The sequence below is a fragment of the Helianthus annuus genome, chromosome 3 (assembly GCF_002127325.2).
Source record: "Helianthus annuus cultivar XRQ/B chromosome 3, HanXRQr2.0-SUNRISE, whole genome shotgun sequence".
In the NCBI taxonomy this organism is placed as follows: domain Eukaryota; kingdom Viridiplantae; phylum Streptophyta; class Magnoliopsida; order Asterales; family Asteraceae; genus Helianthus; species Helianthus annuus.
The window spans coordinates 133061920-133134008 of record NC_035435.2 but is presented as its reverse complement, the minus strand read 5'-3'; the positions used below and the strand labels follow the sequence as shown (position 1 = coordinate 133134008).

At 37.8% G+C, this 72089-nt stretch overlaps 3 protein-coding genes, 1 long non-coding RNA gene and 1 other non-coding gene across 7 annotated transcripts in view; 4 read left to right on the top strand and 1 right to left on the bottom strand.

Annotated features, from left to right (window-relative positions):
- The first annotated feature begins 21457 nt into the window (after positions 1-21457).
- Positions 21458-22794, top strand: LOC110927987. Its single transcript, XM_022171265.2, has 2 exons — positions 21458-21900; positions 21989-22794. The coding sequence occupies exons 1-2, from the start codon at positions 21468-21470 to the stop codon at positions 22792-22794; spliced, it is 1239 nt and encodes a 412-aa protein (XP_022026957.1). The 5' UTR covers positions 21458-21467.
- Positions 22795-26373: 3579 nt separating this feature from the next.
- LOC118490682 lies at positions 26374-26885 on the bottom strand. The gene is made up of 3 exons (XR_004889867.1): positions 26858-26885; positions 26563-26718; positions 26374-26465 (listed from the first exon to the last, which is right to left on the bottom strand). It is a non-coding gene; the product is annotated as an uncharacterized LOC118490682 (long non-coding RNA).
- An 11717-nt stretch (positions 26886-38602) lies between these two features.
- On the top strand, positions 38603-39183 carry LOC110932046 (sporozoite surface protein 2-like). The gene is made up of 2 exons (XM_022175407.1): positions 38603-39083; positions 39173-39183. Exons 1-2 carry the CDS (start codon positions 38603-38605, stop codon positions 39181-39183), a joined length of 492 nt encoding a protein of 163 aa, XP_022031099.1.
- A 19496-nt stretch (positions 39184-58679) lies between these two features.
- LOC118490951 lies at positions 58680-58785 on the top strand. Its single transcript, XR_004890176.1, has one exon. It is a non-coding gene; the product is annotated as a small nucleolar RNA R71 (small nucleolar RNA).
- Positions 58786-70157: 11372 nt separating this feature from the next.
- The window catches only part of LOC110929672, a 7022-nt gene continuing 5090 nt past the window's right edge, over positions 70158-72089 (top strand). Inside the window, exons 1-3 of one of the 3 annotated variants that reach the window (XM_035988473.1) lie at positions 70158-70425; positions 70935-70990; positions 71783-72089. The exon at positions 71783-72089 is cut by the window's right edge and continues 1515 nt beyond it. In XM_035988473.1, coding sequence (XP_035844366.1) covers positions 71783-72089 — 307 coding nt within the window. In that variant the 5' untranslated portion in view covers positions 70158-70425; positions 70935-70990. The other 2 variants (XM_035988475.1, XM_035988474.1) reach the window with 2 other exon arrangements.

Genomic DNA, 72089 nt, shown 5'->3' with positions numbered 1-72089 from the left:
TCCCGCTGACAAAACCTTTTTCAAACATGTTTCAGGTAATTATCATAAGGCTGGATACGGCACTGAAAGGCATCAAGAAATGGCTTATTAAAGAAATATTGTTTTATAAAATAAAACTTATCTTTTTAAAATGGGGATTTATCCCATCTATTTAAATCAAATCCGGTGTTTTCTAAACTCTGATATTTTTCCTAACTCACGGTCCTGATGAAAATTCCGCTGCAATGTTTTTCAAAAATAATCACCGGTACCACGGGACTGCTCACGACACCCGATTCCGTCCAGGGTGGGTCGGGGGTCGTGACATAAGAGAGGTTTGTGAAGCAAGTCTACCAAAGGTGGTAGAGATGAAGAAGAGAAAAGAAGAAGAATTGAAGAAGATGATTGAAGAAGTAAAAGCTGTTACGAAGATTGCTGCTGAAGAGGAACAGAAAAATGAAGAGAAACAAAAAGCTGAAAAAGAACAGAAGATCGAGGAAGCACTTAAAGAAGGAAAAGAGGAGAACAAAGAGCAAGTTCAGAAAGCTAAGACAGAAGAATCGGTGCTGGAAGAGACTAAGGTAAGAAAATCTTCTGACTTATCGAATGTTGATTTAGTTGCTGAAAAAGAAAACAAGTGCAGGAATTGCATAGAAATGTGCAAAGCCTGTACTGAAAAAAATGATATCATAAAAACAAAAGACAATGACATAATTAAACTTGAAAATGTTTTCACAACAAAATGTAAAGAAATGATTGAAACAGAAGAAATTTTAAAATTAAAAGTTGAAAAGTTAACACAGAAATGTCAAGGTCTTGAAAAGGATAATGAGGTTTATCGACAACTGTGTACAGCAAAATGTGTCGATTGTGTTGAAAAAGAATCTAAATTTCAAGATTTACAAAAACAGTATGATTCTTTAAAATGGTCGAGTCAGAGAGTACAAGAGGCTTATGATACTTTGAAAAGCCAAGTCAAAAGTTTTGATCAAAGATTGTCTGAAACTTTAGTTACTAAAGAAATGTATGAAAGAAAGTTTAAAGAAAAGCAAATTGAATTAAACAAGTGTGTTGATGAAATTGCTAATCTTAAACAAGTCTTGGCTGAAAAAGAAAAGATTGTTATCAAACTTCAAAGTTATCATAATTCTTCGTACATTCTCAAACGCATTTTCAACATCACACCAGATGACAAAGATACTAATAATTGCAAAAAAGGTATTGGTTCAGAGTTTCATCAGGTACCACCACCATTGAGAAACAATTATACTTTTTATGATGAGGAAAAGGTGGCAAAGGGTTTGAACATAGCTGACCAATTACCTGAAAGTATCGATGTGACTTACACCAAATCTGATGATGCTGATGATTCAGAGGTGGTAAGTAAGGTGGTTGATAGTGTTTTGAAAGATGAGTCTGCAAAAGGTAAGTCTGAATCACAGGATGAAGATGAAGGAAATCTTTATGATGGTTATCTGAAAAACACAAAATCTGAGAAAAATTTGAATGATGATTCAAAGGGATTGGTTTATACCATGATTGGATCGGACAAATTATTCTTAGATGCTGTATTCCCGATTCAGAATGTGATTTCAGAAAAGGCTGATAAAGTTTTCAAAATGGTTGAGATTGAAAAGTCTGAGATTCCGAAGTTTGCTAGTAAAGGTTATAAATCTTTTTATAATAAACCTGGTTTTAAGAAGAAAAACATGAAGGCTGGTTTGGGTTATAAAAGGAAACAGAACTGGAAACAAAATGAAAAATCATATTTGCAACAAAAGATGAATTTTGTTCAATTGAAAAGCTTGAAAGAAGAGGAAAAACTCAAAATTGGACAACAGTCTAATGAGGAGTTTGATGCTTTGAAAAAGAAACAACAACAGGCCAAGGATGTTTCAAAGAAAGTGTGTTTTAAGTGTGATCAAATTGGACATGTTGCACGAAAGTGTCCAAAATCAAAGCCTGATGATGTTGAAAAACAGAAATCTGAGAGTGTGAAACCAAGGTCAACCAGATTTGATTCGAGACAAACTTGGAGGTATAATACAAACAAGTTTGCTTCAAATCAAAACTGGAAATCAAATCTGAAAAGGTTCGATTCAAGACAGACCTAGAATTCTCACACACCCAGATTCAGAACAACACAGAGTTGGAGAACATCTGTTGATATGACAAAACCTCAAGAGTTTTGGAAACCTAAAAATGTTGTTCAAAATCAAAAGGTTCAAAAAGAGACGAACTTTTACAAAAGAGGTACTCCGAAAGGTCAAGTATGGAGTGCTAAGAAACAAGTGTTGTTGGTAAAAGATGTGAAAGTTGAAATCAAAGTTGAAAAAGTTTTAAATGACAAAGAATTTCCAAAATTGAATGAAAATTATTGTGTTGAAATGCCTAAGGTCCAAGTTCCAACAGACCTGGGCTAAATTGTTCAAATAATCAAATTGTTTAAATGTGCAGGTGCTCATCGGAACCAAAGACTGTGAGAATCAAAACAGGAGCAGCCTGGTACTTGGAGAGGAGGAAGAGGTTGCAGGACCCTGGTTTGGTTGAACAGGGAGTTTAGTTTGAGTGTTGTTTGTACATAAATAAACAATATTTTCAAAACCCTAAAAAACTTGAAAAATTAAAAACCAAAAATATGTTATTTTTTAGTTTTTGTTAGAATAATTGTTAATTGAATACGCCGAAACCCTCACGGCTGAACAAACATGATTACATTCATATTGAAAAACGGTTTTCAAACTGTAAAAATCAATGTGTTGTAAATCATGGGGGTAATTACTGTTTTTAGTGTAATTCAGTGCATGATTAGCAGAACATGGATGGCGAGACAAAGCTATCAGTATCGTGTTGTCAAATTTCTGTTAATGATTTTGCATTTTAGGGGGAGAAAATTGTCAGAAGAAAATACGAAAACATTAGAAATTTTGAAAAAGCCAAAAACATGATAAAATTCAAAAATTTGAGTTGTTGCGTAAAAAAAGGAAATGATAATACATCAGTAGACAGTTACAGTATGCTAAAGAATTGTAAAGAATTAAAAAGTGTTAAACAGTCTCACTGATGATATGTTGATAGGTTTTTATACACTTAGTAAGCTTTTTCGGGATATAAACCTAAATTCAAACACTTGCTTATTTCGTGGGAAACGCTACTTGGATATATAGGTAACCCCTGAAATCTCATTTGAAAGGTCTCGTATTCTGATATACTAGGTTTTTATACTCAATGATGTCTGGGTATTATTCCGGGACTTCTGCTGAACGGAAGTTCTGACCTAGTCCTTGGATAATACTTTCACCAAATGCTTGAAACATAGCATAAACCCTCAGCATACAGATGAAACAATAAAATTGATAGTCGCTGCTGTTGTAACTAAAAGATCCTCTAAAGGGGACATATTGAAAAGTCGAAGCTGATATCTCTCTGCGCATACGGAAGTATCGACCTGAGATCCCTCGGCCCTCGCATACCTAATTTATGTACAGATATCATTGTAGTATAATCACCTGTAAGACTGAATATTGAGATTCTGGATAGGGGAGTATATTCAAGAGGTGGGACACATGAATGAGTTTAAGTTCTTAAAACACCTAAATCGTATCCTGAATTAGTTGAAATTTGTATGAAAATTTAAGTGGATTAGTATATCGACAATCTAAGTGAATTGTTTAGTTCTTAATGTGTAATTAAGCTCAACGGTACTTGTAATTTGTCAAAAACTGATATGATCCTCTGACGCATACTCAAACAAAAATATTATTTGTAAATATGTTTGTACATATTTCTTATTGCTTTATATTTTCAGAAAATGCAAAAAGATTTTGATTTATGCGTTAGTTTCGACAACCGATGTCTGACATGCTGAGTTTTAAAATCTGAGTAAGCTAATTGTGTTTCTGAAAATAAAACAAGTTCATTAATTTGAAACTTGATATTAAAAAAAAACAAAAATTTCAAAAACAGTTTGTGATATCTCCAAGGTCATTAATTTGGACTTCGATGATTAACTGTGAGTGAGTTGGATTCTTTAACACTGCCAAATCTATAAAGATTGTTGATAGGGGGAGTGATTTAGAGAGTTGAATAGTGCCAGATTACGATTTCTGAAAATTGAGTGTTCAAAACGTTGTTACTTATAAATGTTTGAGAATTGCAGATGTTATACCAGACTACGATCCCGAAAGCCGAGTCTAAGGGGGAGTCTGAAGACGAGCTCAACGCAAACGGAAGCGTGCAAAGAGCCAGGTATCGTTCCTGGAAGAGCTTGTAACCGGAAAGCCAGGTGTCGATCCCAAAAGCACGGAAGCTTGACGAAAGGGGGAGCCTGAAGAGTTTACCGAAAGGGGGAGCTGAAGCTGAATACAGATCCATGGGGATTCTGTTCAAACAAAAGAGAGTCTACGTTGATGAAAACGTGTTAAAGCTTCAAAAAGACTCAAAGAAAGAGAGAGAAAGACGAGACGCTACGAGATTGACTGCGGCAATATCCAAGGGGGAGTCTGTTAGTGCATTATCTGTCTATCGCCTCCGTCAATCTAGTCCGTAGCAGACACCGAAGAAAACGAGATTTATATTGTTATATTGTAATATCTAGACAAATAGGCAAGGTGGCAATATTGTAATTAATGAGAAATCTCATTAAAAGCCAAGGCCTATAAATAGGGAGGTTATGTTTAGATTAGGAACTTTTGCTACATTTGTCATTTTGGAGCTTTCTAGAGCTAGAGAGAGAAACTAGAGAGAGAAAGTGACATCGTGATTCAGGTTCTTGTACGTTTTCAGATTTGATTAATAGAATCACAGATTATATTACATCATGTGTGTTTAGGTCGCGTTCGTGTACGGATTCCGCACGTTATACGTACGTTTCGCAATCGTTTCGGAGTCAAAACCGGTCCTACAATCTCTAATAAACTTTAAACTTTCACCATAATATATATAATGCTAGACATAAAATCGAAAAAAAAAATTGATGGCATCAATAACTTAAGACATGATATAATTATATGTATAATATGCACTTTTTAATATAGTAATACCAAACAAAATTACAAATATAAAATCATTGATTTTACTAATAATAAAAAGTATTACTTTTTTTAAATTAGATTTATTGCAGGTTTTTTTTAATATAATTTATATTTTATCACTCAAATGGCTGCTTATTTGCTTATTGGATAACATGTTTAACCACTGTATATTTTTTAAATAATTATCTCCTCAATCACCATATCTATCGTGTACCGAGTATATCCTAATAGCGTAACATAGTCTAAGGATACTCCAAATCAATTAGTAATATTGTATTGTTTTTGTATATTTACTTTCCTAGTATAGGTTCCTGTGTATTCCTATATATTGTATCCTTATTGTGAATAATAAGATCAAGAGATTGAGTCCTTACATGGTTTCAGCCAAACAGGCGATCCCCTCTTCCCTTCTTCTTCGATAACCCTAACCCGCCCCCATGTCCACCGCGGCTTCCTCAAGCTCCGATTCCGTCACCTCCATACCTCTCCATTCTCTTCTTCACTTTATACCCCTCAAACTCAATTCCACCAACTATCTAGCCTGGAGTCAGCAAGTTTCTCTTGTTCTCTCCCTTCAAAATCTCCTTGGTCATATTGATGGCACCACACCCATACCCACCGAAACCATCAAAACTGATGACAAAACCGTTCCTAATCCTGATCGTGCAACTTGGCTCCTTCATGATCAGTCTGTGCAACTTCTTCTTCAGTCCTCCTTATCGGATGAGGCCATGTCCGAAATCATCGGCCTCACCGATGCTCGTCAAATCTGGACCGCCTTGGAAACGGCTTACAGCCATAGCTCGGTCGACCGTATGCATACTCTCCGGGATAATCTTCGCTCCCTTCAAAAAGGCTCTTCCACCGTTACAGACTATGGTCGCAAGTTCAAGATGTTATGCGATCAACTTTCGGCCATAGGACATCCGGTCGATGAACGTGACAAATGTCACTGGTTTCTTTGTGGGTTGGGTACCTCTTTCGAACATTTTTCTACTACTCATCGGGCTCTCGGCACCGAGTCGTTTCGAGACCTCCTCGCCAAAGCCGAGAACCAGGAAACCTTTATGACTTCTCTTCATGGCCAGCCCTCACCTCAAGCCGCCTTTGTGGCACAATCGTCTCGTTCTGGTAACCAAAATCGCTCCTCTTCTGGTTCCTCTTACACTAATAAGGGTCGTGGTGCAGGTCGTGGTCGTGGTACCGGTCGTGGTCGTGGTAGGCGACCACCACACTGTCAGCTTTGCAGGAAAGACGGTCACTATGCCAACACCTGTCCCAATCTTGCGTCTTTTGCTCAACAGGCTGCACCATTAGATGCAAACTTAGCGCAGGCTTTTCAAGCCCAGTGCCATATTGCAGAAGAATATCCCGACTGGACAGGTGACACAGGTGCGTCTGCCCATATGACCCCGTCTGAAAGTGACCTTGTCACTACATACGGTACATCTGGCAAGGACTTTGTTCGGTTCGGAAACGGTCAAGTCTTACCAGTAACAAATGTTGGAACAACCTCCCTTACTACTAATCTTCCTTTAAAAAACGTCTTGGTTGTTCCACATCTTACCAAACGCCTTCTGTCAATTAGTCGCCTTACTCGTGACTCCCCTGTTGATGTTCTTTTTTCTAATAATTTTTTTCACATACAGGATCGAAAGATCAAGGAAATCATGGCAAAGGGAACTTGTGAGAATGGCCTTTACATCCTTCGTGAAGGAAACCATGCCTTTGTCGCCTCCTATTCCACTCCTCATCTCAAGGCTTCTTTTGAACGGTGGCATAGTCGCCTTGGACATGTCTCCTTTGATATTGTTTCTAAATTACATAAACTTGGTTCTTTATTTGTTACGTCTTTATTACCAAAACCTGGTCTTTGTTCTTCTTGTCAGTTGTCTAAATCTCATCGTTTGCCTTTTAATTTAAATGATAAACGATCTATGCATGCTTTGGATTTAGTTCATTGTGATTTATGGGGCCCTTCGCCTATTACATCATCTAGTGGTTGTCGTTTTTATGCTATCTTTATAGATGATTATTCGCGCTTCACGTGGTTTTACCCGCTTAGACATAAATCTGATTTCTATGAAGCGTTATTGATTTTTGTTCCATTTGTTCAAAATCAATTTTCACGTAAAATAAAAATTTTCCAAAGTGATGGGGGAACTGAGTTTACCAACCATCGTGTTCAAACTTTCTTTCATGAACGTGGTATCCATCATCGTCTCTCTTGTCCTCACACGCCCCAACAAAATGGTCGTGCTGAGCGCAAACATCGTCATATCACAGAAACGGGTCTCGCCATGCTCTTTCACTCACATGCTCCCGCTCACTTGTGGGTTGATGCTTTTTCTTCCGCCACCTTTATTATTAATCGTCTCCCCACTGCCTTGCTCGATTACAAATCCCCGTTTGAACTTCTACATGGCCATGCACCCACCTACTCCAATTTTCGTGTATTTGGGTGTCGCGTATTTCCTTATCTTCGGGACTATGCGAAACACAAGTTGTCTCCTCGTAGTGCGGAGTGTGTGTTCATTGGTTATGATGCCAAATATAAAGGCTTTCGTTGCCTTGAACCCAAAACCCAGCGTGTATTCATTACGCGTCATGCGCAATTTGATGAAGAAAACTATCCTTTCACTGGTCTCGCAAAACCTGTCAACGAAGCCGACTTAATTTTCTCCAACTTTGATGAATCATTACCACCAGCTTCCCTACCCGATCCGCCACCTGTCCTAGCTACTCCTACTGTTCCCGCTCCAAATCTCTCGACTTCCCCTGCTCGCACACCTACCCCTTGTTCTCTCTGCCCTCACCACACTCCCCCATCGCCCAACCTTCCCTCCAGCCCACTGTCCTCGGCCCAACATCCCTCATCTCCCTCTTCGTCTGCCTCGGCCCAGATCCCACCCGCCTTTTCCTCGGCCCAATCTCCTCCACCTTTATCCCAACACTCTCCTTCTTCTCCTACCACTCATTCTGGCCCGGTCCAACCTGACCCTACCAGCCCTATCCAATCTGGCCCGGTCCTAACCGACCATACCAGCTCTATCCAACCTGACCCTATCCAACCCGATTCTTCTGCCTCATCTCAGCCTTCCCCGGGACCTCCTGTGGAACCGATGCCATCTCATCCAATGAGGACTCGATCACATATCCTTTAGTTTTTTTCAAATATAATTTTCTTATTATTTGGTATATAAAATCATATTTACTCAAGCCGTGTAATACACGGGGGTTTTTTAAGATATAACTTTTTTATTATTAGGTAAACAATATTACATTTATTCAACCCGTATAATACATATGGTTTTAATGATATAACTTTTTTTATTATTTGGTATATAAAATTACATTTATTAAACAGGTACAATATGGTTCCTATAGATATATTTTTTTATTATTTAATATATAAAATTACATTTATTCAACCCGTACAATAAAAAGAGTTTTTAAAGATATATTGTTTTATTAATTAGTATATAAAATTTATTTATTCAATCCGTGTAATACACGGGGTTATAACCTAGTGTGTATTATATTTTGCTTTGATTTATTAAGGTTAAAATGTGATGTGGGCACAAGTGTGGAGGAACGGGCTATTTTGTACTTGGAGGCCCAAGACCGCGTAACAAAAGGGCCTTCACTAAAATGGATCTAACTTGGGCTACGGGGGTCCGTTTGGGACGTGCGACCAGGCGATTCGAACGCGAGAACGAGCCCCATCTTGCTGCAAACGGCCTACGGCGGTTTGGGTCATCGTCCGGGCCAAAAAAAAACGTTTATTTCCATTACTTATTTGCATTTTTATGTTTTTTGGACTATTTTGGGCATTTTGTTTTAGGCCGTGTGTTTGGCCCGTTATCTTTTTTAGGCCCATTTCGAATTTCTGTTCTTATTTATATGTCTCATTAGTAATTGGAAGAATCAGAATTGAATTTTGAGAAAACAGTTTTTTTTTTCACTTCAAATTCCGTGGCCTTTGGGGTTACAATTTGGGGGTTGGGGAAGAACTACACGGGTATTCGTAGAATCAACGTGTAATCTTCATTTTTTCCGTTTCACGCGCTACATCAGTTGGTATCAGAGCCGAAATTCCTGGCTCAAAATGCCTCCGAGGAGAAACAACAACAGGCCTCTTGATGAAGTGTATGAACGAGAGTTGGAGCAGCGACTTATGGCGAGGGTGGATGAACGGTTGGATCAAGTGGTCAATCAGTTGACTGATCGGATGGCCGATTTGATCAATCGTAGGAGGCAGGGACCCAATGACGGGTATGGTTCTGATTTTAGTAACCCATTTGGTGACGGTTCGTCTTCCGAAGACGAACAGGAAGGGCGACCAAGGGGTGAACGTGGAGGGGGTAACAGGCGTTGGGATTCTGGAATAAGAGTTGATATTCCGGAATTTGATGGGTCTAGTTTGAATCCGGAGGGGTTCATCGATTGGTTGGCTACCATAGAGGAGGTGTTCAAGTACAAGGAGGTGTCTGAAAACAAGCGGGTGGCCTTGATCGCTACCAGGTTACGTGGTAGGGCCTCTGCGTGGTGGCAACAATTGAAATTAACACGGAATAGACTCGGGAAGTCAAGGATCGTGACGTGGGCCAAGATGAAAAAGTGCTTACGGTCCAATTTTTTGCCTCATAATTTTCAAAGGTTGATGTACTAGCGTCTGCAGAATTTGAAACAGGGGGCAAAATCGGTTGATGATTATACCACAGAGTTTTACCAGTTGATTGCGAGGAATGATATTCAAGAACCGGAGGAGCAACTTGTTTCTCGGTATATTGGGGGTCTAAGGGTTCAAATCATGGAGGCCGTGAATCTCTTTGATCCGTTAACCATTCCTGAGGCACACCAACGGGCGTTGGCCTTTGAGAAGCAAAACCGTCGGGTGGGCGGTTCATTTACCCCTGCTGGGGGAAACGTTGGGTCAGGCAGTGGGACACCACATGGCGGGCCTAGTCAAGGGAAGCCAGGGGGTAGTAATACCGGGCCTACTTCTAAGGGGGCTAGCAGTAGTGGTCCGAGATGTTTCAGTTGTGGTGAAACAGGCCATCGTCAAGCTGAGTGCAAAAAGGCTGGTAAAAGGCACTTATTTGCTGAGTCTGAGGATGATCAGTATGAAGAGTATGAGAATAACCCAGTGTACGATGAAGAAACTGAATATGAAAAGGAGGTTGTGACCGGTGATGTTGGGGTGAACTTGGTGGTTAGGCGTTCTTGCTATACACCAAAGGCAGATGGGGATGACTGGCTGAAACACAACATCTTCCACTCAACATGTACCATTTTGGGGAAGGTTTGCACGTTTGTCATTGATTCGGGGAGTTGTGACAATCTGATTTCTGAAGAGGCAGTTCAAAAGTTGGCCTTGAAGACAGAGAGTCACCCGAAACCGTACAAGCTTCAATGGCTGAAAAAAGGAGGTGAAGTGACGATATCTAAAAGGGCACTTGTTTCAATTTCCATTGGGTCCACGTACAGGGATGATGTCGTGTGTGATGTGGTCCCTATGGACGCGTGTCACTTATTGTTGGGCAGACCTTGGGAGTACGAGCGTAATATAGAACATAACGGGCGGTCCAATACTTATAGTTTTCTGTTTGGTGGTGTGAAGATCACTCTTGTTCCTAGCAAGCCTAAGCAGTTAGCCGCAAAACAGTCGGGTACTTTGTTGACCATCAGTCAGTTTCTAGAAGAGTTGGAGGATACGGACAGTGTTTTTGTTTTGATAGGGAAGGCGGTGCCCGAGGAAGTCGAAATTCCTGATGCTATGGCTCATTTGCTTGAGGAATTTTCTGATGTTTTTCCTGTTGAGTTGCCTGATGGGTTACCACCTTTGCGTGACATCCAACATCATATTGATTTGGAGCCTGGGTCACAGTTACCCAACAGACCACATTACAGGATGAGCCCTGCTGAGCATGAGGAGTTGCGAAGACAGGTTGAGGAGTTAATTTCTAAGGGCCACGTTCGTGAAAGTATGAGCCCTTGTGCTGTTCCGGCTTTACTGACTCCAAAGAAAGATGGTACTTGGCGTATGTGTGTTGACAGTCGAGCAATCAACAAGATTACTGTGAGGTACAGGTTTCCTATTCCTCGACTTGATGATTTGCTTGATCAAATTAGTGGTGCTAGTATTTTTACGAAGTTAGATTTGAAGAGTGGTTATTACCAGATTCGTCTTAGACCGGGTGACGAGTGGAAGACTGCCTTCAAGACTCGTGAAGGATTGTATGAGTGGTTGGTGATGCCATTTGGTTTATCAAACGCACCTAGTACTTTTATGTGTGTGATGAATGAGTTGCTTAGGCCTTTTATTGGGAAGTTTGTGGTTGTGTATTTTGATGACATTCTCATTTATAGTGCTTCTTTCAGCGACCATGTTGTGCATGTGAGGCAGGTTTTGGCCTTACTTCGCAGGGATCGTTTTTATGCAGCCACCAAGAAGTGTGTGTTCATGACCCCTAAAGTGTTATTCTTGGGGTATGTTATTTCTGGTGATGGGATACAGGTTGATGAATCCAAAGTGGCGGCTGTTCAAAATTGGCCAACTCCTACTACCATTACTGAAGTTCGTAGTTTTCATGGGCTTGCTTCTTTTTACAGACGGTTTATTCCACACTTCAGTTCTATTATGGCCCCAGTGACAGATTGTATGAAGGGGAAGACGTTTGTATGGACGGATGAGGCAGAGTTGGCTTTTCAAGTTGTGAAAGAGAAGCTCACTACAGCACCAATTCTGGTATTGCCTAATTTTTCTCAAGTTTTTGAACTTCATACTGATGCCTCAAAGGTTGGAATTGGTGGGGTTCTTAGTCAGGGTGGTCGACCTGTTGCTTATTTTAGCGAGAAGTTAACTGGGCCTAAGTTGAGGTACAGTACTTATGACCTAGAGTTTTATGCAGTGGTCCAAGCTGTAAAGCATTGGCACCATTACTTGTTTCAAAAGGAGTTTGTCTTATTCACTGATCATGATTCCCTAAGGCACATCCGTACTCAAGACAAGGTATCTCATAAACATGGGCGATGGTTGGCCTTTCTTGAGAAGTTTACTTTTGTGGTCAAACACAAGACTGGTGTTTCAAATAAGGTTGCTGATGCCTTAAGCAGGAGGAGTAATCTGCTTGTATCTATGAGGGTTGATGTGCCGGGTTTGAAGGTCATTCGTGAGCAGTTAGCTATTGACCCTTATTTCTCAGTTATTTTGCAGGATGTGGAAACTGGGCAAAAGTCAGATTTTCTTTTGCATGATGGTTTTCTGTTCAAGGGGAATCAGCTATGTATTCCCGATTCTAGTCTTCGCTTAAAGATTATTAAGGAGTTACATGGTGAAGGGCATGTTGGTCGTGATCGTACTTTACAATTGGTTCAAGCTTCTTATTATTGGCCAACTATGAGAAAAGAGGTGGATCGTTATGTGAAGAGGTGCCGTGTTTGTCAGGTTTCCAAGGGTACGGCTACCAATGCAGGTCTCTATATGCCTTTGCCAATCCCTTCACAGCCATGGGTTGATATTAGTATGGATTTCGTGTTGGGGTTACCTCGTACTCAGAGAGGTAATGATTCCATATTTGTTGTGGTGGATCGGTTTTCTAAGATGGTACACTTTATTCCCTGCAAGAAGACGACTGATGCTGTCAATGTAGCCCAACTATTTTTTTGTGATGTGTACCGTTTGCATGGGCTACCTTCTTCAATTGTGTCTGATCGGGATACCCGATTTCTGAGTCATTTTTGGCGTAGCTTGTGGAAGATGGTGAATACTCAACTCAACTTCAGTAGTGCTTATCACCCACAAACTGATGGGCAAACTGAAGTTGTTAATCGGTCACTTGGAAATTTGCTGAGGTGTTTAGTTGGGGATCATGTGAAGGCATGGGATCAAAAGTTGTGCCAAGCTGAGTTTGCTCATAATCATGCTGTCAATCGGAGCACTGGGTATAGCCCATTTCAGATAGTTTATTCATCTCAGCCTCGGGGACCACTTGATTTGATGTCTCTTCCTGTTTCTGGATCTGTTCCAAAGAAAGTTCAGGATTTTGTAGAGGGTCTACATGAAGTTCATAATGCTGTGTATGATCATTTGACCCGAGCTAATCTGAAGTATAAGCAAGCTGCTGATCAGAAGCGTAGGCATGTTGAGTTCGAGGAAGGTGACTTTGTTTGGGCTGTTTTGACTAAAGATCGTTTTACAGTTGGGGAATACAACAAGTTATCAGCGAAGAAGATTGGCCCAGTTGAAATCGTGGAGAAGATCAATCCAAATGCATATCGTCTAAAACTGCCTAGTCACATTCGTTGTGCTGATGTGTTTAACGTGAAGCATCTGTTGCCTTATTATGGAGAGTCTTCTGATGATGAAACTGTTGGTAATTCGAGGGCGAATTTTGTCTATCCAGGGGGGAATGATGTGGGCCCAAGTGTGGAGGAACGGGCTATTTTGTACTTGGAGGCCCAAGACCGCGTAACAAAAGGGCCTTCACTAAAATGGCTCTAACTTGGGCTACGGGGGTCCGTTTGGGACGTGCGACCAGGCGATTCGAACGCGAGAACGAGCCCCATCTTGCTGCAAACGGCCTACGGCGGTTTGGGTCATCGTCCGGGCCAAAAAACGTTTATTTCCATTACTTATTTGCATTTTTATGTTTTTTGGACTATTTTGGGCATTTTGTTTTAGGCCGTGTGTTTGGCCCGTTATCTTTTTTAGGCCCATTTCGAATTTCTGTCCTTATTTATATGTCTCATTAGTAATTGGAAGAATCAGAATTGAATTTTGAGAAAACATTTTTTTTTTTCACTTCAAATTCCGTGGCCTTTGGGGTTACAATTTGGGGGTTGGGGAATAACTACACGGGTATTCGTAGAATCAACGTGTAATCTTCATTTTTTCCGTTTCACGCGCTACATCAAAATGTTATTAAATTGGCTTTACAAACCTACGTAATAATCAATATCCCGCTGCAACGCGCGGGTAGCATTAACTCGTTCTTACACAAAAACTAACTATAGACCAAAACACGACAATTTTCTTGAAAACTTACTGAGATGCAACCATAGATTCATCATATGCTTATACAAATTAAACTATCTGGGTATGTAAAAACATCTATAATAGTAAATTTAATCCAAAAGATGAGACAATCTCTTATAAATTCGATTTCAACTAGTTGAGTTATAAAACACATGACCTTTAATTTAAACTAAAGAAAATGGGAGAAGTTACACAAATGAGATGTTTAACAGATAACACTAGTTGCCATGAGTTGGAAACGTTCTAATATTGTTCCAACCTCTACCATTCTCGGTAATCTCAAGTTCATATTTCTAAGAGTTCTTCTCAAGAAACGACTTTGTGCAAAACGACCAGTTGTTTACATAGTCGATTTTAAGTGTTCTCGGAAATATCTTTATGATAATGCATGTCACTTTTGGTTGATCCTGAAGTTAAATACAACTTTCGTTTAACATTATACATGGTTTGTCAAGTTTTACTAATAGACTTTTAGTTACATATTGATGTTTAAACTTGATAAGTTAAGTTGTCATGGTTTAATCGGAGTTTCCATTAATTAAATATAACCGGATTAATTTTTTGATGTTACAAAACGTATACGTACATTAATAATGATGTTAAAACATACAAGTTATGTATAAATAGTATCATCTCTTTCTGTTACACCAAGAACGGTAATAAATATTCTTAACAAGAGTAAGTTGTTATCTTCTTCAATAAACCAACATAAGGCCATCCGTAGTCATAAAGCCTCTTGTGGGGCGTTATGCGACACGTGTCGTGCCACGTCACACGGGGGCTTTATGGGGCGTTATATCACTAGAGCCCGTAGTCATAAAGCCCCTACCCATCATTACCTATTTAATAATTTTCAACTTTATTAATTAATATAAAAAAATTGCTTGTTTCTGATTGGTGGAATGTTGGAAAGGAACAAGAATAACGGCGCCATCACCATCGCGCCTCCTACAATTTTTCGATCGATCGCGCCCTCCGTGGCGGTGTGCCGGCGCGAAGAGGCATACCGCCCCATGCCATGCCGCCCACTACACATCCCCTAAGTAAACTTGTAACACAGCCGGTTCAATGACCCTTCAAATTTACAACCATCACCAATCGCCGGGGTTGTAAATGAGTCGAACAACACAAACAAGGTCTTATCCGTGTTCGTTCGTTAAGAATACAACGTGTTCACGAATAGTTTATGAACACTTACTAAACGAGATTTTATGTTCGTGTTCATTCATTAAGGAAATAAACGTGTTCACGAACGGTTCACGAACACAAACCAACACAGATAAAATCGGCGAAGACGGTGGTGGCTAGAGGTGGATGGTGAGAGGGAGGGGTGCTAGACCTCGAAGCCCTTATTGTTGAACGAATGTCGATAATATTTTTCGATATGAATAATGAGAAAGAAAATGGAGCGGTGTATAAACAAGATAGACCTAGGGTTTCCGTATATTATTACTTTGTGTAATGAGATAAATAAGAATTAAAGAATATAAAAAGTTTAGATAATCGTTATAGGATGCTTATCTTAATTTTAACTAATTGAACAACAAGAGCGTTTTGGCACGACCGTACACTGATATGATTCTCTTACCCTCGAAACTCGCAAAAAGAATGTCTGTAAATATTTATTTATTTACTGCTTTCTGTCTTTACATTCGAAATATTCAAAAATACCAAAAAGATTTTAGGTGTGTTTTAATATAAACTTTCTAAAAGCCAAAAAGATTTTATTTCTATCTTATTTTCGATTGTACGATGTTGGATCTCGAGTCTTCGTTGCCTGAAACCTGATTGAAAACCAAATTGACTAAATCTTCATAATCGGTCAAAATTTGCAAGTTTTGAAAGTTAAAAACTGAAATTGATAAATTTGTTAAACTTTCAAACTGTCGGACGGTAGTTGATTGAAATATGGTCATACGTGTGTCATTTGTTTATGTTAACTATATTCCAAGCAGTTGTTCTCATTACGCGTTTAGATTTCTTGCATGTGCAGATGCTAAAGGCTAGGAGAACATGGTCGATGGCAAGCTTTCGAATGAAGACACGACGTGAAGGCACTCAAAAGATAAAGATGTTCGAGTTGCCGCTGCCATCATCAACACCACAAGGATCTCAAGTACTAATGATCAAGTCATTCACGAGCATAACTCAAGGGGGAGCTTATGTTAAGGGGGAGTTTGTCAACACACTTCCTACATGAATCGGGGAGTTTGTTGATACAATTTCTTCTTTTAACGCGTGAAGACTTTGAAGATCCTCCGACATAGAAGTCATGAAAGGCGAATCTCGCTAGTAGCGTCCAAGGGGGAGTTTGTTGATACACGATTTGTGGACGCGACTCGGGTTAACGTGATTCGGTTAAAGACACGACTTTCCTCCGTCGTGTGAAAGAACAAGAAAAGCGGACCAAGATATAGAAGGGCTTTGAACTTAGTCCTTGGGCTTATAACAAGTCAGCTAAACACATCAGTGGGCTTCAACCTTTGGGCCCAAGCCCATAATCGGCGAAACAGATGGGAGTCGACGAAACAAACTTGTTTCGTCGACCATGATTCCCTTTCGTCGACTTTGATTCCATTTCGTCGATGATCTTCTTGTTTCGCCGTGGTTCTGTTTCGCCGAGTTCCGTTTCGTGGTGCTGGTGTTATAAATAGACAGTCACAAGACAGAACTAGTTAAGAGAGCACACAGAGAACACACACACGAGAGAACTGAGAGAGAGTTTACAGAATACATTTGTAAACCTTGTGCTGTAACTGACTTTCATAGTATTAATACAGAGGTGTTAATCGTTGAATCTCGTGTCCTTATTATCATTGTTGTGTTCGATCTCGGTTTGCTATCTCGGTTGGATTCCGCACAACCGGGTTAGTTTGTATACAAGGATTAGGCGACTAGATCCTCCCCTAGCCGGACCTATATATATATATAGGGGAGGGTTATCTTGAGAACAAAGATTTTTGTGAGAACACTAAGAACAATTTCTATCCATAGATCATCAAAAATCAAGGGCTAAGATTAGAGGATATTTAAATGAGAAGGAAACTTATATTAAAAGACTAAAGGGGCTTTATAGTCAAAACACTTCCAATCTTCCAATCTTGAACCCCTGTCTTGTTCACCAACCCCTTCATCCCTAATCGAACATCATCGTCACTTTCACTCATGCCACACTCTGTAGCATCAGTGCTCATGAACTCGATCGACTATCATACCAATGATTTGCATCATTTATCGATTGAAGACGGTAAAAGTTCTAGACTAAATCATTCCTATGTAGGGTTTCAAGACACGGTAACGTTAACAAGATTGTTCTTCTATCAGTTGTAACACAGCCGGTTCAATGACCCTTCAAATTTACAACCATCACCAATCGCTGGGGTTGTAAATGAATCGAACAACACAAACAAGGTCTTATCCGTGTTCGTTCGTTAAGAATACAACGTGTTCACGAATAGTTTATGAACACTTACTAAATGAGATTTTATGTTCGTGTTCATTCATTAAGGAAATAAACGTGTTCACGAACGGTTCACGAACACAAACCAACACAGATAAAATCGGCGAAGACGGTGGTGGCTAGAGGTGGATGGTGAGAGGGAGGGGTGCTAGACCTCGAAGCCCTTATTGTTGAACGAATGTCGATAATATTTTTCGATATGAATAATGAGAAAGAAAATGGAGCGGTGTATAAACAAGATAAACCTAGGGTTTCCGTATATTATTACTTTGTGTAATGAGATAAATAAGAATTAAAGAATATAAAAAGTTTAGATAAAAAAATATAAATGTTAAAAGATTTTTAATAAACAACATAAACAAACGAACATGAACAAAGCTTCATGAATGCAATTAAACAAACGAGATATTTGTTCGTGTTCATTCGCTTAACTAACCGAACAGAATTTTTTATTTATGTTCGTTCATTAAGTAAACGAACGGATGTAAACAAACTTCTCGCCGAACAGTGATCACGAACTTTTCATTTAACGTTCAGTCCTACAATCGCTAAATCACACCACACGATATTCTAAAAAAATCATAATATATAATAATAATAATAATAATAATAATAATAATAATAATAATAATAATAATAATAATAATAATAATATTTACTCGTAAACCCATGTACTTGATAAGAAAATGCATGTTTACATATCCCCTTTTCTCTCATCTTCTACTCATACGTCAAATTTACAATAACTAACTTACAGGGAGATTCCCAACTGTCAACTGTTACAACTAAACCCTCACAAGATTCTAAAACCGTTATAACAGTCTCTAATCAACCCTCTTTAAATACAACCCTAACTGATCATCTAATCTACACTTAATTGATCAAACCCACCTCCATCATCTCCAATGGCGGAACAACCAGTTGACCACCCATCTCCTTCACACTCCGCTAACTCAGAATTTCTCGCCGGAAAACCACCAACCAAAAGAACCGCCACCACTTCCGCCACCCCTCCACCCAAACGCCCCCACACCACCACCACCACCGCTTCTAACTCCGACGAAACCAAATTCACTGCCTCCAGCGTACTACCGGTAGAACAACAACCGCAAGAAGAACATGCAGATGATGAACTACTCCCAGACGATCTTGAAGTGTTAGAAGAACTTGAAAAATCTGAAGTTCGCTATGGAGGAAACCCCGCTCAGTATCCCCTCCTTATGAACAGATTCTGCTTTTCTTATAGTTTTTTGGGTGTTGGAAATGATGATGCATGGGAAGCCAAGATTCAACGTTTGAGGAACAAGTTCAAGAACCAGAGTGAGCAGTCGGTTCGGCCTGATCAGATGGAAGAGTTCGTGTTGTGGAAGAAGATGTTCGACCGTGTTCCTGCACCTGCTGATGCTGATGATGCATGATATTAGGGTTTTGTAAGATGAGTTTGTTGTTGTTCGAGTGTTTTGTGTTCTTTACAGTTTTAGTGTACATTTGTGATGATTTCTTACCTCTAGAAATTGAATGTGTTTGCTGATTGATAAGAAAGTTGTAGGTGGTTGAATGATTTTACGAAATTTGGTTTTGTTTTGTAAGTTTTGGATGTTTGATGAATGATAATTGAGTTTAACTGCTCATTATAAGTGTTTATTAGGAAAATATTATAGTTTGAGTGTTTTAACTATAGTCTATGCATGTTAAATTATGTATTAGTCTTGATAAATGATGATCGTATATTAGGAAAATATTCTAATGTTTTATTGGTATACCAGTTATTTATTTATTTATTTTTTTTTGTTTTGGTACACGGTGCCGGCCATTTTACCTTTTATCATCTTTTTTTTTACTGTAACTTTCAAAATGTGTAGTTGAACATGTAATGTTTTTAATAAAATAAGAAATCGGTTCGTATCGTTAAAGAGGTCTCCAATTGTGTTAGTAATTTCTCTCTTTTCTTTGTTGAGTATAAAGTATACTTAAAATTGAAAACTAAAAAAATAAGAGAGATTACTTACGTACACATAAATCTAACTTCAACTCTCCATTTTCTCTCTCTAAAATTAAGGATCCATTTTTTTTTTCAAAAATTTCCATTAGGCTACTTTCTTTTGTTTAACGGCTTTCATTAAGCTGTTTTCTTTGAGAAATTATCTTTAGGATACTTTTGTTATCTTAAGTTCTGAGTTGAGTCATAATAGAAAGTGATTTATTGTGGGTTGAGTTATAATACAAACTGATTTATAAATAAGAAGGGTAAGAAGTCATCAAAGTGACAAGTGTCCAATGAAAAATCAAATGGGAAGTATAGTTTCGTCAACCAGAAAAAAAACTCAATAGGAAACGTGCCCATGCAAGTGACATGCTATTCCCCTAAATTTTTTAAACATACGTAGCTTTTTCATACGTCATTTGTTATTTTTAAAAATTATACCATAAAATCGAACGTTTTTTATCATTAATATGAGTACCCTATTGTTATACTTTTCAAAAAAATATGAAAACCCAATTGCATATTACACAATTGACGTAATGTAAAACACAATGAGTATCAAACTATAAACACAATGAAAAGTAGACCAAAAACACAATCGATGCAACATAAAAAGACACGATGAACAATAGACTAAAACACAATGGACATAACTTATTACACAATAAGTATCAAACTAAAAATGCATTGGAAAGTAGACTAAAAATACAATTGATGACAACAGATAAAAGACACAATTGATGACTAGCAAATAAAAGACACAGTGGACATCAAACTAAAACACAATGGACAATGGACAACAGAGTAAAAATACAATGATCAAAACAGACTAAAACACAATGAACAAAAAAAAAACAATAAACAACATATTAAAATACAATGCATAGCAGACTAAACACAATGATCAGAACTTATAACACAGTGTATAGAAAACCCATCTACTTAAAAAACAAAATAGCTAGAACAATAACAAAAAGTATAGAAAACCTAAATATAACACCATCTTCATTGTGTCAATACATTATATTATACGTTCTAATAAAAACGCAATGGACAGAACCCCAATTAACGCTGTGTTATATGTTTTGATAATTACACAATGTATAGAAACCCTAGTAAAAACGTAATGACCAAATCCTAGTTGAAAAACACAATGACCAAAACTTTTAAGACAATGTAAAGAAAACCCAGTAAAAATGATTTTTTTATTTTATTTTTACATAGCAATATCATAATGATCTTAAACATAAAATACGCTCGTTATTATGGTGAAATTTAAAAAAAAAATAAGGTCGTATGAAAAGTCAGAATTTGTTTACTCAGTTTACAAATATACTAGTGTTCACTTTAAAACCCCACCCTATATATATATATATATATATATATATATATATATATGTATATATATATATGTATATATATATATAGGGAGAAGATCATGCGAGAACCACCTCTTATTGCGAGAACCGCGAGAACCAATGTGAACACATGGCAAATTTGTAATTAAGTGACATTTAATCAAAAAACACGCTCTCCTCTTATTTTAGCCCCTGCTCTCCTCTTATTTCATCACCTGTTCACCATCGTCATTCACAATCTAGGGTTTCGCTGGAGATTTTGCTTAATCGGCGACGGAGAACTACGGCGGTGAGTTTCACGGCGGCGATCTTACAGGGGATTCGATTGGGATACTGATTACGGCGTTGGGATACTGATTTCGGCTACACATGGCTTCGCCTGATTCATCTCGTGTTGGAGTTGAACCTATGGCATCTGAAGGTTTTAGTTTTCGAATCCAATTCAGATGTTTATGCTATGATTTCAATTTATGATTTGCCCTTGATTCGAATCTCGTTCTGAAATATTATTTGGTTGTTCTGGAATCGAAACAAGTTGCAATGACAGGACGATGGCTGCTGTAAGTAATTCAATTTTACATATAGCATACTCCAGCATAAAGATCACAATTGCATGGATGGTAGTCAGGTCTCAACAGGCAGTATTTGTACAGTTTCGGTTGGTAGTGCTGTATATTTAGGTAGAGATGGTAAGTTATATGATTCGATATTGGCCACAAACAAAGTTATAGCAAGTAGATCATCCGATGAGCTTAGTAAGTTACTACCAAAAACAAATTCGTGTACTGATATAGTGAGATCTATGTCTACCGATGATTCACTGATTAAGAAAAGAATCTCTATGAGGAAGCGTTTCTTAAAGTTCAAAGAACGGGCCATCACTCTTAAGTTTAAAGCATTTCAGTATTCTTGGAAGGAATCTCTCCGCTTGCTCTCCGTAAGATCCGGTGCAAAGTCGCAAAAGAAGTTTGAATCGAGCTCTCGCTTGGGATATATCGATTCTCAAAAGCACCGTATATCTAACCATTCTCGTTCATCTACTCCTGGTAAGAAATGATTGATATACGGATATACCAATTTCAGGTTATTATAATATTAAGTTTTGCAAGTTCTAAAATTTTACTTTCTATGTAGGTGGATGTTTGCGTCTGGTTCCAACGAAAGAGGTAGTTGAGTATGTGAACAAGCTGCTTTTAGATTCACGTGTCAAGACCTACAGGAACATACAGAAGATGCTGACGTTTATATTAGACAAGAGGGAACGAATGGGCTCTAGGTTTATTTCGGATAATGGATTAGTGGAGGACCCTATTGATGTTGAAAAGCAAAGGGCCGTTGTCAATCTATGGACCGAAGAAGATAGACAAATGTTCTTAGATAATTATGCTTTGTTTGGCAAAAACTTCAAAAATATTGCATCTTTTTTTCAACACAAAACAGTTGCTGACTGTGTTGAGTTCTATTACAAGAATCACAAGTCTAAGAGTTTCCAACAAACAAAGAAGAATTCAAAATTTGCGAAAGGGAATTCGTGTGATGTTAATACTAACAGTACGTATTTGGTGACTCATGGGAAAAGACCAAATCGGGAAACGAGGGCCACTTCTCTCGACATGCTCGGTGCTGCTTCAGCAATGGTTGCTAATGTGAATGAACGGTCGAATGATTTTACTATCTATTGTAACGAGCAGGAAACCGTTGCAGCCGATGTGTTGGCTGGGATTTGCGGGTCGATATCATCAGAAGCTTTGGGTTCTTGCATTACCAGTTCAGTTGACCACCCGAAATTGGGTCGTTCTTCGCTAAACGATGTTGACGAGGAGACTTGTTCGGATGACAGTTGTGGGGAAGATACGAATGTTGGAGTTGAACCTACGGCATCTGAAGGTTTTAGTTTTCGAATCCAATTCAGATGTTTATGCTATGATTTCAATTTATGATTTGCCCTTGATTCGAATCTCGTTTTGAAAGATTATTTGGTTGTTCTGGAATCGAAACAAGTTGCAATGATAGGACGATGGCTGCTGTAAGTAATTCAATTTTACATATAGCATACTCCAGCAGGTTTTATTCTATTCGAATCCCAAATAAATTAGGCATTCTTGTTTGGTGTTTGGTGGTAGTTGCAGGTCAGAAGTGATGGTGAATTTTTAGCCAAGTGGTATCTTCTCAGGTAAAAGGTTTATATATAAATCTTTAATTTGTCAATAGATGGTATTTTATATCCATTTTATGTAAATTGTGACTCGTTCAATGATATACTCCTTTGCAGCATGTTCACAATTGTTTTATGATGTAAAACATGATTACTCAATATTATATGCACATGTGCATTGTGTCAATTGCATCATGTTTTATGTTGTACATTATGGTTACTCAATATTATATGCACATAAATTATATGCACATGTGCATTGTGTCAATTGCATCATGTTTTATGTTGTACATTATGGTTACTCGATATTATATGCACATATATTATCTCCACTTTGGGGTTTCACTAGTTCCCCAGCACCAGTTCATGGTCTTCTCACTCGGCTGAGAGGCATTCACGGCGGTTCACGACAGCTGATAGCCGTGCACGGTGGTTTTCATGGCATATAGATATTCGTGTTCATGTACTTCATGGTGGCTGCATTCGGCACGATGTTTACAGTTGCATATGGCGTGTTCGTGTCGATCCTCGTATATCCGATGAACCTCCTCATATATAATATCATCATCATACAACATCTGATGCCGACTTTGGTGGTACATCTGTTGTCAATCCCGTTGATAGTCACAGAATTATGTCTAAAACTATTGAAAGTCGACATACCCTTCATAGGTTTGAAGTTCAGACTCTTGACTCTATGTCTACATCACTTTGACAACACCTACAAATACAAGACGCTTGACTCTATGTCTACATCACTTTGACAGCACCTACAAATACAGATCATCAAGAGTTACAATTCATTCAATTTGTGACTAAAGCTATTATGTTGACTGTAAACGATGTTTATACTTTTGTAAATGATATTGTATTAAATGATGTGCACATGTGCATTATATTGACTGTAATTGATGTTGTATTAAATTATATACACATGTGCATCATGTTGATTGTAAATGGTATTGTATTAACTTATATGCACATGTGCATTATGCTGAAAATTATACCATGTCGTTGATGTATGGATTCTGAACAGGTGCCTTACGGATGACTATCCAATTATGTACAGAATGGCATTAAACAAAGGGTCTTGGGTAGCGGACAACTACAAAAAAAATGGAAGAACAAGCCGACAACCGGGGAGGCATGGTGGAGTTTATGCATCTTATGGCGTGCTGAGAAACACCAGAGTGAAAACGGGTCAAGATTGGTGGGGTTGGCACTGATGTTGATGCTGAATTCCCTACTCTAAATAGAATGTTTAATCACTAGGAGGACATTGTGATGATGTACAACACTTATGATACAACAACTGGATTTTCCACACGCAACTACTTATATATTGATTATCACTTGTTTTTTGTTTACATTCATTGTTTATACTTATTGTTTATCTACTTAACGGTGTAATATTCATTGTTTTATTCATGTCCATTTAACATAAATTACCAATATGTCCACTGTTTCAACACATGCACATGTGCATGACCCAACGCGTGCATTTTCAACATTGAAACCATAGCATCTAAACTTGTCGATTCATTGTTTCTAATGTCATTATGTTTTAATTACATGTACTCCATTTTCAATCTACCTATTATACATTGCAACGTATACATTATACACATGTGCATTGCCACCATATACTATGTCAAACAACATTAAACATTACTACCTTTACGTTATGCACATGTGCATTGCCAACATAATTTATGCCACACATTATATCACATCAATATGTGTCTGGGCATTTCCAACATATATTATACCATACACCATACAACATTGTAAACTACATATCCTATACCAAACACCATCACGAAAATTAAAGATAAGCAAAAGAAAGCCGCACGTTTATGCAACAAATGTAACAAATATGTTTTCGGCCATGATTCACGCAACTGCGAAAAAAATCAAGGCTGCCAAACTTGCTGCACGAGCAGATAAACGTGCTGTTGCTATTGCTGCTGGACTACCTGCTCTGTTTGGATCCGGTTCTGATGATGTTGATCTTGATGACACCGATGATTATTCTGATGAAAATTCTTCTTCTTCTGATGATAACGCTGATGATAATTCTTCTTCTGATGATGATAACGCTGATGATACCCCTGAAGTCCCTACATATGTACAAGAACCCGAGCAAACTCTTAGACGTTCGACCAGACGTCGTAAATCAACCAACCCGACTCGTGATTCTTGATTAATATATTACCTATTTCAACTTATGATTATCGAACTTAACTACTTATGATTATCAATATTTGTTTTGATTATGTTTCTTAATGGACTATTTATGCGTTTTTTAATATATTCATCATTGGCATCATCCTAATTTGTTATCAATTATGTATTACATGTAATTATTTGTGATTTTATTATTACCCACTTAACATAATGTAATTTTATTACTACCCATTTAACTTACAATATTAATATTAATGCCTAACTTACAATATGCACATGTGCATACATATCGACCAGTTGTATCTACCAGTTGAATCATCTTGTTTATTGATATACCATTGTTTATTATTATACATGTTACTAATATTAACATAAAATCGTTTGTTATGCCTTATATATAACTATACCCATTTGTAATACATTACATACTGCACTGTACGTTATATAACTTTATGCACATGTGCATACCCATCATTTAATTTATTAACCAACATAATATAACATATTTTAACAATCGTGCACAGCTATAGCACATTATATATTACTAACACACATTTAATCATTACTAACATTTATTACCAACCATCTTGTTAGTTTAACCATTTTAATGCACATGTGCATAAACGACAACAACCAATACGAACTCCAAACATCGATTACTATATCAGCTAAAATACCAACTAATTACGATATCAACTACTATACCAGCTGTTGTCAACCAAATGTATTAGTGTCATAATAGACCACTTCCAACCACATTTAACCAAAACTATAAACGACATCATAACAAAGTACCATCTGACGTGTTAAAACAAACAAAACAAAACAAAAAGTACTAGTTTCATTAACATAAATCACCAACAAAACAGAAATACTATATGCTCCTAAAGTTAATAACCTGTTGTGTTAACTCATACCCTCAAATTTATCCTCATTCTTCCATTTATCAAGCATATTCCAACATTTTTCTTGTTTCATCGCCTCTTTGTCTATCGTTTTTCGCATTTTTTCATCTCTCAAACCACGTGTTTTCTCTTTTGCAAGTTCCATAACAGTTTCCTTGTATATGTTTGCCTCTGATAATAACAGTTTTGTTGATATCTTCATCCTCAAGTTTTTCAGTTGCATGTCTTGAATATCTTTCCGCGTACTAAAACCGCTTTCAAACTTGACATCTCTCCATTTGTACATCTCCATGTGTCGCATAGCGAACACACCGCAATCGTTGAAATTATCACTCGTTGCCCATTCCAATTTTTTATGTTTAACCTATTTGCAAACACATTAATACATGTATGAAATGTTTGTACACACTAATGCACATGTGCATTTTGAATATTGATTAAAAATTCTAAATAACACATACCATCAACAACATTGTCATCTTTATCACCAACTTTAGATGTTGATAACCTTCTGTTCTTTACTATGTGCACCTCACCAACACCTTTGTTTGGTGTTTCCACCTGTTTCCGTTTATTATTCCTCACCTTCATGTCCTTTTTTACAACTTTTTTCACATCTGCATTCATAAACTCAATATGTTTATACAAATTATATTAATACAAAACAACATTAATGTAATGATGCACATGTGCATGAAATAACTTTTAATTAATGAACATCCAAAATATTAATTATAAATAATCAAATATTCTAACCTTTTTGTTTACCATGCATATACTTTTCCGTTGTGATTGCGTCTTACAATGATGACCCTTCGTCTCTCGACTTTAATACCAATATAACTTTTTTCATTTTCTTTTCCAACTTTCTTTCCATTGCAATTATGCAATGAACATGTTCATATACGTTAAATACCTCAATAATCTAGTATGACAAATTATGCGCATGCGCATAGTAACATGTTTTGTCAGATTATGCACATGTGCATATATGTATATATCACACCACAATATCTTGTTACCACATTCTAACATAAAATAATCAAATATTCTAAACTTTTTGTTTACCATGCATATACTTTTCCGTTGTGACTGCGTCTTACAATGATAACCCTTCGTCCCTCGACTTTAATACAAATATAACTTTTTTCATTTTCTTTTCCAACTTTCTTTCCATTGCAATTCTGCAATGAACATGTGCATATGCGTTAAATACCTTAATAATCTTGTATGACAAATTATGCGCATGCGCATAGTAACATGTTTTGTCAGTTTATGCACATGTGCATATATGTATATATCACACCACAATATCTTTTTACCACATTCTAACATAAAATACATTTGTGCATAACTATTCACATGTTACTACAAAATATGCACACGTGCATATTAAATTAATATGACAATCTTTGCACATGTTCATAACTATATATCACACAAACTTACCTTAATAACATATTCTGTTAAACATCTGATGTAAACATATGCACATGTGCATGACAATATTTCTCATAATACACACCACAGTTTGAATTAACAAATTATATGTAATATAAAGAAGTACAAACGAATTGTGTAAACTTGCAAGTTGTCACGCGAACTATGCACATGTGCATATTGAACTATTATGAATATATGCACATGTGCATAACTATATATCACACAAACTTACCTTAATAACATATTCTATTAAACCTATTTAACTCTATGATGTAAACATATGCACATGTGCATAACAAAATATATCACAATACAGAATAAAGTTTGAATCGCCAAATTATACATCATATAATGAAGTACGAACGAATTGTATAAACTTGCAAATTGACTCGAGATATATGACAGAGTTCTATGACAATATCCATGTTACATTGCACAATATCTATGTTAAACCGCATACGTAACAGTGATTATGACGGCGATTTCCGACTATACTGACATATTGACTATTATTATAATCACGTTGCCCTAATTACGAACGAAATAGAGATCCACAATGTTTTTAATCATGTTGCCGTAATTACGAATTGATGAAGAATATACGATCGACGATTATGTTCCTAATATAAATTATCGACTCGTTATGGACGAATTTTAGGAACTAACCTCAATTATATGACGAAATCTGAAATATATGCTTGTAAAATATCAAATCTCCGAGAAAATGTCACTCCAAATGCTTCAAAACGGTGAACTGATGATCGTGAATGTGATTATGTATTTGAATCGATGATGTAATTGTTTGTAACAGAAGATCTGATTCAATATGATGGTGAAATATTGAGATAATCGTGAAAGAGATTCAGAGTGAAAGATAATCAGATTCAAATTGGGGATATAGATTGGGGATATTTCTTGGACGTGAATGATATTATTGGATACAGTTAATTTTCTATATGAAGTCCGATCATATGCGCGTGTTTTAAAAGTTGCTTGGGTATTTTCAAAATTGCCCCCTATTCACATTGGTTCTCGCGGTTCTCGCAATAAATGGAGTTCTCGCATGAGCCCCTCCCTGAACCACCTCCAGTTGTAAGAACCGTGAGAACTACTTGATCCGGGGCGAGTTGGACCAAATTTTTTTTTTATAAACGTAGATGCGTGTATTATAAACACATTTGTAAAAAAAAATTCCAAAAAAGATATCGTGTGTGTAGTTTTGAGCACCACAAGTTTGTGTTTACGGGTACCGTAAATTTTCCGGTAACATTTACGGTACCCGTAAACACAAACTTTTGGTGCTCAAAACTACACACGCGACATTTTTTTTTTTTGAATTTTTTTTACAAATGTGTTTATAATACACACATCTACGTTTATGAAAAAAAATTTGGTCCACCTTGCCCTGTACGGTGTAGTTCTCACGGTTCTTACAACTCGAGGTAGTTCTCATTTTAGCGGTCCCCTATATATATATATATAGGACAAAGATCCGTTAGGAACCACCCTTTATTGCGAGAACCGCGAGAACCAGTGTGAACACAAACAGTAATACCTAAAAAATCTAAAAAACACCCAAAAAATTTTTTTTTTGTTTTTTTAATATTTTTTATATAAAAATCGCTACTTTTAGTATCCAAAAAAAAAAATTTTTTTTTTTAAATTTTTTTTTTTTTAAAAAAAAATTTTTTTGGCTACTAAAAGTAGCGATTTGAACATAAAAAATAGTAAAAAAATAAAAAAAAAATTTAGATTTTTTTTTGATTTTTTTAGATTTTTTAGGTTTTTTGGGGGGTTTAGTTTTTAGCATTTTAGCTTGGGGGGGGGGTTAGGTTTTTGGGGGGTGGGGGAGGAGGGTTTAGGTTTTTTTTTTTTGGGGGGGGGGGGGGGGGTTAGGTTTTTTTTAGGTTTTTTGAGGGTTTTAGTTTTTAGCATTTAGCTTTGGGGGGGGGGGGGGGTTAGGTTTTTTTTTTTGGGGAGGGGGGTGGGGGGGTTTAGGTTTTTGTGGGGTGGGGGGTGGGGGTTAGGTTTTTTTTAGGGTTTTTTTAGGTTTTTTTAGCTATTTTAGCTTGTGTTCACATTGGTTCTCGCGGTTCTCGCAATAAAGGTGGTTCTCGCATGAACCTTACCCTATATATATATATATATATATATATATATATATATATATATATATATATATATATATATATATATATATATATATATATATATATATATATATATATATATATATATTTGGAAGTCAAGACCAATTAGTGTATCTTTAATGAGAAGCCTGGAAACATAGGTGGGTCCGACAGGTTTGGATGGTTGATGTGTCAAAACTGGTTTGGATCAATACAATATATGAGCAATGAATTAAGGTTAATATGGTTGTTCAAAAAAATTAATAAGGTTCTAGTCAATAGGGTTGTGGCTAAAGTAGAGTCGGGTTAAAATCGATGTTGATGATGGTTGAGTAGACCAAAGAGCAGTCGATGGTGGAGGTCACAGACGCATCATTTGCAACAGTAGTCATGCGTGTAGTGCCAGACATGCCCACAAGTAGGGCTAAGCACGCTCATTCGTAGGGCTAACATGATCGTTTCCCTCTTGATTCTTTGGTGATTCTTGGGAACAAGCTCTTGCACGAACACTCGCATGCAAGTTAATTCTGATACACAAACAAGGCACAATACACGAGTTAGGCACTTATGTACCTTGTCTTAATCACAATCGTGTCGGTTGTCCATCTTGTCAACTTTAGTCCCTCATCTTTAAGTTTGACCATTTTGCAATATTATTCCTTGAGCTTTAAGTTTGACCATTTGAAATTATTAAGCTCTCAACAATCATAATCGTTACTTTTAACACCCATTAATACTCCATTGTGAATATCCATCTTTTTAACTTTGAGCTGAACTTTAAACTCCTTCGAAACCAAGTTGGGGGGGGGGGGGGGAGACAACAATTTTATCCCCATAGACTTGATCTTTCTAGTAATTTTTTTCACTTCCAATGATCATCATGAGTTTTTTGATCCCCTTGGATTCACTTTCATGAATATCCATTTTATCCATTTCAATAACTTCAAAACTTTTGTTTTACTTTCTGAAAACAAAGTTTTGCATGTTGGGCCAGGCACAACAAGTTTCTTGTTATCTTACTTAAGAACTTTCATATCAATTTTATGTTCATCTTCAAGAACGCTAGCGTAAATGACAACGAAGCCACCTTCTCCCTAAGTATCATAGGGAGAATTGAAGTTACCGATGGGAAGTTATGACCCACATATTCCTGCTTATATAAAATCAAGTGATCGAAGCATGTTGTAAACATCTACAATAGTAAATTTAATCTAAAGGAAGCCATCATATGTTCTAAACCTGATTTTTACTAGGTGAGTTGTAAATCACACTTGAAATTTGCAACCAAAGAATATGAGAGAAATTACTTACACAAATGAGATGCTATAAAACATAACAATGATTTTCATAAGTTAGAAACGATCTGTTGTAAATTCAGAAAAGAACAATGAACAAAATTCAAGTTCCAACGATTATTAAATATTATTGATGATTGTAAGAAATGAATAACAGAGAAAATGAATACAAGAGAATACCCTCAAACTGAACCCTAACTCTCCTTTTTATCCCCAAATCTAAACTAGAAAATGAATACAAGAGAATACCCTCAAACTGAACCCTAACTCTCCTTTTTATCCCCAAATCTAAACTAACAGTCATTAACAGAACAGTAACAAACTGACTATCTTTCTAACCCTTAGAGTACCATTATTTGCACTATTAACCCCTGTACTTTTAGAACTAACTAAAAACGTATTAAAATGAACTTTGACTTTAATGTTGACTACAGTTGACTTCTATTCCATCTTCTAACAATCTCCACCTTGGAATACCAAGTCAACTAATTCCCAGCAGATCCAAACACTTCAAAAACTTTCCAACTGATAGGACCTTTGTTAACATATCAGCTCCATTATCTTCAGTATCAATTTGTTCAACACAAATTTCCCTTGAATTTACCACTTCTCTGATAAAATGAAGTCTGACATTTATGTGTTTTGACCTTTCATGAAACACATTATTCTTCGAAAGTTGTACAGCTCCTTGATTATCACAAAAGACCACTGCTTTTTCAACTTTAACTCCAAGCTCAGTGACAAACCCTTTTAACCACAAAATCTCTTTGACACTTTCAGTCAATGCAATGTACTCTGCCTCTGTACTGGACAAAGCTACTACACGCTGTAAAGCAGCTTTCCAGCTCACAACACTGCCTAACACTTTAAAAACATATCCTGAAATTGATTTTCCCTTATCCTTATCTTTTGCAAAATCCGAGTCTGCATAACCAACTATCATGTTATGTTCATCCTTATTGATTCCGAACACCAATCCAACTTCAACAGTTCCACTCAAATATCTCAGCAACCACATAGCTGCTTCCCAATGTAACTTTCCTGGATTTGCCAAGTATCTACTAACCATGCTCACACCATACCCTATGTCTGGCCTAGTACACACTATCAAATACATTAAACTACCAATTGTACTAGCATACGGTACCTTGTTCATATAAGCCTTTTCTGCGTCTGTCTTTGGAGAATCTTGGTTAGATAACTTGAAATGTTTTGCAATAGGTGTAGACGTAGCTTTACATCCTTCCATACTGAAGTTTCTGAGAATCTTCTCTATATAAGATTTCTGAGACAACCTGATTTGTTTTAACCCCCTGTCTCTGATGATTTCCATCCCTAGGATCTTCTTAGCCTAATCCAGTTCCTTCATTTCGAATTCTTCTTTGAGTAATGCTTTAGTTGCCATGATTTGGTGCCTATCTTTACAGGCTATAAGCATATCATCTACATATAGTAGAAGATATACAAACTGACCTTCTTCATATTCTTTGTAATACACACAAGGATCATAGCAACTTCTTGAAAATCCACCACTGGATAGCATGTAATCATCAAATCTTTTATACCATTGCCTGGGCGCTTGTTTGAGCCCATACAATGATTTTTGCAACAAGCATACCATACTCTCCTTTCCCTTTTCTTCATAACCCAATGGTTGTTGCATATAGATCTTCTCATCTAAGTTGCCATGCAAAAATGCTGTTTTTACATCCAACTGTTCCAGTTCCATATCCATATAGGCAGTAAATGACAATAATACCCTTATGGATGTGTGTTTAACAACTGGAGAGAAAATTTCAGTATAATCCAGACCTTCTCTTTGAGTGAACCCCTTAGCCACTAACCTGGCTTCAAATCTTGGTTTCTCAACACCTTCAATCCCTTCTTTCAACTTGTATATACATTTGCAAGGTATAACTTTTTGACCCTTAGGTTTTTCTACCAAAACCCAAGTCTTGTTTTGTTGCAGAGATCTCATTTCATCATCCATTGCCTCTTTCCATCTTTCTTTATTACTTGACATCACAGCTTCATGAAACGTTATTGGTTCAGTTATACTTTCAAGTTCAGCAGCCATGAAAACAACTGCTGACACATCTTCTTGATCTCTGAATCTATTTGGTTTCTGAATTTCTCTTCTAGTTCTATCTCTAGCCAACTGATAGTCGGTAAGATCGGTATGGCTTGAACTAGCCTCTTCAGTATGATTCACATTCTTAGGCATAGCAGACCCCTGCTCCACCTCAATCTGAACACTCGGATCTACCATTGTGACTTTAGATCCCATAACATCTTTATACATGACATCTTCTCTGAAGGCAACTACATCTCTGCTAACAAATACCCTTGACCTCTCTTCATCAACCTTCCACAACCTATATCCCTTGACTCCCTCAGAATATCCCAATATCACACATCTTAAAGCTCTAGTCTCCAATTTACCCTGATTAATGTGAGCATAACATAATGACCCAAAGACCCTCAAGTCTTCATACTCTGGTTTCATACCTGACCACATTTCCATAGGAGTCTTCATATCTATTGCTGAAGATGGTGATCTGTTGATTAGATATGCTGCAGTTGATACAGCTTCTGCCCAAAATCTCTTTGGCATGCCTGCACTAATCAACATACTTCTAACTCTATTCAAGAGAGTTATATTCATCGTTCTGCCAATCCATTCTGTTGAGGGGTTCCAGGCACTGTAAGATGCCTAGCTATTCCATTCTGTTTACAAAACATATTAAACTCCCCATTACAGAACTCAAGACCATTATCAGTTCTGAGTTTCTTAACCTTTCTCTCAGTCTGATTCTCTATCAATGATCTCCATTCCTTAAACTTCCCAAAAGCTTCATGTTTATATTTCAGTATATACACCCATACCCTTCTGGAATAGTCATCTATAATGGTCATGAAATAACTAGCCCCTCCCATTGACAGATTCTTGGTGGGCCCCCATAGATCCGAGTGCACATAATCTAGTATACCCCTGGTCACATGTTTACCCTTGGTGAAAGATACCCTATGTGACTTTCCCGGTATACAATGTTCACAAAATCCTGCACCTCTTTCTACAAAATCACCTATGACTTGTTGCTTCTTTAACTCTAGCAACCCTTGATCACTGATGTGACCAAGCCTTTTGTGCCACAGACCTGCATCTATAGTCTTTCTATCTTGAACTACAGCATTGACCTCTTGAACAACCCTACCATCTAGCAAATAGGTATTGTTCTCACATCTTGTACCCGAAAGAAATACCATGGACCCCTTTACAACTTTTGCTTTCCCATTTCTTAGACTTATAGAATACCCATTCTTTTCAAAAGTTCCAAGTGACAAAAGACTTTTAGACAATTCTGGAATATACATCACATTATCAACCTGAATCTCACACCCATTGTCTAACTTGAACACTATTGAACCCTTTCCATGTATCCTACAGGGTCTTCCTAACTGAACAGTTCCCAAATCTTGAAACTCAAGAGTTTTGAAAAATTCTTTACAAGGAGTCATATGAAAAGAACAGCCAGAGTCCATTTTCCAGTTACCTTTCGACTTGACTGATGAGAGAACCAGTGCATCTGCGCTCTCATATCCATCTTGAGACAACTCAGGTGAAAGATTTCCCTGATTCTTTGAAGTACCAGCATCAAACTTCTTCTTCTTGAACCTCTCAGGACATTCTCTCTTCAAATGTTTTTCTGAATTGTAAATATAGCACTTTCTTTTAAATCTTGACTTAGATCTTGAAACATTCTTGCCTTTGAAATTTCTTTGTTCCGATCTGCCTCTCACAATCAATCCATCCCCACTTTCTTCTTTCACATCATTCCTCTTCTTTAACTCCTTGGAATTCAAGGCTGCAAGAACCTCCTCCATAGTTAAAGTGTCTCTTCCGTACATCAGAGTATCAACAAAATGCTCAAACGTCTGAGGAAGGGAAGTTAAGAACAGAATGGCTTGATCTTCATCTTCAATAGAAACATCAATATTCTCTAGATCTAAGATGAGCTTGTTAAACTCATCTGTGTGATCTTTCAATGATCTGTTTGAAGACATATGAAACGTATATAGACGTTTCTTGAGATATAATCGGTTAGCCAGAGACTTCGTCATGTACAAGGACTCCAATTTCGACCAAACTCCGGCAGCAGACGTTTCTTTCGACACTTCTCTTAGTACACGATCACCGAGGCTCAGAATTATGGCACTATGTGCCTTTTCAAGAATATCTTTCTTCTCTTTCTCTGTCATATCATTCGGTAAATTCGCTTCTCCGGCCAGAGCAGCAACCACACCATTGTGGACTAAGAGCGCTCTCATCTTCAATCGCCATAATCCAAAATCGTTCTTCCCGTCGAACTTCTCAAGTTCGAACTTCGTCGACACCATTGTTCACCTTCAATTCCCGTCTTGATTTACCTCTTAATCTGAATCGAATCGAGCCACAACCTTGGTTCTGATACCAATTGATGTAAATTTATAAAAGAATCAAGAACAAAATTCAAGTTCCAACGATTATTGAATATTATTGATGATTGTAAGAAATGAATAACAGAGAAAATGAATACAAGAGAATACCCTCAAACTGAACCCTAACTCTCCTTTTTATCCCCAAATCTAAACTAACAGTCATTAACAGAACATTAACAAACTGACTATCTTTCTAACCCTTAGACTACCATTATTTGCACTATTAACCCCTGTACTTTTAGAACTAACTAAAAACGTATTAAAATGAACTTTGACTTTAATGCTGACTACAGTTGACTTCTATTCCATCTTCTAACACGATCCAATCTTCCAACTCTACCTTCAATCGTGGTTGAAACATCGAATCTCTACTTTCTCTTATAAACTCAACTTATTATCTAAAATCAAGGAACGAATGGCCAGAGTCAAAAAAAAAAGGGATTTTTTTAACAACTTCCATTTGTTTACTTAGGATGCTATCACTTTTGGCCTCAAGTTCGATCTCATCTTTCTTTCAACACTTCTTGTTTATCAGGTTTGACTTTCGATGGTTTAATTTTGTGTGTGAAAAAAGAACTTTTTTTAAAGGATAATTTAGGCATTATAATACAGAAAGGGAAATATGCAATATAAATTTGGGTTTGGGTATATCTCTGTTGTTAAGGCTCACCTAGACGCGCGTCTAGGTTCACTTTTCAGGCTCATTCCAGCTTTCGCTTTTCGCTTCAAAAGCCTCACTTTCAGGCCAAATTTCAACGAAATTCCGGTTAAAAATCGTTTAAACAGATTTAAACATGTTTGAAACTATTATAAGAAGCCTAAACAAGTCTGGAAACAATTTAAAACAACTTAAACTAGCCCTAAAAAAGCCTAAAACATGTCTAAAATCCCTAAAAGTTGTACGATATATTAAACGACTCGCCTAAAAAAACCCTCGCTAAGCGCCATGCATTGAGGCCCTTTGCGCCTTGAGTGCGCGTTGCGCCTTTGACAACTATGGGGTATATACAATTCAGAATCTTTACAATAGGAAATATGCAATTCTTCCTGTATTAGCCAATTTTGAAGTTACAAAATGTGTGTATGTGTGAGTTATTGTTTTAATGATGTTGACATACATACAAATTCATATATTTCAGTTACCCCATAAAAAATAATGTTACGCTAGTTTTTTAAATTTATACATATTAACACTATTCTTTATAAGACAAGATAATTACTAGAATAGATGAGTTGACATTCAGCCTTACGGAATAGACAAGCGTATTTCAGCCTTTAATAAAATAGACAAAAGCATAGGCTAACTAGTTGACGGGTAGGATTTAGCCTCCTGTTTTTAGCCTACGTTTTTTCATCTGCCGGCCATTTAACATACGGTTTTTCATCTAACGGTTGTTTAGCCTACGCATTACACGTGCTTTTTTTATTATTTTTTTTTACCCATTGTACTTAACCATGAGTTTTTGTATAGACTGAGTCAATTAGCCTACAATCCCGTTTAGCGTCATTTTGATTGTCTCTTTTTATTATGTGTTTATTCCATTAGCTTTTAACGTCAATTTGTTTAAATAATTTCCCTTGTAAGGGGTGGGGGTGCTCCACTTTCCATCACTCACCACACTCAATCATGTTTCGTCACGTTATCGAACTTGGTTCCATCACTAATGATTGATTTTAGTGGAAATGTCCATCAATCACCACACCCAATCACACCAAACAATTTCCTTCCATCAACCATAACATGCAGCTTCTTCACGCGTTAGGGGATACGGTGTGGGTTCGGCAACCCAGCGGCAAAGGTGTTTGCCGCGCGGCAAACACCGCCGCCGACCAACATTAAACACGGCAAAACATGAAAGGCGGTGAGGGATTACCGAAGCGAGAAAGGAGAAGGTTGCCAAATTTATTACCCCCCTAACGGTAATATTACCGTTTGACTTTAAAAAAAAAAAATTGTTTTTTAAATTTTTTTCACCCTATATAAATACCACTCACACATTTTAAAAAAATACACCTTTCTCTCTATACGAGAGGCGTTGCGACAAACAATGTACGAGAAGGACTTTGAGTGGTATAATCGGCCTACCGACGACCTTAACCCGAAGATGTTGGAAGTCGCACTCGCTAGAAAACGGGAGATCGCAAAAAAATATGGATGGCCTTGTGATTTTTAGTTTTTTTTTTAAGTTAGATTTTATTAAAAATGTAATGTTTTATTTTTATTTAAGATGTAATGCTTTATTTTTAATTAAAATGTAACGGTTTATTTTTATTTTTAAAAAGTTTATTTTTTTTCCATTTTATCTTAAATATAAAAAAAACATAAAATAAAAATAAAGTTTGCCACTCAGCAAGTGTTTAAACCAATGCCAACAATTTTCAGCAAAGTTTAAACTCTTTTGCCTAATTGACATGGCACGCTCTGATTGGTCGGTTTTTTGTTTTGCCACTTTAAACTGTTTAACCACTCCTTATACCCTTATGACCATCACTCGTGGTCATATTCAGTGGCGACGGTGTTCCACAGGGTTCCACACGTGGTCACCCAACCACCATGTAGCGCCCCGTCCCCTAAAACATGTTGGCGGTGATGGCGAAGCTTGCCGTCGAAAACGGGGGGGGGGGGGGGGGCGTAAACATATATAGCCAAAAATTTCTATACGAAAACTACATATATAACACTACTGAGCGAAAAATTCGGGTGCGCCCCTGGTTGGCGGGTTCAACGTGGGTATCCAAATATTAAATTCAAATATGACATCATGCAAGGCATACTTTTTCTCAATCTTTCTGGGATAAGATCAAATAAAAAGTTTATTTTTTCTAAGGCTACTCGGTATGGTCCCCGTCCCAGGGACGTCGCGGTCCGGCGCCGCTGGGCACACCGTACCGCCCCCAGCACGTCGCGGCCTCTCCGTCCATTCCTTGCCGTTGGAGACGGTCCAAACAAGTGGGGCCACATTCAATTTTTGACCGTTCAAAAAAAGAATTTCCATAATTTGAATAAATCCAAACGGTCACATTTTTAAAATATATATATTTACCTTCCATTTTCACTTTCAATCACCAAATTAACCCCAAAATTTCACCTCTTTCTCACATAATTTTTATACACCTTCTTCCACTATTTTATAAACTTCTTCCACATAATTTTCATGGATCCGTTCAACAACCCGGAGAACCCGAACACTCCGAACAACCCGAATACTCCCAACAATCCGACCCAACCTAATGTTTTTTTGGTTCCGGGATATTATCCAACGCTAGAACCGAACCAATTCTCGCAATATTCGTCAAACGCGTTTGCTTCATTCCAACACTCGCCAAACCAATTCGCTCAAATCTCCCAAAATCAAGCCCTTCAACAAATGATGATGCGGGGTGCTTGGAACTTCCCACCCGTTCAACCTCAACCGATCCCCACACCACCCGTTCAACCTCAACCGATGCCGACCCAATCCGAACCCGAAGACGATGTTCCCGAAACCCAACCACCTAAAGGGAAAGGAAAACGAAACAAAGGCAAGCAAGTGGTGGGTGATCAACCGTCGAAACCGAAGGCGACTAAGTGGACACCAATCGAAGAAGAAGCCTTAGCCAAGGCTTTCATTGGCACTTCTGACAACCCGTTAAAAGGTTCGTAATTTTTTTAAAGTTTACATTTTTTAATGTTTACATTTTTTAAAGTTTAAATTTTTAAAAGTTTTTTTTTTTTTTGTTAACAGTTCGTTTTTAGGTTTATTAGTTTTAAAGTTTATTTTATTTTTTTTAACAGTGGGTTTTTAGGTTTATTAGTTTTAAAGTTTATTTTTTTTGTTAACAGTGGGTTTTTATGTTTATTAGTTTTAAAGTTTATTTTTTTTTGTTAACAGTGGGTTTTTTTTTGTTAAAGTTTTAATTTTTTTTTGTTAAAGTTTTTTTTGTTTATTATTATGTTAACACTTTATATATTTTGTTTGTTTTTTATAGGTAATAACCAATCGGGTGAGGGGTTTTGGTCCAAGGTATTGGCCAAGTTTCTCGCCTTGATGGACCAAGGCCCGTATCGAGATCTCGACTCGGTTTCCTCAAAGTGGCGGAAAATGAACACGTCCATCAATAGGTTTTGCGAGGAATATAATAAATTATATACAAGTGACCGTCGTAGCGGGTGGAACGACGAGGATGTGTTCAAAATGGCGTTGGAAAAGTATAAGGACAAGAATGGTACCAACTTTCCTCACGTTCGCGCGTGGATGGTTGTAAAAGACGAACCAAAATGGGCGCCTATTCCCAACGAGGTGGCGATGGCGAAACGCCAAAAAACATCGGAAACGGGTAGTTTTAGCGCCGGTGGATCGGACGCGAGGTGTCACATAAACTTAAATGATGACGCCGACTATGACGAAGACGAGTATAGCGTACGTGAACCGGAGCGTCCACCGGGCCGAGACAAAACAAAGAAGGAGCGGGCCAAGGGAAAAGAAAAGGAAAAGGTGGACCCGAACATGGTTGAGTTTATGGAACACCTAAAAATGTACAACGACGTCACGGCCCAAAAGACGAAGGCGAGGGAGCGGGGCGTCGAAGAAAAAAGTCGTGCATCGGAAGAAAAGTTACGCGAAAAGGTCCGATTGGCGAATGAGAAAATCCGAATTTCCGATGAAAAAAATCGGCTCAAGGAATGGGAAATAATGATGATGAATGTCGAGGACGAACCCGAGCCGAAACGTTCGATGTTGAAAAAATTACAACACGACATCATGAAAAAACATCAAATTATTTAACTCTATGTTTATTTTTATTAAGTCTTTGTTTTTTTTTTTAAGTTTATGTTTTTTTTTATATTTATGTAATGTGGGTTTAATATTAATGAAAATATTTTGTTAGTATATTTGTTAAATGTTAAAAAAAAAATAGAAGACTAAAAAAAATAAAAAAAAAAAAACATAAAAAGTGGTGGAGGACTATGACTAGGACCATCCTACCATGCCTTCTAGTTTTGGAGGATGGACCATCTTAGGGAGGAATGTGACGTGGCGCCTACGTGGCGGATCATCCTCCAAGGATGGTCCATCACCATACCTTGTAGTCTAAGTAGGATGAGAAAGGAATCTTAACCATTCATTTTTCAAATCAATTGTTAAGATGAAATTGTAGGAGAAAGGAGGAGTGCAATGGTATCTTGGAAAAATCCTATTTATAGACTCTTCTCCACATGCAAGGCACATGCATATTCCACCCTCGTTTTTTAAACGTTCATAACTTTTTTATACGACATTATTTTTTCATAAAAATTTCACCGTAAAATCGAGCGTGTTTTTATCTTTAATTTGAGTACCATATTGCTATATAAAATATGAACACTAAAAAAACTTACTAAAATGTGTTGTATTTCTATGTTGTATAACAATTTTTTGTGCTGGATTTTTATACAATATTTTTGTGCTGAATTTTTTTGTCTTAAATTTTTTTTCTCCATTTTTTATGCTGGATTTTTTGTACTACATTTTTTGCTGAATTTTTGTACTAGATTTTTTTGTGCTATATTTTTTTGTACTAGATTTTTTTTTACTATATTTTTTGTACAACATTTTTTGTGCTATATTTTTTTGTACTAGATTTTTTGTGCTAAATTTTTTTACTACTAGATTTTTTTGTTGTATTTTTAAAAAACAAAATGGGTGCCACATGTCATTTACTCATTTTTTCTCCTATTTATAATTATAAGAATCAAAATGCTTTTCATTTCTACTTATTAGGAGTGTCACATATCATTATTATAATCATTCCTATGCTACTTAGGCAAAATCCACTTTTTACTCTTCCCCCTATCTTCCTTAGGGTATAAGGAGTGGTTAAACAGTTTAGAGTGGCAAAACATTGAACCGACCAATGAGAGCGTGCCATGTCAATTAGGCAAAAGTGTTTAAACTTTGGTGAAAAATGTTGGCAATGGTTTAAACATTTGGTGTAGTGGTAAACTTTTTAAATAAAAAAAAGGAAAAAAGATGTGATTGGTTGAGATTGGAATGGACCCCACCCCACACCCCTCTCTCTCTCCTCTTCTTCCCTTTGCCGCAGCGGTGTTCCATCACCGATTTACCCCCCATTTCATCAAACACCCACGCGGCAAATAAGTTGGCAATGGTTTGCCGTGCTCTTGCCGATCGGTGATGGCCTTTTGCCGCCCACCACTCCGCATCCCCTTACGGATTCAACATACATCAAAATTTACGATAACCAACTATACCGAGATTTCCAACGGTCAACTGTTATAACTAAATTCTCACAAGAACTTAAACCCGTTATAACAAAATCCCTTATCATCATTGCCTGTTTAAATACAAACCATAACTAATTAACAATTTATTCCCTCCATTGAAACCAATCTCATCACTCATGGCCGAACCATCAAACCCCAAAAACCCACAAAACAAACGAAAGCCCACCACCACCACTTCCACTCCCCCGCCACCAAAACGCCCTCACAAAGTCCCCGACGAAGCCGACATTATAGTCTTGTCTTCTGACTCCGAAGAAGAACTCCCTAGCGATCTTGAAGTGTATAAAGAGCTTGAAAGTTATGAAATTCGCAACGAAGTAAACCTGGCTGAGGATAAATACCACATGGAGAAATTCTGCTTTCCGTATATTCGTGTGGGTCTTGGAAGTAAAGGTGCATGGAAAGCCAAAATCCGACATTTGAGGAACAAATTCAAGAACCAGAATGAGCAGTTGGTACCGCCTGATCAAATGGAAGAGTTCGTGTTGTGGAAGAAGATATTCGCACGTGTTCCTCCACCTGATGCATGATAGTAGGGTTTCATAAGATGAGTTTACTGTTGTTTTAGTGTTATTGCAAATTTAGTGTACATTTGTGATGATTTCTTGTCTAAAGAAATGTGTTCAATAGTGTTACGTTTGTAGCTAGTCCAACTGAAATGTGTTCTTGATCGATAATAGAGTTGTAAGTGGTAGAATGTTTTTACGAAATTTGATTTTGTTTCCTTAAGTTTTGGATGTTTGATGAGTGATAGTGAGTTTATAATTCGATCATTATATGATCGTTTATTAGGTAACTATTGTAATGTGCACTGTTTTAGTTACCGATTTTTTTTTATTAAGGGTTGAAAAATAGAAGCCACTGGATCGTCTAATTAATCGAAGCAACCTGACTGGTTTTTGATATCAAAACTATCGGTTTGATTTTGGCGGTTTAAAAGTTTAGTTAGTGTTTGAACTTGGAGTTTGCCGTTTAACAACAGTAGCGGATTTAGCTACATTTTGTGGGTTCCTAGGAACCCAGGAACCAGTCAGTTTTGAAAAAAAAAATAGTGAAACTTAGTGAAAACTTTGTATGATTTGAAAAAAAAAATTAATGATAATTTATCAAAAGGAACCCGTTAAAAAAATTTCTGAATCTATCACTGTTTAATAATAATATATTTTTCATTTTAAAACTATGTAGTAATGCCTTGATTAATGATAATGATTTTTAATTGGTCATGACGATCGTTTATCGGGACATATATTGGTCATGAGGCTACATGGGGCTTCAACCCCCTTCCACCTTAGAAAAAAACCACAATAGCCCTCCCTCCCCCGGGCACCTATCATTCGGGAACTATTAAAACTTTGTGATTGTACTCGCAAGCAATAACGAGACTTTGATGGTGGGCCATGTCTACACTAGTCATTGACAACAACAATTTAAAAAAAAAAAATCAAACTAATATATAAACACACACAAATTTCATACTTCACCCACTCCCACAAATACATTCTCACACAAAACCTCTTAGCCAATCATTGTTTTTAGATTTTAGAAAATGTTTTCAAGTTCTGAGACGTTAACCGACTCTCCAACCTACTCGGGTATACTTGACAATTTGCTTATAGCGGTGGCGCAGGAGGTGGTTCAAGCTTTAAAAGACGGAGCTGAATCGTCGTAACCACGATGTACTAGACAACCGCATCTTGAACGAGACCGGATTGGTTCTCACAACCATTTGGTTAGAGTGATTATTTTGCGGAAAATCCTTTATACAAACAATTTCAACGTCGCTTTTGTATGAGCCGCAATCTTGTGGAAGATGAAAATAGCAAGTACTTCACTTTTAAGCAAGAACCCACAAAAAACCCCCAAAATTTTTGGCCTAGGGTTTGTGATTCGATCAAGATAGCGTGGTTTTCTTCCAAATCTTTACCCACAATCAGAATATTTGTGAAGTTTAGGTCAAAATAGACTCAAAAACCACTTGATTTAGATGAAAGATAAAAAAGTTATGAAGGTTTGAATGTGGGTTAGGGTTTATGTGAAGAAGAAGAATGAAGAAGAAGATATGTGCGGTTGGGGAGTGATTGATCGATGTATGGATAGGGGAGATTATGAGTTGTATTATAATTATATTATTCTTATTATTATTTTGTTGTTTTTCGGTTTTATTATTTTTTTATATATATATACACCGCCGACAAGAGAAAGCCAATCGATTCAGCATGTGCCGTAGCCTACGGCATCTGCCGTAGGTTACGGTGGATATGGGGAACAAAATCTGCCGTAAGGTTCCTTTTTTGTTTGAGGGCCGCCGTAAGCTACGCCAAGGGCCGTAGCTTACGGCAATGACTGGGCTCCTTGGCTTCGGCCATTTTGTTACTTGTCAATTTTGTGTTTTTGTTTTTGTTTTTCTTTTTTTTTTTTAGCTTTTCTAAATTTTTTTTTAATTTTTATTGTTTAATAAATTCTTGAAAACATGAAATTTATATCCCTACCCCCGTTAAAAACCCGTGTTGTCCTCAACACTATGTTCGGGCAATTCGTAAGAATTTCCCCACACTTGTTTCGAACACAAGTTTTAAACGGAACGATATTTATTCAAAACGAAACAAACTACACTAAATATGTACAAACATCAAACATGGGCCTCTCATGCTTCCTCGTCATCCAGTGGGCGTAGAATGTAACCCACTTTGTCAAGCTCAAGATTGTTGATGTCATTGCCTTCCAAATACGGTTTGAGCCGATGCCCATTCACCGTTTGTTGCTTATTGGTTTGCTCATCTTGAATATCAACATCTCCAAATCTCCCCACTCTTCGGATGACATAAGGACCCATCCATTTGCTCTTGAGTTTGCCCGCGAACATCTTCAACCTCGAATTGTACAACCACACCTTTTGACCCACTTCGAAGTTCTTCTTCCTTAGCTTTGCATCATGAACTTTTTTCAGTTTGTCTTTATAGGCGGATGCACATTCGTATGCCTCGTCTCTAATCTCCTCAATCTTACTCAATTGCAACTTCCGTACTCGACCCGCTTCGTCATAATCCGCATTAACAGTTTTGATGGCCCAATGCGCTCGATGTGCTAACTCCATTGGTAGGTGGCACCCATTCCCATACACCATCCGATAAGGGGTAGTACCAATTGGAGTTTTGTAGGCCGTCCGATATGCCCACAACGCATCGTCAAGTTTACTTGACCAATCTTTTCTATCCGTTCGTACCGTCTTCATGAGTATCTCTTTAATTTGACGGTTGGACACTTCAACTTGTCCACTTGTTTGAGGATGGTATGGCGTAGCAACTCGGTGGTTCACCCCAAAATTAAAGTTCTTAAAGTGTGAACCACCATCACTTATTATCACCCTTGGCACACCGAATCGAGCGAAGATGTTGGATTGCACAAACTTGCACACCACGGAATGGTCATTGGTTCTTGTAGCGATAGCTTCAATCCACTTTGTAACATAATCAACAGCAACCAATATGTACAAAAACCCAATTGAATTAGGGAACGGACACATGAAGTCTATTCCCCAAACATCAAACACCTCAACCACCAAAATTGGTTGTAAAGGCATTTCATCCCGCTTTGATATGCTTCCAACTTTTTAACAATTGATGCAATTCCGGGCAAACTCGCAAGAATCCTTGAAAATTGTGGGCCAATAAAACCCACATGACAACACCCGGTAACCCGTTTTGTTCCCACTAAAATGCCCTCCAAATGTCGACGAATGAGGATGGGTCAAAATCTCTAGTACTTCAGTTTTGGGAACACACCTTCTTATCACTTGATCGGATCCAATTTTAAACAAATTCGGTTCATCCCAAATGTATTGTTTTACTTGACTTAGAAATTGTTGTCTCCTCTTCTTCGTCCAATGATTTGGGATTGCACCCTTGGCCAAATAGTTCACGTAATGAGCATACCAAGGTGCAACAAAAGTAGAGACGGCCAACAATTGCTCATCGGGAAACCGTTCATTAATCTCACTCGGGTCATCAACACTTTACAATGGGATCCAGGACAAGTGATCCGCAACAACATTTTCACAACCCTTTTTGTCCCGAATCTCTAGATCGAACTCTTGCAACAAAAGCACCCAACTAATCAATCGGGGCTTTGCATCCTTCTTTTCCATTAAATATCGGACTGCGCTATGATCCGAATACACGATCACCTTGCTCCCCCAAATGTAGGATCTAAACTTTTCCAAGGCATACACCACCGCTAATAATTCTTTCTTGGTTGTGGTGTAATTCAGTTGCGCCTCGGACAAAGTTTTACTTGCATAGTAGATTACCACCGGCTTCTTATCAACTCTTTGACCCAAAACCGCTCCAATGGTCATGTCGCTAGCATCACACATAATCTCAAACGGCTTCGACCAATCCGATGGTTGCAAGATAGGAGCTTTCACAAATTGTTCCTTCGAAACACGAAATGCTTGCAAACATTCGTCAGTAAAATCAAATGGAACATCTTTTAACAATAAATTACATAAAGGTTTTGTAATTACACTAAAACCTTTAATAAATCTTCTATAGAACCCCGCGTGTCCCAAAAATGATCTCACCCCCTTAACATTCTTTGGTGGGGATAGAGATGAAATTATCCGAATCTTTGCTTTATCTACCTCCATTCCCCGGTCCGATATCACGTGTCCCAACACAATACCCTCTTTAACCATAAAATGGCTTTTTTCCCAACTTAGCACCAAGTTTGTCTCAACACACCTTTTTAAAACTTTTTCTAATTCGTCAAGACAAGAGTCGAAACTTGGGCCAAAGATGGAAAAATCATCCATAAAGACTTCAAGAGATTCCCCGACCATGTCCGAAAATATACTCATCCTACATCTTTGGAATGGGGCGTTACATAATCCAAATGGCATTCACCGAAAAGCAAATGTACCATATGGACATGTAAACGTGGTTTTGTGTTGGTCGTCAGGGTGAATAGCAATTTGGTTATAACCCGAATACCTATCCAAAAAACAATAGTATTTTTTACCCGAAATCTTTTCAATTATTTGGTCAATGAAGGGTAATGGGAAATGGTCCTTGGAGGTAGCGGCGTTTAACTTTCTATAATCAATAGAAACTCGCCACCCGGTGACCGGTCGGGTGGCAATTTGCTCGCCTTGTTCGTCTTTTATTACCTGGATGTCGGCCTTTTTAGGCACTACCTGAGTCGGACTTACCCACGCACTGTCCGAAATGGGATAGATGATCCCCGCATCCAACCACTTGATCACTTCTTTCTTGACCACTTCTCTCAAATTCTGGTTCAACCTTCTTTGTGTTTCACGGGTTGGCTTCGCATCTTCACTTGTAATGCTTTTATTCATTACAATGGATGGACTAATACCTTTCAAGTCGGCTATCATCCATCCAATTGCCGCCTTATTAGCCTTCAAAACCCTCAATAATTCCTCTTCTTGAGCTACCGCTAAGTTGGAAGCAATGATCACCGGTAAAGTGTCATTCTCCCCCAAAAATGCATATTTTAAATGTTTTGGTAGCTCTTTCAATTCCACATTTTTTGGACATTCCAATGAAGGTTTTGTACCCGAATCAATTCCCACCGGTAAAGTCTCCGTTTGGTAGGTCCATGGCGGTCTTCCTTCTTTCACCGCGAGAGCCTCTTGCTCCTTCTCTTCCACTTACAACGAACATGCATGAACCTACAAAGACACACACAAACACACGACTCCAATATCTCTTCTTCATACTCCTTCGGGTCGTATCCATCTATGAAATCTGCTAGAAAACACTCATCACCCAAAACATTAGCACCGTTAGTAAAAACATTTAATCTCATTTTCCTATTACCGAATGTCATGTCGACCGTACCATATCGACAATCAATAACGGCGTGTGCGGTGTTCAAAAACAGCCGACCCAAAATAACATTTTGTTGTTGAATTGGGTCCGCGGATGAGTAGTCTAACACAAGAAAATCAACGGGATAATAAAATTCATCAACTTTAAATATCACATCCCGCACAATACCCCGAGGGAGTTTATGAGACAAATCGGCTAATACCACTGATATTCGCTAATTTACACATATTTTAGTCCCCCATTTTATCCCCATGCTATGCGTTTTCGGCCGTAAAACCGTCATTCGGATACTTAATCGAGTATACTTTTGTTTACAGGCCTAAAACAGCATACCAGACAAGATGATAGTGAAAACGAGGACTTTCCGGACAAAACAACGAAGCTGCGAACATTCTGTTAGAAAACTGGCCTGGGCATGCAGAACGGTCGTGCGGTCTGAGGAACGACCGTGCATCTCCGACAAATCAAGATCAGCCGGTGATGAACGACCAGTGCAACAGGGCGTTCAAGATAATCCCGGCGACGCACGGTCATGCCATACCTTGCACCCCGTGCGGATCCGATGATCAGCCAATTCCCGGTGATGAACGACCAGTGCTGCAGTCCGTGCAACATGATCCTGGAAACGCACGGTCGTGCGATATGAACAACGGTCGTGCGAGACCGAAGACCAGTCAACTCTGCTGATGTCATGAACAGTAACTCCAATAATGCAAAAAGTGAATGGTCGTGCGATCGGTGCACGACCGTGCGACATCGAAAAAATATAAAAAGCAAACAGAAGCATTCTGTTCGTAACTCTGGAATTTTGGAGAGCTTCACAGGCGATTTTCAGGCTCCGGAAGCATTAGCTTTAGCCCGGATTCAAGCCACATTGTTCGGTTTAGCTCGATTACTATCCGGATTCTCATTCTTATGCTTGATTATGGTTTGGTTTCTTAAATCTTTCCATATTTTTGTCAAGTTTCAAGCATTTAGATTGATTATTGTTGTATGATTGTAGCGTTTGGGCAAAAACACAACAATCCCTTGCTTGATTATAGCCATTAGTATGTTAATCTTTGTTTGTAATGACATTTTGAAGTATTTTCTATGATTATCTTTGATGATTAGTTTGCAACCTTGTTATTGATATTGATTTCTTGATTATAAGTAATTGTGTTGGATGATTGGTACTTGGTTAGTTAAGATAGTTGAAAAATGAAGCTTAATTAATCATGTATTAGTAAACTTTTAATTGGGTTAACTAGTTTAACTTGGTTAAAATGTGGGCATCATGATACTAGAAATGGTTAGTGGTTTAATAAAATGTAATTATTGTTAATCAAGAAAGCTTGCCCTCACGGAAGGACCCTAACGGGTTAGATGGTGTTGTTATGGATTCTTGCCATGATTTGTTAGCTTAGTTAGTAGTTTCGGCCAAAATTGCTATCTTGGTGTAATTATGTGCAAGATTTGTAAAATGAACTTGGTTGTGATTTAATCTAGTTTATGCTTGTCTCGGTGGTTACATTGTGTTTATCGGTGTCGCTTTCCTTGATTAAGTGCGGTTAGAAAACTCCTAACGGATGACTAACTTATTTTTAGGAGATTTTCATAGACATTTATCAATTGTACGTTAAAGAACAATTTTAGGTGGTTAAAGTGTGTTTATCGTTTTAACTTTCCGAATGATTGTCATGTTAGGATTCCCGAAAGGGATACTAATTGTCTTAAAATGGAAAATTAACCGAATGCTTCTAGTGCCAAAACCGACTTAGTTGACATGCTTTGGTTGTGTATTAAGCAAGGCTATTTATCTATTTTAGTATTTGAAATCTACTATGTTTTATAAGTATTTGTTTATGCTTACTTTAGTTTAATTAAAACCAAACAACTTATGTTTTTACCGGTAATTTAGTGACAAAGGTCTAGTATTATTTCTCCGCCCATTTCCGTGGATCGATACTTGGTTCTTACCGATACTTTACTACATATATGACGGGGTACACTTGCCTCTTTCGTGTGTGTTTTGATGTAAAAGTAATAATCACTTTTATAAATAATTTCATTGTAAAAATATGTGTAGTCGCGCACACGTCAAGTTTTTGGCGCCGCTGCCGGGGAATTGGCGAGTTTTAGGAACGACCCGAGTCATTGTGTTATCAGTGTATATACTTGTTAATATTTGTGTATATTTTCGTGATTAATTATTTATTAAATTAATTATTAATATTTCTTGCTTTTAATTCAATTTATTCATTTCCGTGATTCTTTTGTACACTTGTGAATTTTTATTCTATTTATTTGACCTAATCCGGATTTATTTATTCATTTATTCGTTGAATTTTTGGCTCTTAAAAATCGTTTTTACACTAGCCGATTCGATTATTTTCATTGCTTTAATTTTTATAAAATTTCGGGCCCATTTTCGGATTTTTATAAATTTTTCAGCCCATTTAAAATAATATTCTGTTTCTTTTCAGTAAAAAAAACAGCATTATTATATTAATAAAATATTCATTGTGTCAATTTTTCGTTTGCAGGTTGATGTCCTCAACTCCCGCGCCCGCTATTGCTGAGCCGACTGACGAACCAGCGCATAATCTTAGAAGAAGTAAGAGGCTGCGCGAAAGGTCACTTGTCATTGCACAACGCATTGCAAACGCAATTGACGAGCCGGTGATAATCTCTGAAGACGAAAGCTCAGGGGACGAGGAGAGAGTCGTCATGGCAGACGACGACCGGCCTCTGAATGAAACAAATCAGCCCGGAAGGGCAGGCCTGGAGTCGAGTATCCTTCAGCCCACTATAGATGCACCTACTTTTGAAATTAGATCTAGTATTATTAACATGGTGCAGAATTCAGTACAGTTTGACGGACGTGAGCATGAGGATCCCGGGAGGCATATCGCTGCTTTTCTTACTATTTGTTCGACATTTAGGATTACAAGTGTTTCGGAGGATGCAATTCGGTTGAGGTTGTTTCCTTTCTCGTTGCGTGATAAAGCTAGAGCATGGCTTATGTCACTTCCAGCCGGGTCCATCAGGACCTGGAATCAGTTGGCGGAACAGTTTATGCAGAAATATTTTCCGCCTGAGAAAACAAACAAGCTACGGAACCGGATTGTTTCCTTTCGTCAGGACGAGGGAGAGTCGTTGCACGCGGCCTGGGAGAGATTTAAAGATTTGTTGATTGATGTTCCACATCATGGCTTCTCCAAGCGACAGCTGGTTTTGACGCTCTATCAGGGGCTCTGTTACAACACACAGGAGCGATTAGACGTGAACGCAGGAGGCGATCTAGGAACTAAGATGCCGACGGAAGCGTATGATATCATAGAAAAGCTGCGTTGAAATCCAGCTCGCTTCGGGAAGGAGATAGAGGCCGGGCAGTATCATCATCATCATCTCACGCAGGAGCACACGCGGTGGATGACTACACGGCCATTACTGCACAAATCTCGGCTCTTTCAGCAAAATTCGATAAGTCCCAGATGATTGCACAAGCTGGTTCGGGAAGTGACCAGTGTGGAGTGTCACATGAGCCTGGTGCATGCTTTCAGGGAGTCGTATATGAGAACCACGAAGAAGTAGGTTTTGTGGGTAATCAGGTGAGGCCGCAGAACAATCCCTACAGCAACACCTATAATCCCGGTTGGAGAAATCACCCAAATTTTGGGTGGCGAGCGAATACAGGTAATCAGAACCCATTGGGGTTCACTCAGCGTGCTCCAGCGCCCCAGCAGGGTCAGCAATACCAGCAATACAACCAACCTTACCAGCAGCGCCAATATTCGTACCAGAATCAGGGCACTGGGAGTAGCTCTCAGCAGCAGGCCCCTCAGTCTAGTTCCAAGCTGGAGGATATGATGGCTCAGCTTCTTTCTAGCTCCGAAAAACGATACCAACAAAGCGAAGATCGTTTTCTAGCTAACGAGGGAGAAATGAGGAGTCAGAAAGCCTCGATTCAGAATATCGAGAATCAGGTTGGTCAGCTGGCGCAGATGATGTCCAAAAGACCCCCAGGCGGTCTTCCGGGTAATACAGAACCAAACCCGGGCGGGCATGTGAATGCGATCATGACCAGGAGTGGAAAAACTACCGGACCCGTCATATCGGACTCATCACCGATCACTGGAGCGGTCCCGACTGACACACCGGACGAGGTGCAAGCCAGGCTACGCCCAGCAAGTACAGCACAAGCCCAGGAGCCGGTCAAAGATTACACTCCACCAGTACCTTATCCAGGCAGGCTGAAGAAACAGAAAAACGAAGAGCAATACGGTATGTTCCTTCTTGTAGATTTTCAGTTTCTTCGCTTTCTAGGTTAGATTCATCCGATTCTTCAAGGATTCTCTAGGGTTCTCTTCATAAATAAATCGAAACCCTAGCCCTTCCTAGAATCATGTCTCGTGAACATCCGGTTGATTTTCTAACCCCTGTTTGCACAAAACTTGTTGAAATTTGCAAAAATCAGGCTGTTAATAGTTTAGGGGTTCGAAAATCTGCAGAATCGGGTTTTCACGGTCGTTCCTTGGTGGAACGGTCATGCCTTACCGGCTGTTCACTGATTTTGATGTTGGCTCGGTATCGCACGGTGGTGCCATTGGTCGCACACCGTGCGGTTACGACATTTGCCGGCCACTTCTGCTCGATCTCGGTGACGCACGGCCGTGCGACAGGCCGCACGCCCATGCCATTTGCCCAAATCAGTTTTGACAGAACCTTCATAATTGTGCGTTCTGCTGTTTTCGAATGAAATTTTTCCTGTTTCCTATGTTCTAACGATATTCCTCATGCAAATGGATCATCCATTCCTTCAGTTTAACCCCAATGATGAACGAGAAGCCCTTTGTATCCCACAACGGGACGCCTTATGGAGAAGGCGAGGGCAATTTGGCGTCCCCCGGAGGTTGGATTGGGACGTTATGAGGGATCTCAATCAGTTTGATAGACTTGAAAACATGATCAGTATCCCACTTGCACGCTTAGTAGCTATCGACCGACCCATCTATCATGAGCTAACGATAGAGTTCTTCTCCACCTACGCTTACTAGAAACCACTTGCTGCTAGAAGGCCAAAATTCCGCTACAAGGAGCGGGTAACTTTTAGGTTGGGCGGACGCTGGCACAGTTGGTCGGTAGGTCGATTGGGTAGGAGGCTGGGTATCTACACAACTGAAGACATGGATTCCGAGTTCTTCACTGAGCAGTTTACCTTTCCGTCTGATGAAGCACGGGCTGCATTCTGGGCTGCAAATGCTATTAGTGACCCTTACGACCCGAGAATGTCTAAGGCTTCACGGTTGAAAGACCCTTTGGTTCGAGTGATGCATCATGTGTTTAGCCACACCATTTGCGGCCGCATGGACAGTTTAGGGAACTGTCCAACACCGGATTTGATTTTTCTGTACGCGCTGGTTGATGGAGTACACATCAACCTAGCCGCAAGGATGGCTGAATACTTTGTGAAGTGCTCAGGTAGAACGCCTAACAGTCAGATTCATGGCGGTCAATATGTGACCGAAATTGCTTACAACCTACAGTTGATGACTGATGAGGTGCTTGAGAGTCTCACTCATGTGACCGATGGTGTTTATGTTGATATTCGGTCGTTGAAGGCGATGGGGGTAATTGCTGAGACTGATCACGGGGATAGGTTGAGGGGGCTCAACAACGAGGTCTGGGACCCGTTGCCCCCACTTCCAGCAGACGATGAGGATGAGGAAATGGAGGAGCAGCATGAAGTTCAGAAGCATGAGCCGCACACACCACCACACCAGCCACAGACGCCGCCACATGAGCCGCAGCACCATGATTACCACCAGCATCAGGAGTGGCCAGAGTTTTACCAGCAGTTCCAGCAGATGCGAGTTACGCAGGAGCAGCATGGGACTTATATCGACCAGATTAGGACTAGCCAGGACCAGATCAGGGCTAGTCAGGATCAGCTCAGGGCCGCTCAGGATCAGCTTAGGCATAGCCAGGAGAGTTTATACCAGGGAGTGAGTGCCGGATTTTCATACTTACTTGGGGAGATGCATCATGCATATCCCGACTACTTTCAGCACCCTCCACAGTTCCCACCGTGGAACCCACCTGGTTATGGTGATGCGGGCCCATCCTTCACGAGAGACGATGATGGTGATAACGAGTAGGAGATGGTGGTGTTGTTCGTTGGTGGTTTTTATTATTTCAGTACTTGTTATTTCGGGTGTTCTTTTTGCGTAGTATTTCAAACACCCTCGGATTGTATTTTATTTTCAAACACTTTACTTTATGTTATGTCTTTGTTTGGATTGGTAGTTTATTTATGTACATTATGGTTTATTTATGTTTATTCTGTTACTGTTCTGTTTTGCTGTACCATATGACATACTTGCAGATTTTGGCTATCAAGTCTTTGACCGGAGCATATGACAGACACAACTTTGGAAGTCTCGTTTCATCAGATATCATCTTGAGGGAGTGCTATTATCCTTTTTCTCTATATTTCGGTTTCGCATTGGGGACAATGCGAAGTTCAAGTGTGGGGAGGGGGTTAACTTTGTTTGTCCTTTAAAAAAAACAGAAAAAAATTCATTCGAAAATATTTGTTTTCTGTATTTATTTTAGTAAATAAACCGGTTGGTTGTGTTTTAGAAAGCTTCGGACTTGATAAAAAAACTCGACAAGCAAAATATTTTGAAAAAAGGAAACCGGAAAGCGTGACAAACAAAGAAAGACTTGCATGATAGTTTTCACGCTTTTACCCATTCCTTCCGTTATGTGAGCATATTCGAGCCTTGAAATTGTTATATATTTGTTCATTTCGGAGTAGGAGTGAGCCGGATGTCATTTGTAATTTATAACTTGTCACTAGCATGCTTGTTAAGGCCATGAACTTGCGGAATTGTGTAGAAGTGATAGAGGCACTTAGATTACCCCTTTGTTGTTGGCCTTGTTCTTTGTGTTGTGTTTCCCGTAAACCCTACGTTACCCTTTAGGATTAACCATGTCGAGCCTTCCCGTTTACCTTTGTCTACCCAATATTATCGCCCACTTAGCCATATTTAGCCTTTTTATATTTTAAACCTTTTAGCGTTAAAACTCGGCCGAAATAATCGTTTAACTAGCGCTTGTTATAGTTCACTGTCCATTGTATAAATTATGTTTAAAAAAAACAGAAAATAAAACACCCTAAAATAGGGTGAAGTAGACAAAATGCGAGCAATTTTGAATGATAAAATGATGAAATCTTGTTTATGAGCTCGATTGCGCAATAGTCGCCTTTTTAAGGCGTTAGTATGTATAGTTGTATTGTCTGTCGCTAGTTAAACGCTAAAACCGAGTTTTAACCGTTTCGCCACTTTAAATATCCATTTCCATACCCTTCTCCCAAGCCTAACGTTACAACCCGTGAAGACCTCTTGATTTACACTTTTTCGCATGTTAGTTGGTGGAGACGAGATCTTATAACAAGCTTATGATATTACACATTTATTTGACGAGGCATTGAGTGTTTGCACGTACACATTTTATGTATGGTTCATAAATAAAACCGAGTGTGTATGAACATTGTGAGTTGTGTGAAGATTAACATGTTGAGTCAATTAAATGTGAAGTCACGGCTTTTTGGTTGTCGCTATATAATTGGATATGCTTGTTGGGTTTGAGTCTTTTGATGTTGTCTTTCGAAAAACCGGCTAGCCGTTTATAGTTGTTTTCAATAAAATAGTGTGTAAATTATCGTTCTTGTTTGATTCTATCTTTTATTGCATTTTAGTTTAGCTTGCTTGAGGACAAGCAAGGTTCAAGTGTGGGGAGATTTGATATTCGCTAATTTACACATATTTTAGTCCCTCATTTTATGCGTTTTCGGCCGTAAAACCGTCATTCGGATACTTAATCGAGTATACTTTTGTTTACAGGCCTAAAACAGCATACCGGACAAGATGATAGTGAAAACAAGGACTTTCTGGACAAAACGACGAAGCTGCGAACATTCTGTTAGAAAACTGACCGGGGCATGCAGAACGGCCGTGCGGTCTGAGGAACGACCGTGCATCTCCGACAAATCAAGATCAGCCGGTGATGAACGACCAGTGTAACAGGGCGTTCAAGATAATCTCGGTGACGCACGGTCGTGCTATACCTTGCACCCCGTGCGGATCCGATGATCAGCCAATTCCCGGTGATGATCGACCAGTGCTGCAGTCCGTGCAACATGATCCCAGAAACGCACGGTCGTGCGATATGAAGAACGGTTGTGCAAGACCGAAGACCAGTCAACTCTGCTGATGTCATGAACAGTAACTCCAATAATGCAAAAAGTGAATGGTCGTGCGATCGGTGCACGACCGTGCGACATCAAAAAAATATAAAAAGCGAACAGAAGCATTCTGTTCGTAACTCTGGAATTTTGGAGAGCTTCACAGGCGATTTTCAGGCTCCGGAAGCATTAGCTTTAGCCCGGATTCAAGCCACATTGTTCGGTTTAGCTCGATTACTATCCGGATTATCATTCTTATGCTTGTTTATGGTTTGGTTTCTTAAATCTTTCCATATTTTTGTCAAGTTTCAAGCATTTAGATTGATTATTTATGTATTATTGTAGCCTTTAGGCAAAAACACAACAATCCCTTGCTTGATTATAGCCATTAGTATGTTAATCTTTGTTTGTAATGACATTTTGAAGTATTTTCTATGATTATCTTTGATGATTAGTTTGCAACCTTGTTATTGATATTGATTTCTTGATTATAAGTAATTGTGTTGGATGATTGGTACTTGGTTAGTTAAGATAGTTGAAAAATGAAGCTTAATTAATCATGTATTAGTAAACTTTTAATTGGGTTAACTAGTTTAACTTGGTTAAAATGTGGGCATCATGATACTAGAAATGGTTAGTGGTTTAATAAAATGTAATTATTGTTAATCAAGAAAGCTTGCCCTCACGGAAGGACCCTAACGGGTTAGATGGTGTTGTTATGAATTCTTGCCATGATTTGTTAGCTTAGTTAGTAGTTTCGTCCAAAATTGTTATCTTGGTGTAATTATGTGCAAGATTTGTAAAATGAACTTGGTTGTGATTTAATCTAGTTTATGCTTGTCTCAGTGGTTGCATTATGTTTATCGGTGTCGCTTTCCTTGATTAAGTGCGGTTAGAAAACTCCTAACGGATGACTAACTTATTTTTAGGAGATTTTCATAGACATTTATCAATTGTACGTTAAAGAACAATTTTAGGTGGTTAAAGTGTGTTTATCATTTTAACTTTCCGAATGATTGTCTTGTTAGGATTCCCGAAAGGGATACTAATTGTCTTAAAATGGAAAATTGACCAAATGCTTCTAGTGCCAAAACCGACTTAGTTGACATGCTTTGGTTGTGTATTAAGCAAGGCTATTTATCTATTTTTGTATTTGAAATCTGCTATGTTTTATAAGTATTTGTTTATGCTTACTTTAGTTTAATTAAAAACAAACAACTTATGTTTTTACCGGTAATTTAGTGACAAAGGTCTAGTATTATTTCTCCGCCCATTTCCGTGGATCGATACTTGGTTCTTACCGATACTTTACTACATATATGATGGGGTACACTTGCCTCTTTCGTGTGTGTTTTGATGTAAAAGTAATAATCACTTTTATAAATTTAAAACCAAATCGTGTGTAATTTCATTGTAAAAATATGTGTAGTCGCGCACACGTCAACCACCGTTGTCTCGACCCGTTTCAATGGACCAAAGTCGTATTGGTAATATAACCCCCCGGTAAGATACTTACTCCGGCCCCAAGATCTAGTAATGCCCTTGCAGTTTGAAAATTTCCTACTTGAATATTGATAAGAGGCATTCCCGGATCTTGTAGTTTAGGAGGAAGATCTCCTTTCAAAACCGCGCTTACCCACTCCGTCAAGTCAACCAATCTAGGCACTTTTTGTTGCCTCTTTTGAGTACATAATTCTTTTAAGAACTTGGCGTAAGCGGGTACCTGTTTGATTGCTTCAAGTAGAGGAAGATTAATTTTAACTTGTTTAAACACCTCCCACATTTCTTCCTTTTGAGGACCCCGTTTTGAAATAAAATTTTTCCTACCCAAATCTAATAAAGCCGAGGGAAATGGTACTTGACTAGATCCCCCATCCTCATTTTTATTTTCTTTTTCTTTATTAATTTTGGGTTTTTCAAAACTGGGTTTTTTAGAAGAATTGTTAGATGTTTCATTTTCTTCCTCACTCTCTTGACCCGTTATGTCCTCAACCACCCCATCAACCAAATCCGGTGAAGGATTGGTTTTGTACTCTTTCCCACTTCTCAAAACACTTACATGATGAATATTAACATTGTTACCTCTAGAAGTGTTATGAGACGGGTTTACCTTAGTGTCGCTTGGTAATTGACCTTTACTTTTTTTCAAGTCCGCCACTTCGGTTGCGAGTTGACCCATTTGGGTTGTCAAAGTTTGAATTGCTTTGTCTCGGGCCTCATCCTTTTGCATGCGTGCATCATCCATTTGATTCCTCTTTTGCATCTCTGCTTGCATGGTCTCTAACATTTCCATCATCTCATTTCCACCCGAAGACCCCCCTTGTTCTTGACCCGTTTGATATTGTCTTTGGTACCCTTGATTGTTCCCACCTCGATATCCACTTTGATTGTTGTAAGGTTGGCGCGAACCAAAGTTACCTTGACTTCCTTGAAAATTCGGGTTAGCTAGATTTGAAGGATTCCCGTACCGAAAATTTGGGTGGTTTCTCAAGCCGGGGTGGTAAGTGTTAGAATTCATGTTGTAATTTCTACCACCCCCTCCTTGATCTTGCACATCATGAACCTCTTCATATTGCCCTTCACTTCCTTGGCAATTTTCAGCCGCATGTCCTATCTCATTACAAATAGCACAAACATCATAAATTTGGTTAGAAGTTTGAACATTACCATCGTCTACCGCATGCACTTGAGTTCGGGTAATGGCCGGTCGTGCTCTCCTTGATGCTTGAGCTTTTCTTTTTAATGTAATTGCCATTTCCTCCAAAAATTCCCAATTGTCGTGCTCGTAGTTTGTACCAAAAGTACCATTGGTGATGGACATTAAATCACGAGCATCTTCGACACTTAACCCCTCATGGAAAGCATTTATCAATTCCCAAAGCTCAATTCCATGATGAGGGAAATTCTTGATCATCATATTAAAACGTTCAAAGGCCTCATGAAACATCTCACCTTGTTGTTGTTGAAAACTTCTCAACCCTTTCCTAGCATCATTCGTCTTTTAAGCGGTATAAAATTCATCTAAAAAGATTTGTTGCATCTCCGCCCATGTGTAGATAGATGCCGACGGTAGAGTGTAAAACCACTTCTTCGCTTTGTCTTCCAAAGAAAATTGGAATAGTACCAATTTGACATCATCGGCCGAAAAACCTTGACTCCCAAGAGTGTTGTAAATCGAGTCATAAGCCTTGGCCGAATATGTTGTGGTATAATTTGTTGTTGAGGAATCCCACCAACACTTGGCATTCCTTGAGTTTGACCTTGTTCATAAGTAAACTCCCTTGATCTCTATCACCCCCATATGCATATCCGTCTTCATCATAACCCTCAAAATCTTCATACCCTTCATCATATCCATCTCCTCCTATACCCGAAGATTGCCCAAATGGAAGAGATGAATATTGAAAACCCGACTAGTTCGATGGTCTAAATGTAGAAGTAGCATGGACAATGGTTGAGTTTGGTGGTATTGAATAGGTTGAAGATGACTGACCCGCACCCAGGAAAAAATGGGAAAATGGTGGAATAATAGTAGAAGGGTTAAAAGTGAGTGTCGGTTCCTCTTGGGTGGTAATAGGTTGTGTAGTGTTGGTTGGTGTAACATCATGTAGTGGTGTAGGGTCGGTAGTGGTGTTAGGCATGGTAGTATTTGCTGAAGGTTGAGTGGATGATGGTATGAAAGGTGGTATAAGCTCACCCGTAGTGGGTGGTGGTGGCGGTGGATCCATGTATCTAAGTGGTGTAATTGGTGTAGTTGATGAACCGCTAATTTTGTTCTCTCTTAAAAAGATTCTATTTCCTCTTAAAGTCCGTTCAATTTCTGGATCGAATGCCAATGGTGATAGCTTGTGAGAGCTTCTAGTACGCATGCACCTGTAAATACCTAGCACACGAACACACCCAGCGTAAACCAGAAAAATAACAAACTTAAAAAGATCAAAAATAACACACGTTGCGCACTACTCCCCGGCAACGGCGCCAAAATTTGACGAGATGTCGTGGTCACAATAAAATTTAATCCAATTACTACTAGATAGATAGTGGCAAGTGGGTATCGAACACAGGGAGTTTGTGGAATATGTGTTATTTGAAGTTTATCTATGTTAACTAAAATTAAACTAAATGCAAGTAAAGTAAATTTCAAGAGTTGGATTAATTGAATTGATTTTAAAACTAAGATTACTAATGTAATTGCAAAAATGGAAATTTGGTTTGTAAACAATTTAGAGACAAATGACCATCTTTAGTTTCCGGTTTGCTTTGACATCTATGCTATCATTCCACTAGAAAGAACTACATAGACATAGTTCATGTATGATTAATTGTAGTGATGAAAGGGAACTAAGTACTCAGATTCCGAAAACGTGAGGTTGTTACCCGATGATCAATCAACCCTTACCCAAGCCTAACTATACCCATGATATCTCGATTGCCAACGGCACCAAGAACGTATGATTTCTAATTAGTTTAACATAAGAATCAATAAGTTACTAACAATCAATCACACACCATAACAAGCAATTCAATTAAGATAAAGGTTGTTATTCTAGAAATAAGGAAGTAAACATAAAGTCTCATGCAAACCTTCAACCAAAGATAGTCACCAAGTATTTAGCCACTCATGGCTTGAACAAACATCGTCAAACAAGTTTTAATCTTCAAAAACAATTCCAACATAAAACTAATGATTCAAGATTGTTCTTCAAGCTCCAAGTAGTCTCCAAGTGCACCAAAATTCGTTTCTAAGTGATAATAACCGAAATGGACATGATAAGACCTCATAAATCATCATCATAAAGTCAATTAATGCGGAAGTTACAAGTGAGGAACAGTCGGCGCCGTAAGCTATGGCGCCCGCCGTAGCTTACGGCGGTCATCAGGTCAACGAGTCAACAAAGGGCGTCGTAGCCTACGGCTGGCACCGTAGGTTACGGTGCTGATTTATCTCTTACGGCCCTCCTAAACTGTCTTACGGCGGCATTTTGAACAAGGAGTGGGAGCCGTAACCTACGGTCAGAGCCGTAGGTTACGGCACTGTATGTGGTGTTTTTTCTTGTTTTCTTCATTACAAGTTGAATCTTCAAATCTTGTTTCCACCAACATCTAGCATCCATTCATGCTTCCTAAAACCCGCATCTTGAGCGCTTTAACACCTGCAACATCAAACATCTAGTGGTTACCAAGTTCAAGCAGTTAACTGTAATAAACATGGAATGTGCATAATATTAAACCTTTTAAGGGTTGTCCTACGAACCACCCGTCAGGTACCCCGATGTGAATTGTTTTATTCATACAGTAAGAGGAGTGGTGATACACCATAGCCATCGGTTAAGCATATCCTAATTCTGATAGAGACTTAGGGTTGACATTTTCATGCACGAACAATACGTGAAGGTACACGTCGATGAAATCTATTCACGATATATGGGAATTCCGGTCCTTGATGAGACCTTTGTAGAAGGTAAAATAGAAGTGATGGAGGAAACAATTTGGCATTTTATTCAGTGGCTAAGGAAGTTAATAAAGGTATATTTGGTTGGTAAATTAATTAATCTATTTGTCTATCTTTTATTATACTATAATGCCTTTTGCTAATTGTAGATTTTGAACGCCTTGTATGATATCAACCCATGTGTTGAGCCTTATATACCAAATGTAGTTTATATATTATATTAGTTTATTGGTTTTATATTATAACAAATTGTTTATTGTTTTAGATGCAGCATTCGCCTGCAGTCCGTGTTCACTTGGGAAGTAATGAATTATATGACAATGATGTTTTTAGCCAATAATGATGCACTTATCGACACAAGAATGAGTGTGTTTGAAGAGGGTCAAACTTATCATGTTGAACCACTAAGGGTAGATTAAATCAGTTCACTATAGATTTGGGTGTGCGTGAGTTTGTATACATATATTTACCCACATGAATATATACATTAAATTGTTTGATATTTTAAGCTATGGTGACTGTAGTTTAAGAGCCCAAAAGGCAACAATCAAGCCGAAACAACCTAAAGGAAAACAAAGGAAGGTCAAAGGCAAAGAAAAACAGGTCAATCTAAAGTGACAGATCAAGACAAGCAGGCCGAAAAAGTTGAGCTACGCATGTAATTAATCCAAGTAAGACTCAAATGGTTCAGGGATATGGTTCGTCGACTAAAAGAACACATCAAGGACGATTGGAAGACTCTACTGATTTATAATGTAGATGAAACTATGTTTCCTATCGAGTTCGGTCCAATACATGTTGAAGTTGAATTATTGTTAGCACTAAATATCAACGGTTGGTTTGATATAACTACTATATTCTGGTTTACATCGTAAGTTGTTTAACACTACAATATTTTTTAAATATAACTGAATTTGTTAAGTTTTTCATAGTTTTATTTTTGTTTAAACTACTTGCATAAAGTGTTAAAGGCTGAAAAAGAACAACCAATGTGCCTTCTTAAACGTGAACACAATCAATGGTCAAATGTGTAGGGATATGAAAAGAGTAGTTGAACGAACGCATTAGGACTATGGTGCGTTATCATGACGCTAAAGAACTCATCATTGCATCGTATTGGGCCGAGTAATTCTAAAAAAGAAAGTTAATTAGATTAGAATTACTCGGCCCAATATGGTGCAAGGATGAATTCTTTATCGTCATGATAACGCACAATAGTCCTAATGTATTCTTCAACTACTGCTTTCATATCTCTACATATTTGACCATTGATTGTGTTCACGTTTAAGAAGACACATCGGTTGTCTTTTTCAGCCTCTAACACTTTATATGCAAGTAGCCTTTAACACTTTAATAAATAATAAATTCAGTTATATTTAAAAAAAATGATAGTGTTAAACAACTTACAATGTAAAGAAGAATATAGTAGTGATATTAACCCACCCGTTGATATTTAGTGCTAACAAGGATTCAACTTCAACATGTATTGGACCCAAATCGATAAGAAACATAGTTTCATCTTCATTAAACGTCAGTTGAGTCTTCCACTCGTCCTTGGTGTGTGCTTTTAGTCGACGAACCATATCCCTTAACCATTTGGGTCTTACTTGGATTAATTGCAAGCCTAACACTACCTTTTTGGCATGCTTGTCTTGATCTGTCACTTTAGGTTACGCCTTCTTTGACCTTGTTTTCTTTTCCTTTAGGTTGTTTCGGCTTTGATTCTTGCCTTTTAGGTTTTTGAACTACAGTAATTATAGCCTAAAATATCAAACAATTTCATGTACATATACATGTGTGTATATACATATATGTATACAAACTCACGCACACACAAATCTATAATGAACTGATTTAATTACCCTTTATGGTTATTTGCCCCTCTTCAAACGCACTCATTCTTGTGTCGATAAGTGCATCGTTATTGGCTAAAAACATCATCATCATAAAATTCATTACTTCCAAAAAAAACATTTCCAAACTGAACATGGACTTAAGGCGCATGCTGCATCTAAAATAATAAACAATTTGTTATAATATAAAAGCAATAAACTAATGTAATATAAACTACCACTTGTATATAAGGTTTAACTCTTGGGTTGATATCACACAAGGTGTCCAAAATCTACAATTAACAAAAAGTATTATAGTAAATTATAGTATATTAAAAGATAGACAAATAAATTAATTAACTTACCAACCAAATATACCTTTATTAACTTTCTTGGCCACTGAATAAACTACCAAATTGTTTCCACCATCACTTCTATTTTACCTTCTACAAAGGTCTCATCAAGGACCGGAATTCCCATATATCGTGAATAGACTTCATCAACGTGTTCCTTCACGCAATGTTCGTGCATGGAAATGTCATCTCGTAAGTCTCTATCAGAACTAGGATATGTTTGACCGATGGTTATAGGTGTATCGCCAATCCTCTTATTAAATGAATATAACAATTCACATCGAGATACCTTCTGCAAAACCATATAATATTTTAATAAACTAGTAGATGTATATATTTGTTCTTAATAAACTATATATGTTTGTATTACCTCAATATCCAGATATATCATATGTGATGAATCTGAACCGGAAGTAGATCCACGCAAACCCGGACTCGCATCTATACGTTGTCTCGTTGGCTCATCAATATGGACCCTTAACTTTTGTATGTCCTACAAACTTAACATCAAATATTACATCATTATATACCACATCATATACATATGTGTGTGTATATATTACCAATGACACTTGAAAGATCTCGTGTTCGACCGCCATGCTCACGTCCAAAAACTTTTATTATTGGATCTTCTGGGCCTTTGCCATAAGTTCTATAAAGTATCATATTTTTCTTAGCATTGACCTATATATAAAAAAAAGTATATAACCAAATTATAAACAATAAAGCATTCGACAAATTATATATATACAAGTAAATATATATATTTTTAACTTACCAGTTCACCGATTTTTTTATATTTTTCGGTATCATAAGTGCCCGTTTGAGAGTCTTTTCTTTTTCTCCTCGCGACTAAATGTTGACAATGTTTATCATTCATCTCTTTAAGATGGTCCTTAGCTTCCCCCATTGGGGGCCATATATTGTCCATCTTTTGACGCAAAGCCCTATATCCCGAGCGTCCACACTGATGTGGGATTTTGTTACATTTCGCACGTTTTCTTGCCTTGTCACTTTTATCCTACAAATAAATCAAAAAACTATATTATCGATATTTAAAACTATATTACAATAATAATATTCATAGTCACTTGGTTCGTTGTATGCTTCAGTAGTACGGGATCGTGGAACAGGATCGCAATTCGCTAGATCCCTAAAATTCGGTACGAGGAAGGGTAGACTCATTTTGGATCGCTCCGGTACGATGTACCAGTTATGCTTGATGCTATTTTTCTACATCTAATTTCATAAGTAACTTCACGAATTAATAAGAGTGTACCCTTTACGCAAAGATGGATTTACTACAATTAGAACGTACTTTGGGATCGGACGTACTAGATCGAAAATCGCCCCCACCCAACCAACCATGTAACTATGATAACAATAATAATAAAAATAAAAATATAGAATAGGTAACATATACCAAAGCTTCCTCCGTAGACTTCATTGCAACGTAAGCTTCCCACTTCGATGGATCAAAATAAGTAAAATCAAAATAAGGATTTTCCCATGTTCGTTGGTATTTCCTCCAAAGATTCGCAATGATATAATTCGTACGCTCCGTTTATCAAAATCCCTTGAGTTAATCCAATATTCTGGAAAAGTTGTTCTCGGTGCCATTCCAAGCCAAGAATCAAAAGTTGAACATAGTCGACCTATCGGTAGATTATTTTCATCCAACTGAATGTACATGTCCTCCGGTTTTAGCTTCTTCTTGCACTTAGCAACGCAGTGTTTGCCTCAACCTCGCTTAGACATGATTTGTGTTGACTATTAAACAAAAAAACAACATAATGATCACATATTCCCGTACAACACGAACTTCATAATTCATATCCATAGAGGTATTTCCTGCTACATATGCTTTAAAAAGATTATTTTATTGCACCTGAATCATCACATATTCCATTGTGGGAACAGTCTTTGGGATAACATGGGGTTCACCATGTGATGATAACAGCAGAAAAACCAAAATCTTTGTAGTTGTTGCCCAATTAATATATTGTGTAGTATGTACCAATAGGACAAATAAGACACAAAAAGAAAAAGTTATATAACTGAGACAAACAAAACATTATGCTCTAACCAAACATACAAACAATCTTAGGTAATCAGTCGTTGGTGCTGAGAGAAGGGAAGGGGGCGGCGGATTGGAGCGGAGCTTGGTGGTGGCTGATGATCGTGTGATGGGCAGGGTGGGCAAGGAGGCGGTTAGGGTTTTGTGAGATTTTGAGTTGATTTTGTTCTTATTTACTCATATGTATGCCAAAAATCAATTTAAGAGGATGGGCAACGGGGCGGTTAGGGTGAACTTCAACTTAAAAACATACGATTTAAGAGGTTACAAGTGATATTTGTGATAACTTTTTTATGTTACGGTGATTAATTTAAAATAGTGAGTAATAAGTATTAATTTGATATTTAAAATACCGAGTAATAAGTATTAATTTGATATTTAAAATACCGAGTAATAAGTATTAATTTGATATATTAGAAAAGAATTATTAAATATACATTGTTAAATTTTATACAGTAAATAAACATTAAATATAAGTAGCCCAGTTGGTCAGGAGGTTTTCCAATAACTAGTTTTCTTTTGAAGAGGTCTCAGGTTCGATCCCTACTAAGTGCAAATTATGTAAATATTGGTAAGCACCGTTGGGAGGGTTTCAAACTTCGGATGAGGGTTTCAACAGCATATGATGGCCCTTTTGAGTAACTTGAAAATCCAGCTGATCTGTCATTCAAATAATAAATACCATGACTTGAAATACTAAATTATTGTTATTAATATATACTATAAACTAGGTTAAAACCCCGTGTATTACACGGTTTGCATAAATATAATTTTATATAATAAATAAGAAAAAGATATATTTAAAAAAAACTCTTATATTGCACGTGTTGAATAAAATATAATGTCATATGTTAATATAAACAGTCATCGAGGAACCCTGATTGAGACCCTGAACTTGTACGGCGCAACCCGAAATGAAAAACAAAAGAAACTTGAAACAGGGACCCCCGGAGACACGCGGGAGGGTCACCCCTTAAAACTCGCGCGACGCGCGGCGGCATACTTGGACACGTGGGACTCGAAATTTGACAAGTGGCAAGCCTATTTTTGCAACAAGGCTAATCTAGCCTAGGGGGGTTAGCCCCGCGAGCGGTATGGAGAGGGGCTCGTGCGTGGCGCGCGGCAGGCACCAAAATTGAGTAAAAATCCAGTAGTGTGGGACTTGTTCAGTTTGCTCAGTTCGATCTTTTAAAACGTCGTCCTACTTCTCGTATCTCTGTTTCTTTTAACAAAGTCTTAAATTCTCGAAACGCCGCTCCGTTATCAGGGTAATAACTCTAATCACTTATATGGTACTTTGTCCGGTCGATTAAAACCGATACAACGGATGTTTAAGTGTTGTCGGTACCCGGCTATACTTTGTCATTCGTTGTGGGTTTTAATATGGTGATTATCGTTAAAGTTGAAATGAGTTAATACACTAATACATGTGCATTGTGTATTTAATTAGGTATACCAAACTTTAAACCAGTAGGCAAGATTTATCAACTTAAACCTACAATGTGATTCATTCTTTCTTTTTACTAAATGTTTTGCAAAAACATAAATGTTTTTCAGTTATACTTACAGTGATTAAGTCTTTGTATTCGTAAATTACTGTCAGTAAGTGGGGTCTTGTATACATTACTTGTCAAGCGTTACTATTGGATGACAGGATCCAATAGTGATATGACCAGAGTCACAGATCTTGCCGAGTGACAACTAGGTTAAGTAATTATAAGATATAAGCAAATGTAAAAACTCTTAATACTGTAATTATAACAATGTTTTTTTTTTAAACAATTGAATAAACTCACTAGTATTTTTCACTGACCAAATGTTTTTAAAACGCGTTTCAGGTGATTTACTGTGAAGAAAGGAAAAAGTGTCGTGAAGCACTTTAACTTAAATAAGTGACTATGTAAACCTGAAATAAACGTGTTTTCTGTAAATAAAGAATTTCCCAGAGAAATTCATTTCTATAAATACGGGGTTTACCCCACAGTTTATGAAATGAAAATTTAATGTTTTGAAAACTCTAATAAAAATTTTCCTGACACCCGGTCCTGATGATTTTCCGCTGCCAAATAATAAACACTGGTACCACTGTTGTCTGCCGCACGGCTCCCAAATCGGGGTACGGGTCGGGGGCCGTGACAGAAGGTGGTATCAGAGCCACTAGTTTAAGCTAATCAAGTATTGTGAAAATACTTAAATGTAGTAGTCAATAATATGATTAAATGCTTCTGTGAAACATCTGTGCTACTAATCAATATTATATTCGATTTTCGGAGTTCGTGTTTTCATTGTTTTTTACTAACACTATCAGCGAGTTAGTAGAAGCACTCCAGAACATATCCATGAGTCCAACGGATATGGAAACGACAGAGAATCAGACATGATATCAGGCTGAAACTGATGAACCGATGGTGTTTCAAGCTCAGGGAAAGCCGAAAGCACCATCAAAGAAGAGGAAAAGGATTCTGGATTGGAAAAGAGGCAGGAAGAAGAAGTCGGCTGCTCAAAAAATCAAAAAGACTGTTGAACCAAAGGGTAAAGAAATTATTGGAGAAAGTTCCAACCAAACCCCGATGTTACCCCCTTGGGAAGAATTGGATAGGAAATTGGCAAATTGTGATCTGTTCGGACCGCTAAATGAAATTAATCTGAACGCACCAATACCACCAGAAATGCCAATAAATATGGAACTCGTCATACCAGAACCGACCATTCCTCAACAACACTTCAAAGTCAAGCCAAAGAATGCTGGACTAGTGACTGGGCTTTCCAGAACCTGATGAACAACCCAAATCCCTATTACCCCAGTTCGAACCTGCTCCTGCAGTTTTCCCACCCATGAACCCGCACAACGTTGCTGAACTTCGCCACTATGGCGAACAACTTGTGGAGGCAGGGAATAGGATAAGAACAGTGGGTGAAAACCTCGTCTGGAAGTATGACGAGAGAAAGTTCAATTTCTGAAGACGACCTAACTATAGATTAGATGTATGTATAATATGTTGGTGCATTTATGTCAATCGCCTTCGTCAATACGAGTCCCTAGCAGAAACTGAAGAAAACTTTCTTTATATTGTAATATTTAGATAAGAAAGGCAAGGTGGCATGTCTGTAAATAAGGTGAACTTCCTTATAACCCCTTGGCCTATAAATAGAACTCTAAGGCTTAGAGTTTAAGACTTTTGGCATTTGGAGCTTTGGAGAGCTTGAGATCTAAAGAGAGAGACTAGAGAGAGAAAGTTCTTTATACGTGATTCAAGGTGTTGTACGTTATCAGATTTCTAATAGAATCACGATTATATTACGTCTCGTGTGTTCGGTCACGTTCGTGTATGGATTCCGCACATCACACGTTCGGTTCGCAATCGTTTCGAAGTCAAAACCGGTCCTAACAAGTGGTATCAGAGCAGGAGCTCGATTGCACGGATTAAACACACAATTCCGCTCGAGATTTCATTAGATTCAGATCCGAATTTATCCAGATTTGATCTATTTCTTCATCTTTTTCATCTTCTTCATGTTCTTGACTGAATTTTGCAAATTGAACGGGTTTTTACGGTCCAAATTAGCTTATTTTTTGATATGTTGTGCGAAAATACCTGATCTATAACCCTACAAAGTTTCAATCTTAATTCAAAGCCGTTTAGGAGAAATCTAACATTTTTGGTCCGAAATCGCGTAAATAAAACCCCCAGTTCACATGAAGTGATCAAGTGATCATCCAATTCGCACGAGTTGACCTCAAAAGTGTTCTATTTCGTACGTATTGAACATAGTTGATTCAGTTCACACGAATTGGGCCTCCACTTCGCACTAAATGACTCACGTCGTGTGAAATTAGATTCCATTTCGCACGGATTGGCTAACAGGTCACCAAATCGTGTCTAATTTGTCTTCAATTCGCACGTAGTGGGTATAAGTTCTCCAGTTCGCTTATAATTGCTCCAATTCGTTTAAAATTGACCCCAGGTCATACGAATTGAACCTCAGGCCGTGTGAAAAAAATCAATTCGTTTGAAATTTATTTCAGGTCACACGAAGTGACTAAGTTCTTGTGAGAATTAATTGTTTCAAGAGTATCAGCCCAATCAAGTGAAAGTATAGTCAGCCCATGTGACTTCATATGTTATCGGCCCAATCAAATTGAATTGATAATAGTATTGTCGGCCATTAACTCAGTGTAGTGCATGTGAATTGATAAAGCTATTGTCAGCACATTAATAATTGAGACCCATGAGATGTTGTCGGCCACATGATATCTTGTTGCAAGTGAAATTGTAATTCATTGTTGAGGTGATACAAGTCAACCGCCACCCGATCGACCAAGCATTTTGTCGTCTTGTGCCATAAATCGAGTGGTGGGTCGATCAAACTACCACCCTATCCAGATTACAAAGTTCATTTGTAATACCTGAATTTTTAAATAATAAAATATTACTCATATAAAAAAAACTAACGAAAAAAAAAATACATATAGTTAGATTAATTGAAAGGGGGTTTTTCCATATTTATTGGGTTTCCTCCTGAATTGGTGTATAGGCATTATGCCTTGTGGGGATGGATATGATCGGGTGGTTCTGCTGGTGGCACGATGATACTCCAGTGGTCCGTCAGTGATCCAAATTTGCCATTCAAAAAAAAAAAAAGTTAGATTAATTAGTAAATTATATATGAAAATCATAAATTATTATACTTATCTTGTATTAAGCATGTGGCACTTAGTTGCCTCACTTCTTTGCCACTTTCTTTGAAGTATCAACACCTGGACAATTCTAATGCATACACTTTTATTTATATAATTTTGTTTCTTCTTGACAAAGAAAACGTAAGTACAAAACCGCAATCTCAAAATCCAACTAGTGATATCTCATTTTCTCACACACTTGTGTATTATTCTAGCAACTTTCCTTCTGCAATAAGGTATGATTATCAAACTCGTTGTTTTTAATACTATTTTATGTATAATTAAATAATTAATAAAACATAATAATGTTATATTAGAAAGCTTCTTTTATATATTTTGAACTACGCCAGATTTATTATTAACTTTGTTATAACCTAATCATGTAATATGATTTTTAAATTTCAAATACTATAAATATTAGTTACATCGTTAATTGTTTATTTTAAGATACGTATAATTAAATTGTTTTGATAAGGTAAATAGTTTTGACTTCTGACTGTTCTAATATTTTAGCAGATAACTCTTTTATCAAATAATTATAAAACATGATGATTATTTTGTAAAATATTACTAAATGTTAATAAATGTGTCTTTTCAAATATGTAAAGCAATAGATTAATATAATAAGAATGAATAATTCTTTAAATAAATCATTATAGAAAATTTAGATTTTCATACATTAAAATAAATGTATTATAAATTCAAGAATTTTACATACCCCTTAACGAGTTAACGAATATTGTAGGATTTCACGATTGTCTAGACGTAATCTGTTATCTCAGTTTGTGATCATCGCTTAAGGTACGGACCCTTAAACAACCTTGTGTGCACAAATTTAAGTTTTTACTACCTCGTAGTTAGAGATTTAGATTTGTTATTTTATGTTTATGTGATCTTCAAGATTTTGTGTTATTATATATAAATATTAGTTATATTGTTTTAGCAAATATTGATTATCACACACTGAAGCACTGATTGTGTCGCACCGAAAGGTGACGCACTGAAAAACTGAATGTGAACTACTGAAAGTGATTATGTGACGCACTGAATGTGAACTGACTACGCATTGAACTACTGAATGTGACACACTGAAGGTGACTAACTGAATATGTTATATATATTGTTTGATATATAGATATCGTTAAGAAAATGTATATTGTATTGTTGTTGTCCCACTGAGTAAACCCCGTTTACTCAGGCGTACATTTGCCTTCTTATGTACGTTAGGTTGCAAGGATATTCAGGAAAGCTTGGATGAATGGTTCAAGGGAATAAAGACGCACATGGATTTTCATAAAAGTTTAAATTTTCATAAAAGTTTAAAATGTTTTGTACAATATTTCGACTTTTTGAAAAAATGGAAAAGTTCTATAATTTATGGAATGATGTTCTGACCTCTGATGTACTGTATAAGTGACACGTCAGCCCAAGCCGGGTTGGGGTGTTACAGTTATGGTATCAGAGCTTAGGCTCTTTCCTGTCGATAAACATTTTTAAAAAACAAAACCTGTGCGGTAATGGGTAGACATCAAACTAGAATTTTATCCCTCTAGAAATTTGTTATCATCCTTCTCTTTTTCTATGTTCTCATAGATGTCTCCGGTCAAAAGAACTAACCGACGCAGTTCACGTAGCTCTGGCACGACTTCTAGACGTCGTAAGATTAATGATGCAGTCCAACGTGCGGTCGAGGGGTTACTCCCAAATCTGATTCAAACTGTCACCCAACAAATGCACACTGAAGTACTCCCTGATTTCATGCAAACGGTTATGCAGCAAATGAATGATGCAAGGAGCACCCAACCACCTCCCACTCCTTCTCGTTCCCCAACTCCTCCTTGTTTTTCAACTCCCCCACATTCGCCACATTCGCCACCAAAAGGCAAGAATGTGAAGGATC

What these genes read in the sequence shown, in the direction of transcription:
- LOC110927987 (XM_022171265.2), top strand. Translation starts at nt 21,468, where the DNA reads ATGGATGGTAGTCAGGTCTCAACAGGCAGTATTTGTACAGTTTCGGTT. An exon ending in TTCTCGTTCATCTACTCCTG is followed by an intron (nt 21,901 to 21,988) that starts GTAAGAAATGAT and finishes CTTTCTATGTAG; the next exon opens with GTGGATGTTTGCGTCTGGTT.
- LOC110932046 (XM_022175407.1), top strand. Translation starts at nt 38,603, where the DNA reads ATGGATCCGTTCAACAACCCGGAGAACCCGAACACTCCGAACAACCCG.